We start from the raw sequence: 70,810 nt of genomic DNA, 5'->3' as shown, positions 1-70,810 counted from the left end.
CGTGTAAGGTCTTCATCTGCCAGCCAGAAGAGGCCGCTATTGAGTGTTAGTCCCCCTGGGGGTACGTACAGACTGATCAAGTCACCAGTTCACCTTCTGTGTGTTAAGCTAAATGGATCAATCTCCTTGAGTCTGCCCCATGAGGCTTGTTTTCTACTCCAGTCGTCCTTCTGCCTCTTCTCTGAATTTGCTCCAATTTACCCACATCCTCCTTGAACTGTGGACACCAGACTGGACACAGGGCTCCAGCCATGCCAAGTACAATGTAAAACCACCTCTCAGCTCCTCCTCGCAATCCCCTCTCTGTGCTCCAAGGGTCCCATTAGCCCAGGGGTCGGCAATACTTTTTGTAGGGAGACCACTTCACTAATATTGATAGCGGTCACAGGCCAGCCATAGAAGGGGCGGAGCCTCCACTGGAAGGGGCGGAGCCTCAGCTGGAAGGGGCTGTTCCCTCTAGGCTCCGGGTGCGGGCAGAGACTTTGTGTGCTCCCCAGTGGGGTCGGAAAGCATGGAAAGTCTCTCCCCTCTCCCTGCCCTGCAAGGGGCACTCAGCATCCAGTTCCCTCTGGTGCCACGTTCCCTTGGTGGAGGGAAGAGACTTCATGCACCCCCCCACCCCCGGGTCTCAATTGGCCTGGGGGCAGGGTAGGCCATGGGCCAGATGAAACAGCTCGGCAGCTGTATTCGGCCCGTGGATCCCCAGTGCATCTACCGGGACCCCCAGATCTTGTTCAGCGGCACTGCCTGGAGTGCCCCGCCCTGGAAGCACGGCCTGCCGTCTTTGTCCCTACAGTTAGCCACATTCAAATGCACTTTGCTTGCTTGTGCCCAGCGTACCATGCAATCCAGATCCCTCCGCATCACTGGCCTCGTCCTTCTTTACCACTCCCTAGCTTTGCTTCCTCTGAAACCTTTACCAGTGCTGATTTGATGTTTTCTGCCAGGCTGTCCGTACAAATGGTAAATAGCAAAGGGCCAAGAAATGGTCCCTTTGGGACCCCACTAGATGCACACGTGATCAGCGCTGATTCCCTGTGAACAGTTACAATCTGAGACCTATCAGTCTGCCCACTGTTCATTCCTGGCACATAGGTCATGTTAATTGCACAGCACCCCAGTTTGTGGCGTGTGGCATCGGGTGCATCTGCCAGGCAGTAGGTGCCAGCAAATGGGCTCATGTCAGCAGTGTCCCCAGAGGTGTCTGTAAGGACCTATGGCATGTACTGATAGGGGGGTGGTAACCCCAGCGGTGGCACAGCAAGCCTCGATTCTGTGAGTCACCCTCTGCCTGTCACCCCTCATGCCTTGATCCTCTGTGTCACCCTCTCCCTGTCACCCCTCAAGCCTCAATCCTGTGTCACCCTTTCCCTGTCACCCCTCAAGCCTCGATTCTGTGTGTCACCCTCTCCCTATCACCCCCTGTGACGTAGTGGGGGGTACCTTGCTGGTTGCTCTGCTGGGCAGTGGGTTGTGAGTGGCCTCCACTGGCTGCTGGCTGCAGCACGGCCCAGCCAGGCAGGGGATGAGTCATTATGGGAGGGGGCTTCTGAACCTGTCTGACGAGTTATCTCCCAGGGAGCAGAACAATGGGAAGAAGGGGAGTGGAGCCCTGGGAGTGAGTTAGTTTTCTGGCTGGGATTACAGAGGAAGCAGCCTAGGCAAAGGGCTGGGATTTAGGGGCCCAGGCTCCCGCATCTCAAGGGGGGGCTGAGGAATCCTAGGCCTGCCCTGGAACCAGATTACATCTGTGCTGTGCTGTATCCTGGAGAAGCAATAAACACCCTCTATTCTACTGGCTGGTCGAGTCTGTTTGTGCCGTTACGGGGGTGCAGGAGACGGGAAAACCCCAACGCGCCGTCACACCCCCTCAGCCCATCACCAAGGTGCATGATGGGGTCAGTTTCAGGGCAATTGCACCTGTGTTTCCCCTCCATGATCCATCAAAGACACCCTAGCCATCACCCCTCCTGGGAGGACAATCACGTCCCACTCCTTCCTGACCAGCTCCTGCCTACGATGGGATAGCCCCAGCAAGCCAGCCTGCTGGAGGAGACCAGCCTCTGCATCTGGCTCTCTCTCTGAGGGGATGGCCAAGTTACCACCAGCGCCTTCTAAGCAAGCACCTTTATTCTGAAGGTGAAAGCACCACACAGAAAACAAACTAAAGACGATAAAAGAACCTCCATGCCTGCTAAAAAGCTGGTCGGGGTCACCCTCCCATGATAGGTGTCAGTCTGGCAAAACCCACAACTTGATTTCCATTGGGGGTACAAGTTCATCCCTTGCTCACTGGGTAGATCAGCTACTTCTGTATATAGGTCAGACCTTTGACCGTGGCCTCCTGCAACAGCTAATTGGCTGACAACATCTTCTTCCCCAGGGCGTAGCCCTGAGAGGCTGGGCTTTTAATAACTGGAGTTGAGGAATTTGCATTATCCGCTCTTGAGGAATTTCCTACACGTTTCAGTTTTGTCTTTTCAACTCCCAGGTCTCGCACGGGTCACATCTTCCCGCTCGAGCTATTACAGACAATCCCAGCCTGCAGTAGCACATACACCAGGCACATGCTTAATACAAGGTGGTATCTCAAAGGCACTGCCGAGAGTTGCCCTGTCTGTCCCGGATGGCTTCCGGGGCGAGGGGTACCGCTGGAGATCCTTTAGCCACTGCTTGCTCGCTGGCTCTCGGCCTGTCGGGATCAACCAGTTCTGGCCACCGCCTGCCCCCCCATCTTTAGGGGGGGTTGCGCTCCTACTGCAGTGACAGATGCGGTGTGAACCAACGTGTGGCTAGGGTCCAAATAGCTTAGCCTGCTGGTGTGGCTGGGTCCAGAGTGGAAGCAGCCGGGCCTGTAAGGGCTGGATTTGAGAAGCGCGTTTCTCCCAGGGTGCACCCAGATCCGGGCTACAAAGCCGCCCTTTTCCTGCAGGAGAGAGCCAGGTGAGCGAGCATCCAGGACTAGATCTGCCTGGGAAAAGGGGGAGGTTTTACCAGGGAAAAGTTTAGAGGGAAAATGAATCCCCCCACCCCCCCCCAAAAAAACTTTCCGTTCAACATTTTCATTGAAAGCCCCCAAAGGAATCTGTTTTCCAAGCCACGTTTGGACCAGTTGTGCTGTGGGGCCCTCAATGGCCAGGCCCTTCAAAGAGCAGCCAGGCCCCCTAGAGGGGAGAGCCGAGGAGCAGGACTGCCTGCCCCCCATGGCGTGTGCAAAGGGCCGAGGCAGCTGCCTGCACCCCTGCCCCAAGCCTCTGGCAGCCATTCTCCTCCTTTGGCCTTCAGGGAGGTTCCTTTTCCTCTGAGCTGACAGCGGCCTCCCCTCCTCAGGAGTCGGATCCAGGGCCCCCAGTCCCTGCATCTCCCAGTCTCCTTCCAGTCTCCCCCCCTGGACTGACAGCAAACAGCTGACTCCCTCCTCCCGCCCCTGCCCGCCCAGTGCTCCCGGACGTGCGACGTGGCAGAGAGGAGCCGGGGGCAGCTTAGACGCAAAGGGGGAGGCCGGCTGCCCCGATGCAGGGATGGTGCCCAGCAGTGGGGGGAGGCCTGGCTCCCCGGAGGAATGGGTAGAAACTCAGGGGGCTCCTCTTCACCTTTGCAACGGGGCCAGTCTAGCTGTTCCAGACCCCCAGGCCTGCTGGTCCCGGCTCATGCTCTTCTGGTTCTGTCCATGCTGAGCCCCCCCGGGCCCGGGGCCAGATTCAGCCTCTGCTGGTGCAGGGTATTTGTGTGGCCTCAGCTCAGGCAATGGGGAGCCCCCGGGGTGCCAGCCACATGCTCTCCTGCCCTCAGTCGTCCCTCCCTCCTCTGCTCTGCCCTCAGCCTAGCCCCGTATACTCCTCTGCCGGGGCTGCCGTGCAGCCGGGGGACCTGTTCTCTGGCCCCATGGTGCCAGCCTGACGCCGACCCAGGCCCTGGGATTGCAGCCTCCAGGGCAGACTGGGGCTGTGCAGGCAGCTGTCTCGGGCAGAGCCGGCAGCTGATGTAAAGTTGTGGCTGCGGGGCCAGCCGGGCGGACGCTCATCACGCTGCCAGCAGGGCGCAGGGCTCCTGGGTTTCTCTGTCTGCTCGGCAGGAAAGCGGGAGCTAGGGGTGAGGGGGGGGGCAGGATTCCTGCACTCGACTCCTCTGTTCCTCTCAGCGGGATGCGCCGAACAGAAACCCAGCAACCCAACCGCCAAGTAATGCACGGCCAGCCAGACCCACCCAGCAGCAGCCATGGGTGGAGTTGGGGGGGGGGAACAGAGAGACCTCAGGCTCCGGGATCAGTCACTGTCCCGCCGATGATCCCCGGTCCCTACCGGTGAGTCCCGGACGGCTGAATTAAAAACCAGTCCCATGGAACGTGGCTCCGTTTGTGCCTGGGCCCCCCGCCCTAGTCTACACTGGGGCGTTATTTCGAAACAACCCCCCTTATTTTGAACTAACCAGGGAGCGTCCACCCTTCCACGCCCTTTATTTGGAAATCCGTCCTCCCGCTTTCCTCGGGGAAGAGCGTCTACTTTGGAACAGCTGTGTCGAAAGAGCCGCTGTGTGGACACGCCGCTGCTGCTACTTCGAAATCATCCCCCCGCCCCGAGTCATGCGAAGTAATTACTCCCCAGCGCTTCCCAAAGTTCTCCATCTAGGCAGCGTGTCCACATTAACGGAGCCCGCTCCGGCCTGATTTCGAGGCTCCCCCTAGTGGGGACTCACTATTTGGCTGTTGTTGTTTCAGAGTTCTAGTTCGTAGTTAGTTATTTCGAAATCATTTCAGAGTTTAGACATGGCCCCCAGAGAGCTGTGCATGGTCAGGGCGGTTCAAAGCCATCCAGGAATTCAATCAGTGGGTTTCTCTAATCTTTTCTATCCACAGCCGGATTTTTTTCCCATCCATGTGCAGAATAAATGTTTATATGCACCCAAGCATGCGTGAATGTGCACCACCAACAGAAGCACAAAACCTAGCTGTAGGTGCCCTGCTAATCAGCTGGGCAGCGTTTTAATCTCTCCTGAGTGGCCGCACAGCAGTCCTGGTCTCAGGAGGCCCAGAGGGCACTGTTGGTACGGTCTGGGTCTGTGTGCCCTGCCCAGGCGGGCTCAGGGGCAGCCAGGGCCAGTACCCTGTACTGGCGGGGCCTTGAAGAAGAGGAACTGTGAGCTCCCCATTAGGAACGCAGCAAAGCTCAGGGCGTCTCTTCTGCAGCAGGTCCCGTAGGCATGTCATGAGCAGTGAGGGCCAGATTGTGACTTGTGCCAGTGTGTCCATGCTGGGGAGTGACACCCCCGGCCCCATGCAGCCATGTTAGCATCCCCCTGCGCACATCTGCAGGCATGGTAGAGAGATGCGGGGAAGGGGGGGGAGTTGTGCACCCGGCCTGCTCTGCTCACAATGGGCAGAGAGGAGAGGGAGAGGGGAGGGAGAGGTGCCCAGCCATGCCCCACACGTCCCCACCAGCATGCCAGCCTGCAGGGCTGAGCCGGTTCCTGGCTTAACAGACTCTGGCATCAAACCCATTGGTTTCTGGAGGGCCAGATTCCACCCCTGGACTCTGCTTGGAAAGTGCAGGGACCAGCACCTGGTGGGAGACGGGAGGGCAGGTCTGCCTGTTGCTTTCTTTTGAACAGCTCCGGGGCTCAAAACCCCCGTGGCCCTTTCCACCCTCATTTATTTCAGACCCATATTTAGCTTCCGCTCACAGAAACCTCCCAGCAGCCCCTGCAGCGGTGTATTCCCAGCAGCCGTGTATTCAGCTCCTTCTGGTGCAAGAACCTCTTCTGCAAAAATGGTGGCTCATTAGGTATGCAAATGAGGCTCGGGGATATTCCCCGCTTAGCCTCATTTGCATATAACTCAGGCAAGAAGCTGCGAGTGTAGACATAGCTCTGGAGGCTCCGCTCAAATATTTGCCCTAGACGCCAGTCTGCAAATATTCCACCGCAGTAACCTGCCCGAGGAGCTGGAAGTGATGTCCAAGTCACAGCTGAGGGACGCTACTGAAACGCAGCTGCCAGCCCGGCAGCGGGGAGAAGGGGGCACCAGGTCACGAATAGCCTGGCCAAGCCCTGCTCTTTTGCGATGGGTCGTGAGCGCTACAAGACCCGGGCAGGGGGGAGGGTTAAGTCTGGTTCCTGGACTCAGACAAGGCCACATGATCTGTCCACCTTCCAGACTAACCAAACGGAGCCTGTGCTGCTTACGGTCTCCACACAGGGTCTCCCTCAGCCAGGACCCAGCCCGAGCAGAAAGGGACGGCTGACCGGTCACCTCTGGCATATTTACAAACAGACGGGAGCAGAGGAAGAGCTCAGCCGTCAAATGTAGAGTGGATCTAAACTTTCCTGCTTTTCCTGCTGTTCAGCATGTTTAGATGAGGCGTTTTTGCCCAGCCTGTCACAGAGATGGAGCTGACCAGGGAACTTCCGACTGGACCCAAACTTCCCCAAAGTTTGGGTTGTTTGGCCAGCAAAACTGAGGGGTTACATTAGTGACACGGTCACATGGAGCAATCCTGCTGCGGTCGTAAGGACAAATCCGTTGGAAGAGAAATGAGAAACAGCTGTAAAGAAAGTTCCCAAATCCTTGGAAGTGGATAAGTGAAAACTGTTTATTTCACGAGATTTTTTTCCCCCATCCATTACGCATCCCTGCTGGTATAGTGTACTGCCGTGCAGCCCTGGAGGGCAGCTGGCACTGAGTGTTTTGAAGAGGGTTAGTGAGGGGTTAGGGGGAAAGAGCTACCCAGCATATCTTTAGGAAAAGACAAATACAAACAACGCCGTGGATTTTGTGCAAAGGTCTGAAGAGGAAAAGGTAGCTTGGCCTCTGCTCATCTCCACCTTGGAAGCGTACTTCTGAAAACACCCCCCCCCCCCAACACACACACCCCTGAGCTACAGGTTAGGGGCCGTGTCATGCAGGAAATCTTCTGTTTTCAAGCAGAAACCAGGGAACGTTTTAAACCCCGGCACCGTTTGAACTCTAGGCCAGACACAGACCTGGCACTGAAGCCCCGGCCTTGACTTCATTGACTGCTGGGTTCCTGCCGATCTTTGTAAGGGATGGATGTGAGTTGCAAAGCGTCAACAGGGGTCCAGCCTGCACTGCTTTTGGCTCAGGCCAGTGGGTCTCAAAGTGTGGTCTGCGGACCACTAGTGGTCCATGACTGCCTTGCAGTTGGGGCGCTGGCTCAGGGCTCGTCCCCCCCCCCTTCACAGCGGGGAGCCTGACCTGGTGCTCCGGCCCCAACTCCTCTCTTGCGAGGTTGGAGCCCTAGCGCAGGCTTTCTGCTGCGGGGGAGGGAGGGGTGAGCCCCTCCGGCTGGATCTGGCTTGCGGGGGAAGGAATCAGCTTCACATGCGGCCGCTCTCTCTCCCCCCACCCTGGGGGGAACAGAAGGGCAAGAAACCACTCACTTGGAGGCCTTCCCTGCTGTTCCCATTGGTCAGAATCACGGCCAATGGGAGCAGACGGGGGCGGTGCCCAGGAGCAGCAGGAGGCATGGAGCCAGGTAAGCACCCTGTACCCCGACCCTTTCATGCACCCCCCTCTTGCCGAGACCCCACCAGCCCTTCGTAACACGATTAGGTTGTGAGATAGTTTCAGTCAAAGCAATGGAAGAGGCTGGCTCTGAGGCCTGGCTATTGGAGATAGCACGTTTCGCACCCACATCACTGATCCAAGTCCAGCCCAGCTTGGCCATGACTGGAAGCTCTCATGGTCTGTGATGGAGCAGCTTGGTCTCGAAGAATTGTCTAACGTGCACAAAGGAGACGGCCATAACCAGGGGTGTAGCAAGGGGGGGGAGCAGATGCTCCTGGGCGCCACACTAGGGGGGGCACCAATTTAGTCCCCCTCTGCTCCCCCTGTCATCCTTCGGCTCGCCTGCTCCTCCTCCACCCCCTGCCACTGACTGGAGCTTCCGAGTCCTCCCAGCCTCTCCGCCCAACCCTCCTCCATCTCCGCCAGGGGGTTAGTGCGTGTGGGGGCCCTGCCCCAAATTGGAGGGGGTGGGGGAAGATGCGGTACAACTCCCCCCCCCCGGGTCGGGCTCAGCCGTGCGCCAGGTTTGCGGCCCCACTGCACGGCAGCGGTGGTGGGGGGAGGCAAAGTTTGCCTTTGCCCCATGGCGCATAACACCCTCGCTATGCCTCTGGCCACAACTGGCCTCCTTTTCAGCACTCTGAGAAGAAAGGCAGGCGGTAGCCGGGTGGCACGGAGAGCCACTCTTCCAGACCCTGCGGTGGGCTCAGGTTGATGCCATGTGGCACTGTTATGCCGTGCACTACCTGTTCTGCGGAGAACTTAACTCGCCAGGCCTGACAGCCGGGCATCTGTCATTAAAATTCACACCAAAAATAAATATAAAAACCAGAATCCAGCCTGACACCCACCCCCAGCGATGAAACGCGACTGCCTCTTCTAAACTTCCATGATAGCCCCCTCTCCGCTGTGAGGCAACCAGGGGGTTAGGACCAACTGGCAGGTGAAGGACGTAGGGCCTGCAACAGATTGATCCCATGATGCACTTGTGATTCTCTCTGTGTTCTCTCAGCGTTAGCAACCCAGCGAGGCCATACAAGAGACCGAGCCGTGGGAAATGTTGCAAGGAACAGACGGTGGCTCCGCATGACTTTTCTTGTCCACAAATGCGGGAGATAATCGTCGGAGGAGGAAGGGCAATGAATGGCAGGGTGTGAGTTTGGTCCTTTTCCTCTGGGCGTGCGCAGCAATTGGTTTTCCAAGGTGAGCATTTGTTCCAAACTCTGGATCCGGGGGCTCTGCGTTGGAGTGGAAGCCACTTCACGAAGATGCCCCATGAGCTAGAGAAATGGCTGTCCTGACCAAGCCACGGGGTGCTGGGGGGGCCTGCCATGCACTGGCCCTTTAAGGGTTAAAACCCTGCCCTGGGAGAAGGCTGGAGCTGTGGAGATATTAGCCAATTAGGGCCCAGCTGGGGCTGTATAAATAAAGGCTCCTGAGCGCTAAACAGTCTCACTCTTGCCTCAGCTGTGGAGCAGGAGGGACCTAGCTGTCAGGGGCGCGCCAGGCTTCCTGCCGCAGAGTAGAGCTGGGGGCAAGGAGGGTGAGCCGGGGAGGTCTGGCCAGGCAAGCTCCCAGGCTGAAGCCTTGCTCTCGAGGTCTGAGAGTACTACGGTTGCTGCGGGGCAGCCAGGGCAGGAGAAGGCAGCAGGTCCTCACCTTGTGCCTGTGATGAGTGGCAATTCCAGACTGCGGTTTGCCCCTGGGGCGGGGCTAGATGATGACTGGCCGTGGGTCACTGAGGGAAGGGGGGTGTAGGAGTTTGGGGGTTCCCTAGGCAGGAGGACCCCAGAGTGTGGGGGCACTGTGGCAGGGCAGTACCCAGAGAGAGGACACCATGGTGTGGGAGAGACATACACAGCAGTTGAGAATAAAAGGTAACAGCAGACACGTACCAGCTGAAGGGGGCGCTCTAGGGCCGAAGAGCTAATTCCCAGAGTGGCCAGCAGGAGGCGCCGTGGCGGTGCATCCCGCCGTGTTACCCATGGGTACGATAAGTTTGAGGGCTGACAACAGTTCACATTACACCTTTAAAAGTGGCAGCTGCAGGCCCTGGATCAAATCCCACAGGGAGAATAACCCATGACCAGAGGCGGAACTTGCTGTCCTGATTCTTCTGTGGTGATGATTAGCTCTTAGTGTTCTAGCCACGAACGCGCGTTCTTCTTCCGAGTGCTAATGTGCCCAGTTTAGAGGGGTACACGAGCCAACAGGGTGCTCATTTATTTCGCTGCATGTCCATTTGGTCCGTAATTACCACATGAAACACCCACCCTGGCATCCAAGAGGTTTAATTAAAATCCCTTTGGTTTGGGCCAGGTTGCAGGGCGAGCCAGAGGGCGGTTCCGGAGGGGGAGAGAGAAAATCATGCTCACATGTCCTCCCAGGTGCTGGCCACGGGGGTTCTCTGGAGGCAAGCAAATTTGCATCTCCGTGCAAGTGAGCTGAAGGGGAGGTGTCTTAATTTTGTGGGGCCTTCTTGTTTCTTTAGAAACTAAACGGAACACTTGAATAAATTCAGCGCCCTCCCCGTTTCTCTGTGGCAGCCAAGCAGATTATGAACTGACGGGGGGCTTGCATTCTGCCAGCCAGGATCTGGGACCACTCCACAAGCTGTTTGTGTCCTAATGAGAAGCTACGAATAGGAAGCTCGAGGCCAAACACAATCTGAAATGCCCTGTCCCAGCCCTAATGAGCAGCCTGGGCGAACACTTTGATTTGTTTTCAGGTTTATACAAAGGTGCTGATTGTTACCTCTTCCCAACTGGACTCCCAGCCGCCATGACACATACCAGCCACCTGTCCAATCGTCCCCTCTGGCCACAGGTGACCTTTAGTATGATTTCTCATGCTTGCCCATAGCTGATTTTTCCCCCCACTTCCTTGAATGCATGGGGCAACTATACAAAGACAACACAGAAGTGTTGCTATGGGTTATCTCCTAGGTGGGATATGGTCTGATGATTCCATGGCTACGTAGGTAGAAACATCCTGGTCACCAGCAGAAGCTAGAGAATACGTATGCAGAATGTAGAATCCATCTTCTACTCTAATGTAACCAAGTTGCTGAATGAGCAAAAGGAGAAAGTCAACCAGCTCCCACTAAGAAGGATTGGAGCTTTCTGGGAGGATGCCATGAACCCCAAACACTTGAGCAGGTCAGCACGTTTAAAACAAACCAAGGGAAGTTTTTCTTCACTCAGCACACAGTCAACCTGTGGAACTCCTTGCCAGAGGATGTGGTAAAGACCAGGACTTTAACAGGGTTCCAAAAAGAACTAGATAAATTCATGGAGCTTAGGCCCATCAATGGCTATTAGCCAGGATGGGTAGGAATGGTGTCCCTAGCCTCTGTTTGTCTGGAAATGGATGACGGGAGAGGGATCATGTGAGGATTACCTGTTGTGTTCCCTCCCTCTGGGGCATCTGGTATTGGCCACTGTCAGCAGACAGGATACTGGGCTGGATGGACTGTTGGTTTGACCAAGTACGGCCGTTCTTATGTCTGCTAAATAAAGGTAAAAGTCATTAAATAAATAGGAAACCCATTGGGTTTCTGACTCATACCAAGTGGGATCATACCATGGTATCCAGCCACTAGGAGTGTTTTGATCTCTTCTCAAGCTAGAGGTGGGTGATGAATTTTCTGGTTCATCCTGAATTGGCCAAGTAGAATGAGGAAGACGATGTGTAATCAGTTCCAAAGCTGGTCACTCAGGATCAAATGTTCCAAAGCACCTCTGTGATTTAGGAGCCCAAATCCCAGGAAAGTTAATGGGGTTTAGGCTCCTGGGTGCCCATGACACTTTTTAAAATGGAACTAGGTTCCTAGGTCACTTAGGCATTTTTAGAAATTCTGCCCTTTCATTATTTTAAAGACTGTAACCAGTAGGTTGGAGTAGGGAGGGCAAAATTCCCTTCTCAGCCATGCACATTGGATCTCAGCGACTATATTTTGCTTTCCCTACAGCACTGGATTGATACCGATGTACCTGAGAGCCTGCAGGGGGAGCTAAATAGCACAGGTAAGGACCCCTGTGTGGATGCAAGAGGGGAATTCTGGCCAAAACAAACTGAGGGGTTCTTACCAGTTCTTTCTAAAACCTTCCCCCATTGCAGCTGGTCTTGGGCCTTCTTTTGTCGGGGCCAGTCCTACCCCATCAAAGTCAATAGGAGTCTGATCCCTTCTGGGGGTTGCCTCTGAACTGATGGCTCTATAGACAGGGCGGGAAATCACCTGGAGGAGATTGTGTGTGTGTGTGTGTGTGTGTGTGTGTGTGTGTGTGTAGCTACCTAACAGGTTGACGGGGAGTGTGATGTGTGTGTGTGTGTGTGTAGCTACCTAACAGGTTGACGGGGAGTGTGATGTGTGTGTGTGTGTGTGTGTGTGTGTGTGTGTAGCTACCTAACAGGTTGACGGGAAGTGTGATCTTGTGTACTCAATTAGCTTATTTCTTCAGAGTGCACCTGCACTAAAAATAATTAATAATTGGGGGGGCAGGGGGGTGCGGGTGGGTTAGTTGTACTTCAGAACAACATTTTTTAACTAGGAGGCCTAAAGTTCATTAGGCCCCATTTCTCCAACCACTTGCCTGGGCAGGCCCATGTGCTCAAATGGAGCCTCACTGGTGTCAATTGAGTCTGCCCATCTGGAACAACTGGCCCAATGAAGCCTGAGCTTAAGAGCAGGGACCAGTTTTTCCTAGGTGTTTGTACAGCACCTGGCATAACCGGGCCCTGACTTCAGCTTTGCTACCTTATGAGAAACAACCTTAAGAGACAGAAGTGATCATCCCCTTTCTACAAACCTGCTCTAAGACATCACCTGGAACATATAGTGACCTCATGTGACCTACTTCGGTAGGGTTACTATTTTTCAACTAAATATTTCCCCAGATTTCATTTCTGAGCAGCCTCTGTCCTTGCAGTGTCTGTCTGGAAAGAGAAATACCTGAATACTGGGCAATAGCCAGTTCTTAGGGTATTTTCAACTAATCCAAAGTAGGAGAAATCACCCAAGGATATTTCTTTTTCCAAGCCCTCCAGCCTATATTGGAATCCAAGTAGTTTGGCTATGTATGCATGGGAACTTTGCACCTCTGTAGTACTGTCAACCCCCAGCAGATAAAATCATGAGATGGGTTTAAATATTATATTTAAGAAAAACACATGTTGGAGTTTCTTTCTAGTTCTTTCTTTCTTTCTTTCTTTCTTTCTGTTTCTGAGCCTTTCATGGGCACTTAGGTCATGTTTTCCATTTTCCCCCTTAGAACCAAGAGAGCTAGAAATTTTACCGAAAAAAAAAAAGCCGAGGGTCTCCCAGAATCATGGGACTCCAGGAGCTGGGGCTTTATTTAAAAAAAAACACCAAATATTGCAAGACACTCCATGAAATCATGGGCCTTGGCAACACCATCTCTGCAGCATCTGAGCTGTTGCATGCTTCTGAGACAGTATCCCAGGAGGTCTTTCCTTCATTTCTCTCTTCCCCCTGTAGTGATGCAGAGAAGGAAGAGATAATTCATGCCAATTGAGGCTAGTCCTGGTAGGGAAAATGTGAAGGGCATTAAATTGCAGCCTTGCCTGAAAAGGCAAGACACTCTCTTCATTACCCATGTCAGTGTTGGTAGAAGCCAGCAGCTCCGGACCTTTAACTGCGGAAATTTATGAACAATAAACCCAGATAAACTTCCCTCCCTCAAAAGGAGTGTAGCGAGGATTAATGGGATAGATCCTCGGCTGGTGACGTAAATCAGCCTAGCACCACTGGCAGCACTACAGCTATGAGAGCCGGTAGAAAATGGCTTTTTGAATGAAATGAACGTTTTCCTGGCAGAAAGGTTTGTAATTTGTGAATGAAAATTTAGAGGATCTTTAGTGTTTCTTTCCCCCTCCTCTCTTTCTTCTCCCTCCTGTTCCCTTTCTTCTCTCTTTTCAGTGGTAGCACTTTTGGTTTTCAGTTCTTTGTTCAAAATCTAAGGGGGTGTTTTTTGGTTGGCAGAAAATCAATGAGAATTTCGCCCCCCACAGCTTCCCATCGGGGTGTGCGTGGGTGAGCTTTTTCCACACTCGCCCCTTCGTTACAGTCCTTCCCATCCGCCGATGGTCTGGCCCCGTGGGTGCAGACAGCTTTGAAGGAGGGCAGCGGTAGATATGAAAGTGCGAGTGTTCCACTCCCAGCCGCCACCCTAACTGCACAATGGCCACATTCAGCAGCACAATAGTCAGCAGATCCGTTGTTCCCCACAAAGACCCCCCCCCCAAAAAAAGTTCTTGCTATCTCAGTGTCCCAAATTAGGATCACGGGATCCAAGCAGCTGACATTGTCCCAGAACACGGGAGGCGGCAAACAGGAATCCCAGTGCACAAAACAAAGGCTGTACGTGTTCCAGCCCCACCCCCCTCAAACTCCACATCCCCCCCATTATTAATGTGTTTCAAGTCTGCCTGGTAACAGTCCAGCCTCCCTCGCTTTCTCTCCGCCATCCAATCAGCTTGCAGCCAGCACCCCTGGGTCTCTGTGTCCCAAGATATATAATGCAAGCAGAGCCTGGCGATCAAGTTGCAGGGAACAACATGTTTTCCTCCAGTTTTGCTTGTTTTCTTCAGTAGGGGTGTGGGGGGCGAGGCCTGTGCGAATTTGGAAGCAGTCCACGTGGCCCGGCTCCCCCCCATCCTCTGCCATCCTCTGCCCAGAAAGGGCCCAATCCCCTTTTGAAATCCAGCAGGGACCGCAGCCAGCCCGGCGTTCCTTGCTTATGAATTGACTCAGCAAGCGCCTAGGCCAGCCGCGCTGGGAGCAAGGAGGAGAGGAAGCCAGGGATTGGCTCTGACCGGTTCTGGCCAGATCTTTAAGACTTTCCTGCCTGCTGTTGTTTTTCCCCCGACTTTGCTGAGCTGTCGTTCTTCCCTCCCCAGCCTGGCACGGGCAGCAGGGACTGCTGTAAACATCCCAGGGCATAAACACGCACAGGGCCTGCTTCTCAGCTGCTGTAAATCAATGGGCTTTGCCAAAGCCAGAGTGATTTACGCCGGCTGCCTGGAAGCATGTCACAGACCTGTGGGACTGGAACGGCCCTTGAGACGCTCTTTAATCCAGACGCCTGCACCTATGGCAGGGCTATGTCATAGCTAGACCATTCCTGACAGGTGTGAGTTCTTTAAAATGGGTGGGAAAGACCGGGTCTGGCCCCCGGGCTTGTGACTCCTCGCCCCCAGCACTGGGGACCCCACACCAGCATTGCTTAGACCCTGCACCCTCAACCCACTCCTGCTCCCCCTCCTGCCCAGCCCCCCCAACCCGCAGCCTCCTCCCAGACTCCTCACCTCCAGCTAGGGATGCCAGATGCTTTCACAAAAAAATCCCAAACATGGTGGGGAAAAGAATTAGTTGAGCAGAAAAAAAAAAAAGTCACTGCACCTTTAAATCTCTCCACTCACCCCCGCCCCCACCCAATGTGGCAGGGGAAGAATGTCCCAGCTGGCCTTCCGACTGAGAAAACTGGTTTTTTTACCGGACAGCGGCCACAAATACTGGATTGTCAGGGCGAAAACTGGAGACCTGGCAACCCTACCTCCAGCCTGCTTCGTGGCAGCCCCTTCTCTCACACTCCTCATTTTTGGCCCCACCTCAGAACCTAGGGGGGCTCACAAAATCCACTAGCCCAGGCCCCTCTAGGCTCTGGTGTGCAAGGGGATTTGAAGGAGTGTCTTTCTGATTCTCAGTCGGGGGCCATGTCAGTGAGGGGTTGTTGGGTTTTTTTTTGCTTCTCACTTTTGTGTAGCCCCTGACTCATTGCTTCTTGTCCTAGGCTCAGAGGTTACCGGGAACAATTTTCACCCTCCTCCTTGTAACACCCTTTTATGTGGTTGAGAACTGTCCTCGTGTGTGTAGAGTCAGGATCAGACACTAAGGTGCAGTTCTGCCTTTCCCCACTTCCAGTTCCTCTGGCAGAGCAATGACATTCGGAGGCTGGAATACAGATCAATGCCTAGGTCGTCTTTCCCAGGAAACTGGAATAAGAAGTGGCAGCCAAATCCGGAATGGGCATTCGTTGGCGACACTCCATGACCGCAAAGGAATTCGTTCTGCTGGTTTTCACCCGCTCAGAATCTAGCCCCCTGTCTTAAGGTGCAGGCTTGAGTGCTTGTGGAAAAGGAATAATAACCGTGTGTTATGAGATACGGCCCTTTTCTAGGGAACGTGAGCCTGTAAGCAATGCACATGCATCCTCCAGACCTGAGCCTTACTCACCCTCACTCTATCGGAGCTGGATATTTGGGTGCTGTGGCTGATTGGAAATTTCCACTGAGGTCATGGGATCGTAGTTGCTGAGATGAGGAATTAATTGGGACCCATACGCAGTAATGTTGGTGTTTGATTTCTTCTTCTTCTTCTTCTTCACTTTGGCAAGCATAGCAGGGAAGGAAAAAATTCTTGGATATCAGAGAGCAGATTCTGTGTCTCTGTTTTTGAGGCTAGCCAGTGGGCATGTGATCTGTGTACAAGCCCTGCTGTTGATTTATGCCCCCGGTGTCCCTTGCTGTTCTGATGAATTATTTAGAGCAGTGTTTCTCAACCAGCGATACGAGTACCCTTAGGGGAACTCGAGAGAAGTCGGGGGGTACATCAACACAACTGAAATTTGGAGAAAACTGAATTTTTGTTTTAAGTTTTACAGCTTTTTATTATTTTTGTAGTTTTTACACCCAAAAATTTCATCGCCTGCCCGGCTACAAGTAAAGTGTTTAAACAAATGTATTGCAATGGTAGAAAAAATGTCGTGTGTCTGAAAACTGTAGGTACTGGGAGTACTAATAATTTTTTTTAAAGGGGTACTTTATAAAAAAAGGTTGAGAAACACTGATTTAGAGCCAGCCGTAGGTAACTCTCATTACCCATGTTTGCAGGACGTACTAACTCACTCCCCTAAGGTTGCCGCTCATTCGGAAAGACAGGGTGTCCTGATTTTCTGAGAGTCTCTCCAGGGGGTAGGTAAGTCCTCCAATAACTTTAGATGCTCTATGATGTAATGGTGTTGGGTCAAGGTCTGAAGATGTAAACATCACAGCAGTTCTAGCAGAGGGTTGGGTTGAGGGACGCCCCGGCTAACCTGAGTGGGGGACACCAGAACTCTACGGGCTCTCATGAGGGTGCTCTAGCTCTTGACAGAGGTATGGGCAGAGGCTGGAACAGAGCAGGTAGGTCCATTCCTGACTGATGCCAACCCCACTGAGGCAGTGACTCCAGTGTATTGAGGAACAGCTACAAAGGAAATCGCTAGGCAGGCTGTGTACCACACACAAGACAGGGTAGGGGCCGCACGTAGAGAGCAGGGTGCACGAAAAGGCGCTGGGGAAACCACAGTATTGCCAGGAGGCTGATGTCGGGAATCATGGGATGCCCTCCACAGTCTTCTCTGGCTGCAGATGGATGGCTAGGGAAGAAAGGGATGTACCTGGGTCTGCTATCTGAGGCCATGTCTACACGAGGAAATGATTTCGAAATAACTGAATTTGAAATACTAACTCCTGAAATAACAAAATCGAAATAGCGCGTCCCCACTACGGGGAAGCCTCGAAATAAGGGGGGTTATTTCGAAATAACTCCCTAGTATAGACCAGGGATGGCTGTTCTCTGTTTCCGAATGAGCAGTTGACAACGGCTACATCCCTTTGCCGTCTGCAGCATGGTGCCCTTGTGGCAATGCTTCTCCTCCAATGTTCTGAAAAGTCGATATCCAAAATTTCCAGTCAGAACGAGGGTGCTTCCTGCTGTGGTCATAGCAGAGGAATTCTCTGCTTTTCCTTTGATTGGTGTCCTCACTCTGCTCCCACCCTAGCATGGACCCCCTTTGGTATCTGCTGCAATGGAGCGCGGTGGAAGTTCAGTTAGCTGAGTAGATGTGCTCCTTAAAGTTGCCCACGTCGGGCCCAGACCTACACCCACAGAAGTCAATGGGAGTTTGCGCTTGACTAACAAGGGAGCAGAGTCAGGCCCACGGAGCACAAGGCTTCTCAACAGTCCAGGAGGCTCCTCCCTTAAAATATTCCTCACCTGTCCCGGCTACCCCGTGAGGTAGCCTTAGAGGTATCTCTGGGACCTGTCCCTGGGGAGTAGGCGGACTCCCCTCCCTCACCGCCCCCCGTCAGTGGCGCAACACTGCCCTGGCCAGAAGGAGGAGCATCTGGCAGAGCCAGCGAGTGTTATATAAACTGTTTGTGTGGTGTGAGGCAATGAAACGGCCCGGAGGGATGAATTAGTACAGCATGTTCCGGGCCTGCCTTCTTGGTACTTCTCTGTCCCACACAAGTCACGCATGTTGGAACATGCTTTGCCCCCTCTTTCTCTGCGAATAGGAAATAACCGACATTGCGGCAGCTCTCTGGTGTGACTGAATACCTAATTGTACACCTCACTTGTCAGGACGGAGGGCCTCGGTCAGCGTTTTCCCTGAGCGAGCGGGTTTCTGACAGCTTCATTTAGTGGCAGGGTGAATACAACCACTGCCCGGTCTCATTGTTTGATACTTCTGGGCCGTTGTCTCCTGCGTTCTGCCACTACCTGGTCCTTTTCCACCCTGCTGGCCCATTTCTCCATGTTCCACTAAACTCTTCCCATCCCTTGCAGCCCTCCCTACATTGGAGGGAACGTTGGCTCCTCCCAATCTTCTCCAGAGCCCCGAGGATCTCCACACGTGCTCACAGATCTTTCGAGAACACATTTCCCCCATCCTTGGGCTCCCTCCTCATCCTTCAGCCCAAAGTACGGCTTCCTTTGGAACCCATGGACGCTCCCCAGAAGGGGTGTGGTGTAGAGAGACGCTGAATGCGCTACCTGCACAGGCTCCCCCACACTGCATCCATAAGAGAACACAAAATAGGGAACGGGAATTCAGCTGGCATTTCCTATGGAGACACTGAGGCCACCCACTAGCTTGACCCAGCAATTTCACCCTTAAAACGGCTGTTCCGCTCCTCCTGCCGCCTCTCTAGCCTGCATAGGCCGTGCTGGTTGACAGTGTGCAAATGAATGCGACGGAGGCGTGTTAGTGAGCGCAGATGCACTAGTGAGGTGTCCCCACAAGCCAATGGACAGGAGAGAAAAGCAAACTCAGGCTGATGCCGGATAGCATCAAAGCAAAACCCCCAGTGGCTCATTCCCCAAAAGCCTCTTGCCTCGAATTCTCATCTGAAACCCCCCTTTTTGCCTTTGTTTTCTGCTTCCTGGGCTCCTGTTCTAACTGGCTGGCTTTCCTGGCATGAGGAATAACATCTGCCCTGGTAACCCTACCCTGCCTCTGAAGGGGAAAGGAAAGAAAGAGCTTGAAATGCCACTATCGAGGAAACCACCGTAATAAATAACCCAGGGCACTCGTGCAGGGCACTCCTGTCTGTCACAACTGTAGAGTGGGTCAGGAGAGCTGGCCTGTTACGCTGTTTTCCAGTGTAGACTGGGCCAGTGCTGAGAGTCCTTTCAAGTTGCTGCTTGTTTTTCCTCAGCGTGGGTGAGTGGAGCAGTTGGCTGTAGTCCAGAGGGCAGAATCACACCAGCCTTTCAGTCTGAGGATTACACAGTACACATATGCATTGGCCCGGTGAGCTGCAGCTGGCTGTTTCCTTGCTGAGGTTCAGCTTTTCACTACTCGTGTGCCAAATGAACCACGTGATCAGCTTGAGGTACGAAGCCTAGTGGTGGGTCCTTGAGATGGGCCAGAGCATGTGAGTAGGGTTGCCAGGTGTACGGTTTTCACCTGGACAGTTCGGTATTTTGGCCTTCTGTCCAGTAAAAAAAAAACAGAGAATACCGGACATGTAAAATATCTGGTATTTTCTGTTTTCCTCGTACGGATGGCTGGCGGTGTCTGCGAGGGCGGAGAGAGCGAGGAGCACGGTAATTTAAAGGTGCAGCGGCTTTTTTTTCCTCAAAAAGATGGCTGGTGGCATCTGCAAGGGCAGGGAGAGTGAGGAGTGTGGTAATTTAAAGGCGCAGCGACCTCTTTTTTTTTTGCTCAACCAATTTTTCCCTGCCTGTTCAGGATTTTTTATGAAGGTATCTGGCCACCCTACATGTGGGAGGGGCCCAGAGGTTGTAGCTGGAGGAGTGGGGAAACATGTCAGAAGATTGGTGTGGTGTGAGTGGGGTAGGGCCTACTCTGTCACTGAGTCCCTTGTGCAAGACTCAGATTTTCAGTGCTTCTTTGCATAGGCGCCATCCTATTCCAGCCTACTGGATGATCTGAGGAGATTCCTTTTTGCTCACACAATCCACTGCTTGGGTTCTGTCCTTCCACAGGACCAGGGCCTCTCCTTGTCTGTGGTGGCCGCAAATCAAGACCCTTCATACAGATGACAGCCCTTGCTCAGCCTGGTGGCAATAGTAAGAAATCAGGGGACTCTGAAAGTCGTGGACCAACTCGGATGTTTTATTGCTAAGGCCAGGTTTATACTACAGCCTTATATTGGTACAACTCAGGGTATGTCTAGACTGCATCCCTCTGCTGGCAGAGGGATGCAGATTAGGCAGGTCGACATTGCAAATGAGGCAGGGATTTAAATATCCCGTGCCTAATTTGCATAAAAATGGCCACCATGTTTTGCCGACTTAGCACTCTGTTGGCAAAAAGTGGCAGTCTAGAGGGGGATCTGTCGAGAAAGAAAGCCTTTTTCAACAGATCCTGTAAACTTCTTTGCAGGAGGCCCAAGGAATCTGTCGAAAAAGGCTTTCTTTCTCGACACATCCTAACAGAGAGTCTGGATTTCCAGACATGCTGTGGCATGCAGCGTCCAAGAGCGGTGGTAGAAGATACACACAAGGCACCTAGGGCTTAATTCTGATCCTTCCCGGTTTGCCATCAGTGTAACATCAGTGGCTGTGCCTGCAATCAAGTTACTCCAGACGTACAGGGCATCGTGCGTGAGAAGAGGATCAGGCCTAATGCCCAGGACTCGTTTTTCATGTGCTGGTTGTTGCGGTCGATCCATGCCCACACTCTTTACTTCTTGTAACCGCAGCGGGTTCTCTTTGGCACCCAGAGCTGCAGGCTGTGAGGGGAGAGCAGGGTCATGGAGAAGGTGATAGACCTCGGCTGGAGAGAGATGGGAAAGAGAAAGCAGTGGGTTAAACGGGGAAGAGGTGAGGCGGGCGGCCGCTGAATGCAGAAAGGGCTGTGTGGGGGAGGAGGAAATAGGAGGAAACACGTGACGGGTTTTCAAATGAAGGCCGCCTTTCTCATTCCCGGTCCTCTGAGGAGAGCAGCCGGCAGGAAGCTGCAGCAAACTGGGCTTCTGTAGAGCCCCATGGGCAATTTGTATTCTCAGCCATCAGCCCAGTTCAGGCTCAGACCGTAGGAGTGGAACCAGAGCCTCCCATATAGGTGAGGGCTAGCAAAGGAGCAGTTCTGTCCCCCTGAAAAGGCAGTATTGCCATAGCAACTGCGTGGTTCCCTCCTTGCCACTAACTAGCTTGTTGGCTGAATTTTGGTGAGATTCAACCTGTATTGGGGGGAGAGTGATTTAAAGGGACAAAACCTTGTTGTGGGCCAGCTATCCCTCAACAAAAGAGAGAGCTCGGAGCTCAATCCCAGCTCTGTTTGCAGTAGGGTGCCTGTCAGGGCTTTGGAATTATGTCACATCAAGGGAAGGAAGCAGGCGGCCACATACGTTGCTGGGAGAGCTCAGATGTGCCAAATAGTGCGAGATCCTGCAAACATGGCTTTGGTGGGCAGAACTCTCCCCTCTGTTAGATCCAGGCACCAAGATCCCAACTCGCCTCCAGTCCCTGACTTCAGGGGGGCCTCTGTCTTGCCCAGACCTCTTGCCAGCATCCTGGAAGCCCCTTTAAGGCATCTCTACTTATCACCATCATCCCAGGAACACGCGTGCACACTGCATGCGTGCAGATCTCGAGAAAGGGGAAATGGTAGGAAAGGTCTAATGCATCAGCCAGGGGAAAGAAAAAAAAAAAATCAGAATATGGATGTCAGCACAATCCAATTTGACTGGAAACTGCTGTAAAGAATTATGCAGTCAAATCTAATTTAGACACTCAGTTAGGAGCTAAACAGGAAACACCGGGATCAGCTTGGCATGTAACCACAGAGGACTCCATGGGTTGTGCCAGACAATCAGCACGAGGCAACTGTAAAGCAGGAAGTGGTCAAAGGGATCTGCCGCATCCACTGTGCTTTTAATCAAACGTATTTCTCATAATTCCCTGGTGTTTTTCATAGCCTCTTAGAGATTGGGCAATGGCGTTTCGCTTCCTTTGCCTGCTCGTGTTTCCTTGGGTTCCTCTAGCCAATGTGCCTGATAAGCTGGGTGATATGAGAAGCAGTGGGGAGAGCTGCATGAACAGTGTTGGTGCAACAGCTGCTTGACTCAGAGGAATCAAGGGAAGGGGAGCACCCAAACGTGTGTTTTGGTTGGTGACTCACAGAAATGGCGGCTGTTGGATTCAGCGGGAGAGGAGCTGATGGGGTTTAATTTCTCAACAACAAAGTGGCAGCTGTCTTAAAGCACATTCTATGTAAGATGCAGAGAATCCACTAGACGTACCTTGTGAGAATGTAACGGTTTAAGATCGGTCACATTTTCAGCTCACCCAAGCCGACACCAGTATTCTCTTCTTGTAGGATTGGTTGGGCTCTGCTTTGTATTCCCCGCCCCCTTGCAATCATTCCTTTCCAGGAGAAACCACCGCTGGGGGGCTTATGAATAGCCAACAGCAGGGCTACTGGGTTTCGTGTCCCAGTGTCTTTTATACCCCATGACCCTGCCCTGTCTGCCCAGATTCTGAATCAATCAATGAAGGGGGAAGCCAAAGGAATTCTGGGAACTGGTCTGTTAGGCAGTGCTCATATGTAGGTGGATACTATATACCCTAGCTGGTGTATCATGCCTGACCAACGCAGGCGACCGGTGTGCCAGGCCGGGGAAAGGCTCTGCCTTCCCAAATTGCCAGCCTGACCTGCCCACACTCCGCCCCAGAACACCTACTCTAGGCATACTGGGTGTGAGTGTTGCTGGCCCCTGACTGTCCGCCCTCTCTGTGGGCTGAGGACCCATACTGCCTGCCCTCCCCAACCTGGGGTGGGTGTGACAGATGAGTGGACGGTGGGGAGGCTTCTTGGACCCCGTGGGGAGTGGGGCCTCAGTAGAAGGGGTAAGGCTGGGGGCTTGACACCCCCCCAGTCCCACCTTCGCCCACCACCCATGCTGCCCAATAAAAAAAGGGGAAAGGTGAGAAAAAAGTGGGACGTGCCTTTGTGTGGAGGATCATTGATTTATTCAGAGTTCAGGGAGCATGCCTTACAAATTCACACCAGGCTGCTAGGGAAAGGCTAAGCAAGCAGCATTTCCACGGCAAATCCAGAGTGTAATTTCCAGAGAGATTGTGGGGGGGGGGGGTGAAAGTCCACGCCAATTCAAGTGTGGGTGTGTACCTGCGATATTAAGGGGCATCTTTAAAAATCACCACACAATCTGAACTCATTTTTCCTCCCGAGCACCTCCCTCTTCACTGGCTTTCCTCTCTGTCCCATGAGATATAACAACATACACGTGTTACCCCTAATTGGATAAACTGTGACTAGTCAGTATTGCCTAATGGACGAGCCAGCCCAGTGAATCTGCCCATTGTGTGAAATACGCTAACGCACTTGTCTGTTACACAGAACTAGCTGAGGATCTGTCATATGACAGGCTGAATCAAAAAACCATAGGCAAGTTGTGGCTATTTTGCATGCTAAGTCAGATGTCTCCGTTTCATGCCCAGGACGTTAGAGTGTGTTAGGATGTCTTTGTTGTTGTGCCCTTCCACTTCCTCAAAGCCAGGAAACTGAAATTCCCCACCACGGAGAGGATCTGTGCACTGCTTTTGCCCTCTTTTGCAGGATTAAGTGGATCTAGGGAGTGCCCGGACGTTGTGCTGGTCCTTTCTTTATGCATAAGTTTCACTCACAGAGAAGGATTTATTCTTAGCTACAACAGTAGCAGTTGCAAGAAAATCAATTTTGTTCAATTTCCAGCCAAAGGAGATCAGTGAGGAATGACGCAACAGAAAATTCCACATCCAAAACACCGCCCACTGCCATCTATTGCTTTTCTAGGAAATGCGTGCTCAGATGAGGCATGGAAGGGAAAGAAATTGCCTTTCCCATAAGAAATCCACATGACCAATGATCATGCCAGCTGGTCACCAGAGGACCCCCTTTTGAAAAACCAAATTCTCTTGGGATGCGAAAAATCTGCAGTGTTTTAAACAAACAATGTAAACTTTTCACATCCCAAGAGAATTTGGTTTTTCAAAAGGGGGCCGCTGGTGACCAGCTGGCATGATCATTGGTCATTGGTCAAGGAACCCATTTTTCAATAGAAAGCTAACCAATTTTATGATTGAGATAGGCTGCAGTGCAGGACCCGTTGTGCAAAATTGGAAAGAGAATCTTGCCCATTTGAGAGCCAGTGTCCAAAGAAAGCTATAATAAAGCACTCATTGACTTCTGTAGGCACTGGAGTTGGTCTTTGGTGAAAGGTCACATGGCTACGTTCAATTTTCACAATTTGGAAGCTGCTGCTAACGTCGATTTTGTTCTTATGCCAATTATTTTATTCAGTCTTTTCTCAAGCAAATTCTCCTATTGAGCCTGAGGCATTTACACAGAGAGACAAGGTGGGTGGGGTCATATAATTTGTTGGACCTACTTCTGTGGGTGAGAGAGACAAACTTTTGAGCTTACAGTGAGTTCTGTTTCAGGTCTGGGAAACTTACTGACGGCACATCTACACTTCTGGGAAGATCAATACTGCAGAGATCAATCTTCTGGCATTCGATTGAGTGGGTCTGGTAAGGACCCGCTAAATCAAACTCTGAGGGTGAGGAGTTTCGGGTTTGATACTGGGGAGGAGTAAGGGAAGTCGATGGGAGAGTTTCTCCTGTCAACCTCCCACTGTGGGACCACCCCAGAAAAGGGATGCAGGTTATGTCAACTCCAGCCATGCAGTTCACATAGCTGGAGTTGCATATCTTGCATCAATTTTCTCCACCACTGTAGACCTGGCCTCAGAGTGTCAGCTAAATGCAGGGTGGATCAGATTGTTTAGTATAAGTCAACAACACATATTTCAAGGGCCCATTCGTGGTGGACTGGCCCTTTAACAACCCTCCATTCTTAGAGGGAAACGGAAAGGGGAGAGGGAAAGGCAGAGGAGATTGTTAGTGGAGTATAAATTGTTATAATCCGCCATAAATCCAGTGTTTCTATTCAGTCCATGATTTTTATGGCGTTTAAGCTCATAGGCTTGTCTTTTGAAGGCGATATACTGATTTCCTTTGAGGATGAGGACTGAGAGAGGTCAGGCAGAGTCCTCACTTTGTGAAAAGTGTTCACCCACAGGTGATCGGGTGGGGTTTTCCTTTGATTATTTTCCTGAGTGAGTTCATTCGAGAGTGCAGTGGCTGTCTGCTTTCAGCCCCAGAATTGTTACTGGGCGGGTTAGTGCCCTGGAGGAGGTGCACCCCCTGTTGTGAGAGGCATGTGTAGGGCCCCTGGAGCTTGGGAGGTGTGTGGTGGGGGGTGTTGATCACTGTCGCAGTGGAGCTGTGTCTGCAGTGTTTTGCACCTGTTGTTCTGGCAGGGTCTAGTGCCACTTTGAGTTGGTGTGTTCTGGGCTATGGGTAGCTTGCTTCTGATGATGCACTTGGAGAGATGGGGAGGGGGGTTGTTTGAAGGCCAGAAGCAGGGGGTTCAGGAAAGATTTATTTCAGGGCACAGCCCCTCTGGAGCGTGGGTTGTCATTGTTTGGTGATACCCTGTATGGGTTCTCTGTGTTGGGAGGTGACAACTAGGGGTGTGCGGTCGGGGAGGGGTGTTATTTCTGTATTTCTTGGGTAAAGAACAAGTTAGGAACTATTTAGAAAAGCTAAACGTACACAAATCCATGGGCCCAGATTTAATGCATCCGAGGGTACTGAGGGATTTGGCAAATGTCATTGCGGAGCCTTTGGCTATTATCTTTGAAAAGTCGTGGAGATCGGGAGAAATCCCGGATGACTGGAAAAAGGCAAATGTAGTGCCCATCTTCAAAAAAGGGAAGAAGGACGATCCAGGGAACTATAGGCCGGTCAGTCTTACCTCGGTTCCTGGAAAAATCATGGAAGGGATCCTTAAGGAATCCATATTGAGGCACTTGGATGAGAGGAAAGTGATTAGGAATAGTCAGCATGGATTCACAAAGGGCAAGTCGTGCCTTACCAATCTGATTAGCTTCTATGATGAGGTAACTGGCTCGGTGGACATGGGAAAGTCAGTGGATGTTATATACCTTGACTTTAGCAAGGCTTTTGATACGGTCTCCCACAATATTCTTGCCAGCAAGTTAAGGGAATGTGGATTGGATAAATGGACGGTAAGATGGATAGAAAGATGGCTAGAAGGCCAGGCCCAGCGGGTAGTGATCAATGGTTCGATGTCAGGATGGCGGTCGGTTTCTACTGGAGTGCCCCAAGGTTCGGTTCTAGGACCGGTTTTGTTCAATATCTTTATTAATGATCTGAATGAGGGGATGGATTGCACCCTCAGCAAGTTTGCAGATGACACTAAGCTGGGGAGAGAGGTAGATACGCTTAAGGGCAGAGATAGGGTCCAGAATGACTTAGACAAATTGGAGGATTGGGCCACAAGAAATCTGATGAGGTTCAACAAGGACAAGTGTGGAGTCCTATGGAAGAATCCCAAACATAGTTACAAGCTGGGGACCAACCGGTTAAGTAGTAGTTCTGCAGAAAAGGACCTGGGGGTTACAGTGGATGAGAAGCTGGATATGAGTCAACAGTGTGCCCTTGTAGTCAAGAAGGCTAGTGGCATTTTAGGTTGCATTAAGAGGAGCATTGCCAGCAGATCCAGAGATGTCATTATTCCCCTTTATTCGGCTTTGGTGAGGCCACATCTGGAGTATTGTGTCCAGTTCTGGGCCCCCACTACAAAAAGGATGTGAACGCATTGGAGAGGGTCCAGCGGAGGGCAACCAAAATGATTACGGGGGTTGGAGCATATGACTTATGAGGAGAGGCTGAGGGACTTGGGTCTGTTTAGTCTGCAGAAGCGAAGAGTGAGGGGGGATTTGATGGCAGCCTTCAACTTCCTGAAGGGAGGTTCCAAAGAGGATGGGGAGAGGCTGTTCTCAGTAGTGACAGATGGCAAAACAAGGAGCAATGGTCTCAAGTTGTGGTGGGAGAGGTCCAGGTTGGATATTAGGAAAAACTATTTCACTAGGAGGGTGGTGAAGCACTGGAATGGGTTACCAAGGGAAGTAGTGGAGTCTCCATCCCTAGAGGTGTTTAAGTCGCGGCTTGACAAAGTCCTGGCCGGGTTGACTTAGTTGGAATTGGTCCTGCCTAGAGCAGGGGGCTGGACTTAATGACCTTCTGAGGTCTCTTCCAGTTCTATGATTCTATGATCTATGTTTCTATGAATGAAGCAGGTTCTCCCAAGGAGTTTGGGTGGCCTGTTCCAGGATGTGATCTCCTTCTCCGGACTGCTCTTATTTACACTCCACTTCCATGTGCCCTGGGAAGCAGCAAAGAGTCACAGCCCAGTGTGCTCCCATACCTCACTCCCCGCCTCCTGCCCTCCATCCAGCCGGGGCCAGCAACTGGGATCCGGGCTGGGGAGGGCTTTTGTTTCAATTCTACACTGACTGGAGAGGCCCCTTCATAGGTTATCTCAGGGTGTTTCTGCCCCCTTTGCACGGCCAGAGAGACACAAAGGGGTAATGATCAGGCACACGGCGTAGGAAATCATTCCAGGACTGGCAGGATGGGAGTCTGCACTTTTGTGGGCTGAGCGGTACCTGCCTGTATTATTGAGATGCCTTGTCTAGCCAGCACTTCTGCTCGCGAATGCAGCCTCCCCAGCGCTGCCCAGCCTGTAAGATGTGGTTTTGTGCATGCTGCACGTCCTCTAAGTCCATTCACTAGACTTTCCAGTCAAGGCACAAGCTCATTTCTTCTAGCTGCCTGGGTTAAATGGCAAGATGGGGCAACGGCATTTTGGCTGGCTTGTGACTGTGGGCCTCGTAGTCTGTTATCAGTGCCAATGTGGGTTCTGAACAGCGGTTTCCTAAAGCACACAAACATACAAGCCTGGGCAAGCGAGCAACCAAACCCAGCCCTGCTGCTTAATGAAGCTGATTCTCCTACAGGTAAGAGGGCGAAGAGAGGCTGTTTTGCTCATCCAGTGATATGGAAACAGCAAGCCAGATGTGCTGACTTCATGAGCTCATGCAGCTTTTGCCTTGGGATCATTCCAGCACACTAGAGATTCTGAGCCAAACCCTAGCCAAAATTCTGGGCCTTCACATAGGCCAAGAGGCATAGACCCAATGGCACATCGCACGCACACAAAGAGCAACGGAGCCAGTTCCCCCACAAAGTCTTGAAGGCTGAAGGTGTTCACAGGATGTAAGGTAAGGGGGAGTTTGGGAGAGCACAGCTCCCCATCCCCAAGTGGGCCTTTGGATGAAGACACGTCTCTCTCCACGTGACAGGTTTTCATGACAAAGTGGTACAACTGCCTGAGCCCTGTTGTCGCCTCTGCAGCTGCAGCCTGAATGACCATGGGTATTATATTTACTAGTGTGGGCAGAGCTGTGTCACCCTACTGTCCTGCTTTCTTTTCCCCCTGAGCCTGAGGCTAACATGTTACACAGAGAAAGCTCCTAAGAGGTTTGTTCTCTTTACTGATGAAAGAGACAGATGCACAGTGGTTGCTCCCACTAAGGTTGCCATGTTTCCATTTTTCACCCGGACAATTCGGTATTCTGCCCCTGTCTGGTAAAAAAAAAACCAGAAATTACCGGATATGTGAAATGTCCCGTATTTCCTGTTTCCCTCGGACGGAAGCCCGGTGGGGATTGTTTTCCCTGCCTCGTCTGGCGGGGGCGGGGGAATGAGGCACACGGGGCTATTTAAAGGTGCAGCAACCTTTTTTTTTTTTTTTCCCCTCAACTACTTTGGTCTCCCATTTTTTGGTTTTGTTTTGTGTTCAACCAAGTTTGCCATGTTCGGGATTTTTGTTGAAAGCATCTGGCAAGCCTAGCTCCCACCCAAACGACAATGATTTAACCTGGGCTTGATAATAAACAAAAGTGTTTTTATTAAGTATAAAAATTAGGATGCATGTGTTTGCAAGTGAAAACAGATTAAATGAGTTATTGAGCCAAAATAAATAAAACACACCAGCTAATCCTAATACAGCTAACTGGGGGAAAAACACCCACAGCTCAGGGCTTGGGTTGTGTGGGAAGGAATCCTATGTTCTAACTACTGCTCTGTCTATAGTGTGCAGCACTGAGACATGGGGCGGGGGCTGCCCCACCTGGCCCCTCCTGGTTCTAGCTCTGCTCCAGCTAGAAGCATTTAAGCTCATGCTCTAGATCCCTGGCCATTCACTGGCTGCTGAGGGAGGAAGATGGGAAGGGAGTGGCCCTGTGAAATGCACCAATCATGCTGCAGGGGAGAGTGTGGAGAGCCATTCTGTGCAGGACAATTGGGCCGGGATTTTCCAAAAGGCTCAGCCACGGCCTATCTGCGCAGCATCCACTCGCCAACAGCAAAACTCCTGTCGACTTTAACAGAAGCAGCATTAAGCCAGTGACTCACCCCCTCGGCACTTGCCTGCTTTGACTTCTGAGGCTGGGGCTTTCTCTCTTCTCTTGCATGTGGTCGTGGGGAGGGGCAGGCTGCTCACTGCCCTGTCCTCCCCCACTGGGCAGCACCTTCATACAAGCTCATGGCTTGGATCCCCTAGACATCAGCATCTGTCCGGCCTCAATTCCACCTCTCCCATTGGCTTCCCTGTCCTCGTGGGGCCTCACTGGTACATTTACAATCCAGCTGCAGGGAGATTTCCTTTAAAGCCCGTGCACAGAGTTGTAGTCAGGCGTTGCAGTTCTCTGCAGATTCCTGTAGCCTGAAGCCCTGGCCTATTTGGCTCCTTGGGAAAGGCATGACTGTTTAGCTCTGGTTATTATGACTACAGCAAATGTTTGCCTTGCTCTTGGCCGAAGTCCATCTTCCTCCTCAACAGTGTGAGTTACACCCTGAGGTCGTGTCAGGATATTCCACCCCCTTCATTCAGCAACCCAGCAGCCTCTCTGATGCTCCCAAAGGGTAACCAGGCCGAGGTCCTTTTTCCCGACGGGAGGGAGATGTCATGTCACTTGACCCTGGGTTATGGTTTTCCCACCCAGCGTGTCCAGGACTAGGCAACCGAGTTGCAAACGCCTCTGTCTGGTGCCGCTTATGCTCTTAGGACTCCCAGCGCAGCTGCTGTATAGCCCTGAAAGAGGTGAGCTGTGTCCTAGTTTAGACGCTCCTTTGGCTATGTTAGGGGCTGGGGATGTTGGATGATGATAGCCCCTAACGTAGCCAAAGGAGCGTCTAAACTAGGACACAGCTCACCTCTTTCAGGGCTATACAGCATCATCATCCAACATCCCCAGCCCTCCAGAACCATCCCAGGGTCAGCTGGAGTCTGCACCACTAGAAGTTTTAGTTACAGAGGCACCGACTCACTTACGGAGTTCTGTTTGGTGAAGATGGAGTTCAACCTTCTTGTGTTGTATGAACAGCCTTTCCTCCCCAGACTGACACTGCTTATGCTCGGAGGCCAGAAGGGATTTGCTGGGGACTTACAAAGAACACTTTTACATAGGTGTGGGAATTAGGGGTGCAGGGGGTGCTGCGGCACTCCCAGGCTCCTGGCCTCGTACCCAGGAGCCCAGCGGCTGGCCCCACAGCCGGGGACCCAGCTGCCACCCTGCACTTTGGGGGCTCTGTTGCTGGCGCCACACCAGGGGTCCCAGCTGCTGCCCTACGCACCATTCCATGTGCAGGAGGCTGTGCTTCGGCCCTATGTGCTGGGGGCTCTCCTGCCAGCCCCGGGTCCCAGCTCCTGGGCCCACATGCTAGGGCTTTCTTCTGGCTTCATTTGGGGGGAGGACAGAGGTAAAGGGAGAGGTACCAGCACTCCCACTCTTAAAAATGTTCCTGTGTCTTTTATAAATTAAAATGAATCAAACATGGATCCTTTAAGAAACTTCGCACCGTGACTGGATTTTCTTTGGCCTGAATTATCTTAACAAGGGAATAGCCCAGACATTGCTCCCTGTCCACATAGTTAAAATTAGTTGCAATCCTGTGCACAGACTATATTGGAAGAACGTCAGTTGTAATTTACCTGAGTCCTTGAAACGTGCAGCTCGCACTGCTCGGTAGCCGCCTGAACAGGACAAGGTCAGAGAAAGTCCACCATTTCTTTGCGGGAAAATGAGAATGCACCAGCCTTGTTATCCCAAATGGAGTTTCCCACACACTGTAACCCCAATGCACTGGTTGTGCTAAAACAAGAAGAGAAGTTTATCAGCTACAGATAGATGTGAAGGGCTGACAAGCGATGGTGCATAAATCAGTATTTGTTACAAAAAAATAAGAGTAAAACACAGGCTAATACCTAACGTAGCAAGCTGAGTGAGCAGATGAGAAGGGTGGTCTCTATGCTCAGTCAGTTTCACAGCATTTCATGGAACCCCCCTCTGCCTTCCTTCCACTCTTTGAGAGTTGTTGATGTCAGGAGCAGAAATGAAGGAGGTGGAGGGCTGAATTGGAGAGCACCTGTCTCTCATTCTTATGCCACCCTTGTGTCTTTGAGCATCACCCCCCTCCACACACGCATCCTGGGGTGCAGGTGACAAGTAGTTGCTTGTGGACATGAAGGTTGCCCTTGTCCCTGTGATGAAATGTAACTTTCTCCTTCACACTTTCCCTTTGCTTAAGTAAGCAACAGCCCACTTGGGTTTGTGGATACCTGTCAGGGCATGCCCGGGTGTCTTTGTCTCTGAAAAACTAATTTGGCCTGCCCTTCTGATTCTACTGCCATGCTATAGTGCAGAAACATGTAGCTTTGGATACGACATTGATACAGGCCTTTTACCAGGACAATAATGTCCAGGCATCCTTTGTAGCAAATGTAGCATAGTCTTGTAAAAGTGGAAATTTAGTTCAGAGGGTCTCAAACTGGTGGGGATGGGCCCCCATGAGGGGACACAGAATGAGTTGGGGGGAAGGGGGTGTTAAAAACTTTAGGGAAAACCCACTGCCCTCTTTCTACCCACAGCAAGGATGACTAGCAAAGATGATCCCTTCGGACCTATCCGGGCCCCAGATGGTGCTGTGTATTTGCCTCTAGATGGCGCTGTGCATTCCGACTGATTTCTGTTCACATGACTTCTGTTCCAGCGTTGCCATCTGCACGTTAATCCGTTTGCGACGGTGCGGGGGGCACATTTAATAGGCATTGACCACAGTCGCAGTGTTGCTTTTGCTCTTGTTACAATGGCTCATGGGCTCTGTTTGAATCAGCGCCTCACTGTTTTTAATATTCACGGAGAGTTGCATGTTGGTTTTATTTGTTTTGGTGTATGTACTGGGATGGTGGGCAGAGGGGGTGTAAACTCCTACGGACCCAACAAATAGGGGTGTGATTATATACATTTTAGCTCCACTGGTGCGGACTGTCACAGCCAGTTAAACCGGCCACCTCTCTACTGAGATGAAAAAGACCCCAATTGCCAGCTGCCAGGGTAGCTTTTTTGGATGTGGGCACAGGACTGAGACCCACCAAACTCATGCCATATCAGCAAAGCAAGCCCACTTAAAACTAGGAATAAACAAAGGTCTGGGTGCCGCTGCAGGGCGAGTGGCTGAGCATGCGACACTTTTCCGAGGCTGCAGGGCCTCACAACTTCCGAGAAGGTTCAGCGGGGAGGGAAGAAAACAACTGAAGTGATCTCCTGCCTTTTGGGCCTCACCCTGGGACCATGCGCTGGCTGGAGGCTGCATTCCAGCTCCATCACGGTGATCCGCGTTAGTAACCGAAAACCGCTACTAACCAAGGGGCAGAAAACCCGTCTGGCGCACGCCCAGCCTGCTCCCCACTGCAGGTGTGAAATGAGCAATAGAAGTCAGACCGACAACACACAGCAACAGAGAGAGGGAAAACAGGCTGCTCCGTCAGGCAACGCGCCACAACTCACCCACCAGGCTATAAGCCGGTTTTGTCCAGAATGACTCTGCCGGCAGAACCAGGAAGCCCACAGCCCTCCACACACTTCGACAAAGATAGATTGCGATGGCAGCTCAGTCCTCAAAACACCACACACGCCCTGATGAATGTGATGATTCTGGCCTGGCCTCTTTCCATGGCTCTTTCTCATATTTTAACACCCCGCCCCCACTCTGAGATCAGACCCATTGACTCTCCAAGCTGATTGTGGTTCTACCACAGACCCCCCCTGTCCCCAGCAGTGACCAATGGGGCTAGAGGCTAACCCCTTGAGGGGCTATACCATAGATCTCAGTCTGCACTGCCCATGGAGAGCCCAGAACCTGTTGCATGATCCACACCCCAGCTTGGACGATGCATGAATATGTCATGAAACTCTGAGAACAGCGAGCTGTTTGCTTGGCTCCTAAAATTTGTTAGCTAACCAGAGAGATTCCACCAGTCAAAGGGACCCGGGGCAGACCCAGTTCTGGTGGAATTAAATCCGGCATTGCTCCTGCCATTTTAATGTGGGACTGACACCGTCAAAATGACATGGTCTCATGGAAGTATAGGACCGGAAGGGACCTCGAGAGGCCATCTCGTCCATTTCTCACAGCAGGGCTAAATATTCTTGGTCACACTTGACAGGTGTTTGTCTCACCTGCTCTTAAAATCTTCCCCTACAACCTCTCTGGGCAATTTCTTCCAGTGTTTAACCATCTTGTCAGGAAGTTTTTTCTAAGGTCCACCCTAAGCTGTCCTTGTTGCAATTTAAGCCTGTTGCTTCTTGTCTGGGATTAAATAGACTCATTCTCCCCCCCCCCCCCACACACACACCCCAGCCTCCTCCTTGTAACCACTTTTTATATTCTTGAAAACTGTTCTGTCTTCTCTTCTCCAGAATACACAAACCCAGTTTTTTTCAATCTTCTCTTCTAGGTGATGTTTTCTAGACTTTTAATCATGTGTGTTGTTTTCCTCTGGACTGTATCCGATTTGTCCATGTCTTTCCTGCAATGTGGCACCCAGAATTGGACACATTTATTCCAGCTGAGGCTTTATCCACATGGAGTTGAGCAGAAGAATTATGTCTCGTATCTTGCTGAGAACATGCATCCCAGAATGATGTTTGCTTTTTTTTGCAGCAGTGTCACACTGTTGACTCATATGTAGCTTGTGATCCACTGTGACCCCTATTTCCGTTGCTGCCGTACTCCTTCCTAGACGACCGCTTCCCATTCTGTATGAGTGCAACGGATTGTTCCTCCCTAAGTGGACACCTTTGCATGTGTCCTGATTGAATTTCATCCTATTTACTTCAGCTATCAAAATGCGGAGGAGGTCAGATGAAAGAGAGAGGGTTCTGGGTCCTCGCCGGCTAGTGAAAAGGCAACTAAGAGAAGGATATGAGTGAAGATTCAAGATGCTAAAGAGAATGTGGATGGAGGGGAAGGGATGGGGGTGGTGACCCAGATAAACTCTTTGATCTGATAATAAACTCCAGAACTCCAGCCCATGAGCTAAAAATAAGGAAGCAGCCGGCAACTAAATAAATGCAACTTGGTTCCAGCCAAAGGGCTGGTGGGCCAGGCAGGCGAACCCAGCGCTTTACTCTGACTAAGCCCCTTATCCACACAGAGAAATTGTTGGGGGAAAAGACGTTGGTCGTGCTGCAAAACGGGCCCGTTGCAGCTGTGTTCGGAGGGTTCCCTGAGGTCCCGGGCCCTGGGAATGTTGCACAAATTCAGGTAACATGAACCGGGGCCAAGCGGGCTGTTTGTCTCTGTTGCCATTGCTGTTTCGTGCAGAGAATGATGAATCTGCGGGCCCTGCAGCGGCACTAGCAGGAGCAGACACGTTTAAAACGAGCACTGGCCTGGCACCACACGCGGAGCAGCGATCAGATGCCAGCCCCCCACCTGGCAGTTGTCAGGAAAGGCTTCGGTGCTCCTCTTCCACCCACAGCTTCTCAGCCCCGCTGGGCCGGGAGGAGCCGGGCTGGCCGCGCTGAGGTGAACGCTCGTCCGTGGATGCAGCTGGCCAGACGTGCTGCGTTGCCGCTCGGCCCCAAGTCTGCACCATTCTTGGGCACAAAAACTGAGCCCGGCTCCTGCGCTACCCCTTGAGAGCAGACGTGGAAGTCAGGGGTGCGCCCTGGTGCGCCGCTCCAGCCAGAAGAAGCCTGCCGGCACTGGGGCGCTCGGCTGCAGGAGGAGGCGCGGCCGCTCCCAGCTCAGGGCCCTCCGGCAGCCTCTCATGCTAAGCAGGCAGGCAAGTGAAAGGGGACTGGCTGAGGAGGTGTGTGCTCCCACACTGGGCCAAGTCTGCCCCAGCCCCAAGCCCCCCTCAATGCCCCAGCCCCAAGCCCCCCTCAAGGCCCATGCCCCCCTCAAGGCCCCAGCCCTTTGTCTGAAGCTCCCTGCCCCCCTCCCCCCAAGATTCGCACCAGGACGCTGCTTGCTGTTCCCCTTCCTGTGAGGGAGCAAAAGGGAAGCGCACAGCGCCCCGGCATTCCTCTCCCTCCTGGCTGCGGGGGACGGGCCAGAAGAGTGACCCCCACAGGTTATGAGCTTTCCTCTCGCTCCCTGCCAGTGACGGGAAGGAGAATTGGGGAGAGGCTGCCCTGCCTCAACAGCACCCTGTCCGTCTTGCTCTCCCCTGGCACGCACGTATGCCAGCCCCCTGCCTTGAGCCCCCCCTCACACCTCAAACCCTCATCCCCTCCTCACACCCCCAGCCCTGACTCCTTCACCCCCACCCCCACCCCAGTGCCTGCCCCAAGGGAAAGCTCCCACACCCTCTTGTGGCTCATTTAGAGGCTCATGGGCTCCCCTGAGAATCGCCCCTTCCCCAGCAGTCCCACTAGCACATGCAGACAAGAATGGGTGACGTTCGTCCCATCGGTTGGGTCTGCAAGGGGCCGGATTAGCTGCTGGCCTGCACCTGGTGCCATCCGGCCCTGATGCAAAGTGCGTGTAGCGGTGGCATCAAAGGTGGCACGTTGGAGCAGCAGCATTTCACGCTCACTGTGCCATGCCGGTGACTGTACAAATGGCGAAGGGGGCTCTGGCCGAAGACGCTGGAACCAAGAACCAGCTGCAGAGAGGCCGGAACCCACCCACGGGAAAGGGTCAAGCAGGGCGCTAGGGGAGAAACAGACAGATGGTTGCCACATCGGGATAGACACAGGCTTGGCCGCCTTGAAGGCGGAAGTTCTGACCTGGGCTCTGTTACTGACCCCCTGTGGGACCCTGGGCAAGTCACTTATCTCGCCGTGCCTCAGTTTCCCCACTTGTAAAATGAGGGCGTTAATACCGGGCCCGCCTGCCATGGGTGCTGAGAGAAGAAATGAATTATTACGCTGGAGCGCTTCGAGTCGGCTGCACGGCGTTCAGTGCTAGGTAAAGGCCTATCAATAAATGCCAGTGTCTTAGGCGGGATCTCAGAGGAGGTAAATTATGACAGCTCATTCCAGTTGAGCAACACCAAGTGATCCTGCGGCAGAGGCAGGGCCTGCAGCGGCTGACTCCAGGCTGGGTTAGGAGCCCGCAGGAGTTATTTGCACATCTGCAGCCCCTCCCGGGTTGGGACACACCTGGGCATGCTTTTGAGTGGTGCCTGCTGATGTCTCCCGCTGATTCTGACCTGCTCGGTGCCCAAGGGCAAAGTCACAGCGAATGGAAGCTTGTGGTGTGATTTACGAGCCTGACAGCGTCATCCCAGTGCAGGTCAGGCCAGGCCCACACCAGCCCTGTATCCCCTCCCCCCCCCGCTTGCATCACTGAGCCAAGGTAACCCTTCTGCCGTGTACCCACCTCCGGAGGGCTCCTGCTACTTCCATCAGTCCCCGGCTGACGCCCGCCTGTGTGGAAGTATCGTTGCGCCGTGAGCGATCGTAGCGCCGCTCGCGTGTGTCCTCCCCCCGCGCCGCTTGCTAATCTCTCCCCCACCCACCGTGCTCCATGGGCCCCCGGGGTAAGGAGACGGCGGCCAGGGTGGGAGCCCTTCGAAGCGGCCGGACGCTTGTGTGCGCAGCTTTGAAACAGGCCGGAGCCATGAGGGACGCCCCAAATGCGACGCGCGCCAGAGAAATGCCCCTGTGGTGGGGGAAGGAAGGGTAACGGAGCGGGTGGGCCGGGGGAAGGCCGCAGTCTGGGGCCTTGCAGAGCAGGAGGCAGGGGCTCAGCCAGGGCAGAATGGGTCCGAGGTTCATGCTTCGGCTCTTTGCCAAGGACGCCCACGAGAAGCAAAGGGAGCGGGGAGCAGCTGGAGTAGCGGCTGCTCTCCTGAATGCCAGAGATAGTGCTAACCCTGAGCCTTCACCCCACAGGCTGCGGCTCGCTGCCGGCCTGCCCACGCAAAGCCAGGGCCTGTCACCACAGTCACAATGCTGAGATAGTTAAAGAGCAGAACCCCGAGTGTGGATGCAACCCTACCAGTATATAACCTCATTATCCTGGTCTAACTGCCTGCCCACGAGGGGCCGCCCGGGGATAATTAGATGGATAAAAGTCATCCCACCCCCTAACTGACATAAGCAGACCAGTAGATAAACCAGGCTATAGTCTAGAAACTTCACTGGCCTATACACGGCACTGCTCGGAGGAAGCTCACCACCATCACTGCCATTCCCAGCTGGGCAGGAAGGGAACGGCAGCTGGCTCGCAGAGGACACTTCTGCAAAGAAACGGCTGGACTCAGTGTGATTCCCAGGGCACGGAGGGGCGGATACTCCCGGGGAACCCTAGCGATGCAATCTGGCACTGGTGAAATACCCCCTGGCTGTGTCTAGACTGGCCAGTTTTTCCGGAAAATCAGCCGCTTTTCTGGAAAAACTTGCCAGCTGTCTACACTGGCCGCTTGAATTCCCGCAAAAGCACTGACTTCCTACTGTCTGAAATCAGTGCTTCTTGCGGAAATACTATGCTGCTCCCATTCAGGCAAAAGTCCTTTTGCACAAAATTTTTGCACAAAAGGGCCAGTGTAGACAGCTCAGATTTGTTTTCCGCAAAAAAGCCCCGATTGCGAAAATGGCGATCGGGGCTTTTTTGCAGAAAAGCGCGTCTAGATTGGCACGGACGCTTTTCTGCAAAAAGCGCTTTTGCGGAAAAGCGTCTGTGCCAATCTGGACGCGCTTTTCTGAAAATGCTTTTAACGGAAAACTTTTCCATTAAAAGCATTTCCGGAAAATCATGCCAGTGTAGACATAGCCCCTGTCCCCACTGCGGGGCTAGCTGAGCCGTTGTGGGCAGCCCGATTCATTTAATCATCTCCGAACCGGGGCCCAGGAATGTTTGCTCTGCTTTGGGGTGCTCTGTTGTCCCACCCTGGCGGGGCTTGGAAACATGCATCAGGAGAAGGAGCATCAATGGAAGTAGTGTTGACTGGAGGCAGCCCACAAGCCCCTTTGCGAACCAGCCCAGCCTGGAGGGAAGAAGCAAGGCTCCATATAAAGGGGAGGGTGATTAAAATGATCCCCGTGTTAGTGGCAGTGGTTTGCACAATGTGTGGCCTCGGTGTTTCTTTCAGTCCCGCTGGCGCAGGGGCCTACGGAGAGCAGAATTTAGACACTGGGCTGAAGCGTCCCTGGTGCAAGTCCCTGACTCCAGGGCAGACACGTTGCGGGTCCAGTCATGACCAGATCTGCCTCTCAGGCTGCATCAGGATGGCATGGCTTTGGGGGGAGACGTGGCCTCTCCACGCCATTGTCAGAGGGCCAACTTATTCGCCACATCCCAGGCCTGGCTGACCACCGCCAGGAGGGCCAACCTGCGCAGGCCCTGTCCTGATTCTGCAGGGAAGGGGGCCGCCCTAGATTCCTGGTGTGGGGCTGGCAGGATGTGGCAACCAGTGACACTGTAGCTGGCATGGAGGGGGCACCGCTGAAAGACTGCTCCCACGGCGAGGGTTGCCTAGGGAGCTGGGGGAGGAAACACAGGCATTGCTGGGGCGAGGATGAGGGAGGACTCTCTTACTTGCATTAGCCGGGCAGTGCCATGAGGCAGCACCCCTGGCAGGCGTCCTCAGGGTACTTTTGGATTTGGAGTGAGTACGAATGACAGGCCCTATCTGTCCTGGAAGATGGGCCCCTTGCTCTCTCCGGTGGTCTTCCTTTACGGCCACTACGCACCGGTAACCCAGGGAGCCCAGCACCCCTGCTAGAAGAGTGCCACAGAAGTTGGCGGTGGAAGCTTTCATCAGAACACGGCAGCCGGCTGGACAGCCCAGCCTTAACACCTGGGCTTGAGGGCCTAGGACCCTCCTGGGGGCAGGGAGCTCTCACCCTGGCTCAAATGTGAGCTCTCGGCGCCCAGAGCCAGAGCGGGGCCCCAGCGCGCCAGGCTGGGACGGAGAAGTGGGCAGCGGAGCTGTGGTGAAACGGGCCGTGCCCACTCCATTGATGTCCCACATGAGGCTGGAAAATGCAAAGCGTGCCAGGCTGGGGCAATAGCTGGGGTCTAGGGGCAAGTGGCAGCAGCATCCTGGGAGTGAACGGGGCAGCAAGAGCGCACACGGCTGGGAGCAGCCTGGCGTGTGGCTGTTCTCTGACTGACATTCTGGGTTAGAATAGTGCCTCTCCCCAGGCTCTGGAGCCCGACACTCACAGCTCAGTGCCACACCACTGGGCCCACTTTGACAAAGACCAGAAAGCTGTATCAGCCCTTTGGTCTGAACTCCCACCTTGTTCACACCCTAGTGTCCTCCCGTTCGTGACACTGTTGCTCTGACGTTGTCCCTCTGGAACTCCCTACAGACCCACAAAGTTGGGGGGTCACAAAGTCCTAGTTACCAGGGATTCTGCGAGGGACATGGGGCAGCACCGATTTCTTATTTCCTTGCCTTATTTCCCAGGAGAGAGAGAGAATCCCTGAACTGGTTCAGATCATGTTTGTTTTTTGCTAAGGAAGCAATGGCCAGCCACACTGAAAACAAGTAGGTACCACCTGAAACTAGCCAAAGGATCACATTAGCCTCGGTTGGAATATTGTGGCCAGTTCTGGGCACCACATTTCAAGACAGATGTGGAGAAAGGGGAGAAGGTCCAGGGAAGAGCAACAAAAATGATAAAAGGTTTAGAGGCATGAGGCAAGGCTGAAGGAATTGGGCTTGTTTAGTTTGGAAAAGAGAAGGCTGAGAGGGAAGAAAAAGAGAAGACATGACAGCAATTTTCAAGTATCTAAAAGGGTGTTACAAGGAAGAGGGAGAAAAATTGTTCATCTTGGCCTCTGATGATAGGACAAGGAGCAATGGGCTTAAACTGCAGCAAGGGAGGTTTGGGTTGGACATTAGGAAAAACTTCCTGTCGGGTGGTTAAACACTGGAATAAGTTGCCTAGGGAGGTTGTGGAATCCCCATCACTGGAGATATTTAAGAGCAGATTAGACAGACCTCTATCAGGGATGCTCTAGATGGTGCTTGGTCCTGCCATGAGGGCAGGGGGCTGGACTCGATGACCTCTCGAGGTCCCTTCCAGTTCTAAGTGTTCTATGAATCTGTCATTTTGGACTTTCTAGCAAGTGTGCAAAGGTGGGGCTGCCTGGCTTGTCTCTCACTTCCAACAACCCTGCAAGAGGCAGCCCTAGTTTGATCACTGGCATGCCAGGGCCTGATTCTCCATGGGCCGACACCTTGTTCAGTCACTCACACCTACGCCGGAGGGGTGTGAAATGCTGGTAAGAGCTGCCCCGCAGTGCAAGGCCCTGGGAATGAATACATTACCCTCCTTCCTTGGGATTTCTGGGGCACATGCAAGATTTCAGTCCGCTTCAGAGTGCTTCCTGGAACCAGCTCAAGTTACACTGCGCCCTGCAGGATCATGTCCCTCCCCCAACCACTGCAATGGGACTGCCACCTCCAGCGTGAACCCAGCGTGCGGTGCAAGCATTGGGGCTTTCTCAAGAACCAGCTGATGAATCTATCCCTGACACCTGGCAGAGAGGGAGGAAGCACAAACCCCAGCCATCAGGGCAAACACAAACTCATTTTAGCCTGACTACAGTAATATCACCCAGACTTGGTAAACAGTCCAGAATTCAATCCAAAGTCCTCCTGCCGGGTCAAGGACAGCGAGAGTGCAACAGGTATTCACGGGTACACCTTCTAACACCACAGTGAGCACCATAGATTAGATTAGAACCCCGAGGTGGCCTCTTGTTATTTGCAAGAATGGGGTTATCAGTTCTGGTGTCCTGGGGAAACTCCAGTTTCCGGCTCCCTAAATCCCACGGGCAGTTTCAGCTGAACTCAACGTTCTTCGTCACTTCAACTGTGTCTAGACTGGCAAGTTTTTCCGCAAAATCATCTGCTTTTCTGGAAAAACTTGCCAGCTGTCTACACTGGCCGCTTGAATTTCCGCAAAAGCACTGACGAGCTCATGTAAGATTGTCAGTGCTTTTGCGGAAATACTATGCTGCTCCCATTCGGGCAAAAGTCTTTTTCCGAAAAACTTTTGCACAAAAGGGCCAGTGTAGACAGCAGAGATTTGTTTTCCACAAAAAAGCCCCAATTGTGTAGCCAGAGCAGCTGTGCTTTTGTGGAAAAGCGTCCTGCCAATCTAGACGTGCTTTTCCGAAAATGCTTTTAACGGGAAACTTTTCCATTAAAAGCATTTCCAGAAAATCATGCCAGTGTAGACGTAGCCTTCCTGTCTGAAACCACTGCACAGCACTGCTGCTGTGAGACAGCTGCTGCATTTCGGGCCATAGCAGCAATATGCATTTCTGCAGTGCTATTTGCTCCGGGAGCTTGAGAGATGCCAGTACTTATTACTCTTAGAGCTGGCCAAAAACTAGAATGCCGGCTCCATGGGGAATTCCGAGGCGTTGACATCTCGTTTTTTGCCTCGAAGCAGGAAGAAAAGTAGAAATCTCAGAAGCTTTGGCAGGGCGGGCGTCCGAAATAGTTGGCCATGGCCTCATTGAAGCGCTTCCTTTCGACTTTTTCATTCCGCGTTTAGAACATCACGGTATGTAACGTCAAGCCAACACAGCAGAAAATGGAATATTTTGACCTCTGTGGAACTAAACTTTTCAATGTGATTGACACAGGCTGTTTCGCCAAGTACCTGTGGAGACTTGCAATGGAATCCATATGTTCCTGAAGAATAGTTTGATTTTGTCAAATCAGCATTGTTAACATTCACGTTCTTTTGACCCGCTCTGGTTATTTATCCCCATTTTGCAGAAGGGAAAACTGAGGCCCGGCGTGGTTCAGTGACCTGGCTAATGGGAGTGCGGGTGATAGAACCAGTCATCCTAGCTCCCACCTTGGTGAGGTGGCTTTATAGCATTGCTCCCTCCCCTCTGATTGGACCGGTGCTTTCATACCGCAGCGCTCTGGGACCGTACAGGATGGGAAGTGCTATGCAAACATATTCTGTCTTCATTTTGGCTCCCATTCAGTAAGCAGTGTGAGTGGATCTGACATACTGTGGGTTTAAAAAAAAATAGCCAACTCATCCAGCCCGAAGGCTTCTTCTGGTTTGATCCTCTTCCATTTAATATACTGTATGCTGGGAGTGCATCCCCTGCTTCTCAGAATTACCCTTACATCTGATTTAGCCTCTGAGTCACCGGCTGCGCTTTGTGAACCATAGAAGGCTGGGTTAGTTTTGGAGAGGCACCCAAGCATGCCCGCCTGAGTCTGCAAACCCGGGCTGATAACAAGAGTTCTTGGCAGATTTCTGTTTCTCATTGGGCCCGCCGCGAGAACAGCCATCTTGAGCAATGTAGATCCTTCAGCTGTAGCTGGAAAGCAAGCGGTGTGGAGGACTGTGTACAAACTTGGCAACTAAGAGACAATGTTCTTTGAGCTCCCAAGGGTTTGGTTGAGGTTCAGCTCCAGCTTTGGGTGTCCTAATTAACATGGTCATCAAAATCGCAGAAGCTGCCAGAGCCTGGTCTCCGGTAGTGCTCTCTGGGGTGCCTCTTGCACCAATTTTTTTTCTGCATTCCTGTGTGGGGCACAGGTTCAGGGCTTCCTGACTCTTAGAAGTTCATAGACTCCGAGGACTGGAGGGGACCTCGAGAGGTCATCGAGTCCAGTCCCCTGCCCTCACAGCAGGACCCAGCACCATCCAGACCATCCCTGATAGATGCCCCTTAAATATCTCCAGTGATGGAGATTCCACAAGCTCCCTAGGCAACTTATTCCAGTGCTTAACCACTCTGTTAGCAGAGAGATGTAGATTAGGCCCATCGAAATTGCTAATGAAGCAGGGATTTAAATATCCCACGCCTCATTAGCATAAACATGAGTCACCGGCTGCGCTTTGTGAACCATAGAAGGCTGGGTTAGTTTTGGAGAGGCACCCAAGCATGGCTTATCCAGCCCGCCTGAGTCTGCAAACCCGGGCTGATAACAAGAGTTCTTGGCTGAGTTCTTGGCCACCGCTTTTTTCAAAACGGAGTCTTTTCGGGGGAAAACGGCAGTCTAGACGCAGATCTGTCGAAAATAAAGCCTTTTTCGACAGATCCTGTACACCTCATTTTTGAGCCCATTGCTTTTGTCCTATTCTCAGGGGCCAAGGAGAACAATTTTTCTCCCTCCTCCTTATAACAAACACCCTTTTAGATACTTGAAAACTGCTATCATGTCCCTTATCAGCCCAGCTCTTTCCATCTTCCCTTATAGGTCATGTTTTCTAGACCTTTAATAATTTTTGTTGCTCTTCTCTGGACTTTCTCCAATTTCTCCACATCTTTCTTGAAATGTGGTGCCCAGAACTGGACACAATCCTCCAACTGAGGCCTAATCAGCGCAGAGTTGAGCGGAAGAATGACTTCTCGTGTCTTGCTCACAACACTCATGTTAATGCACCCCGGAATCACGTTTGCTTTTTTTGTTAGAGGCTCAAAACATGAGGTTGCCCTAACTCAGCACCTTCCACTGAAATGTGCTGATCTGTGTAGTAGGGAGGAAGGATTCCCGGCTATAATTCTTTCTCACGCATTGTCTATCCTTCTGTTGCTCAAACCAAAACTCCTTTTTGGGGGCAGTTAATTTTAGCTGATCTCTGTAATGCATTTCAAAGTTCAGAACACATCACAAAGCCCCTCCATTCCTTGGGATCTTGTCTCCAGTAGAGGGCAGAATTATACAAACACCAGCCTGTACATTGCAATAAAAACAACTTAAAAAACAGGGAATACAGGTTGGACCTCCCTGGTCCGGCACCGTCCGGACCTGATCGGTGCCGAATGAGAGAATTGCCAGACTGGGGAGGTCCCTTGCCACTGGCCCTCAAAGCCCACCATCTGCTACTGGCAGGCTAGCACCCCAGCAGGCACCCTGCCTCTGCCCCCGCCCCTTCCCCACACACCTGACTGGGCTGCTGGCCCAGCTGCCATGTGCTCCTTAGGTAGCCCATTTCCCAGCTCTTGCCATGGGGCTCTGTCCCTGCTTGCTGAGGGCTGTCTTGGAGCTCTGGTCCTGCACACCCAGGGGTTCCGGCACCGGCCCTGGGCTTACTTACTGCAGGCCTTACTTCCTGTAAGCCTTACTTACTGCAGGCTGCTGGGGGCTGCCACAGAGCTCCGGCACCGGTCCCACGTTGTCCCCAGCTGGGCTTCTGACCCTGTTGCCCCCGACCCCAGCTAGTCGTCCTGTTCTTAGGCTCCCAGGCTCTCTGGTCCAGGAGCATCTGTGGTCCAGGAGCATGGGTTTTCAGAGGTGCAACCTGTACGGGCCCCATTACTTGTCCCCCAAGATGCCAGGGGCTAGATTTCCCTATTGTTGCTAGTACACAGGGAAGGCGGGAAATGAGTTCAGTGCCAGCTTTCAGAAAAGATCTTAGCAGAGACAGCCCATCCCTTTTCCCGGCAAGTCTGTCCAGCTTTGTGCAGTCTGCAAACACACCGAATCGCCGCTGACTTGCCATCACAGATTCCTCTGCCGGGGCGGATGAGAGTTTTGCTGGGCAGCACAATTTCGCGCATGCGCCACGGCCACAGCCAACAGGTAGTAGCGTGTGTGCGGGGCTTATTGAAGTGCGGGGCCCGGGGCAGCCGCCCCACATGCCCTGTCCTATATCCGCCGCTGTTCTCTACAGAGGCAACATGTTCCCAGCTAGCAATCAGTGTGCAGCAGGAACACACCCCTCGCCAATGAAGCAACCGTTTGCCTTGTGCAGCAACAGTGGCCCTTCAGAAAGGCAGGAGCGGCTTGAGAGGCTGGACACGGGATGATGGACACGGTCCTCGGCAGCGCCGCTCTGCACCCAAGTCCTGGGTGCATTCGGGGAGTGGCCTGGCACACAGCTGAGTGCAATTTGCAGGTCCCAGGAAGCAGTGAGTGTTCAGATGATTGGCAGGGGCTGGCTTCTGCTTTCCCCGGGAACAGGCTGCTGGAGCTGTCAAGCTGCAACAGCTTTGGCAGGGCCCTGCACGGCCGTGGCATATCACCTTTGCGATCAGGGGATTCACTGGGCCCACAGTTAACAGTCTGCCCTGGAAGAGCAGCAGTAGATTGTAGGGAAGGAGCATCTGTTGGACTCAAAGGCAAGCAAGACGGTGGAATGCCTCGGGGAGGACGTGAGGAATACAATAATGCCTTTGTCTAACGCGATGGTGCAGCCTCACTGGCAATACTGTATGTACCCTGCAATACCATATTTCACCGTATGTAAAAAGGAGAGTGCAGAATTGGAGACAGTTGAGCCCAGAGCAGTGGGGGGAAACTTGCAACCCCTGGGCTCCCTGGATCACCCCTCCGCCCCGGCGCCTCGCACACTGGAGCCCTGCACTGCCTACACCGCCCCCATCCCTCCCAGCACTTTCAGAGGAGCCGCAAATCAGCTGTTTTTTGGTGTTCCAGCTGTGGGAGGGAGGGGTAGGAGTAGGGATGGACTGCGAATCAGGCGATTTGCGAGCTCCAGAAGTGCTGGGAGGGAGGGGGAGGAGCAGGGAAGTGCAGGGCTCTGGTACGTGAGAGGTGCATGCGGGAGAGACGGGGGGGGGAGGTCATGGGGCCCCAAGTGGAACCCCAGTGAGACATGGGATGCTGCAGCCCATTGAGGTGAAGGAGGGTCACTCATGCGACCCCCCCCCCCCACACACACACTATTTGTAGTTGCCCATCCCTGCACTAGGGTGAGGAGGAAATGTTTAGGGACTAGGAAAAACTCTCCTGTGAAGACAGAGTGAAAAGACTGGGTGTGTTTGTCTTAGAAAGAAGATGACTTAGAAGGCACATGAGGGTAGTACATATTCTGTATTAGAAAATGGTCTAATAGAGTGGTGGGAGCAGGAACATCTGGCCTCCCTGTCCTATCACACAAGAACCAAGGCTATTCACTGAAACTGTTCAGAAAAGAGCAAAGGAAATACCTATGTGCACAACATGTAATTAAACTGTGGAACTCGCTGCCACAGGACATCCCTGAGGCCAAGAGGTCAAAAAGAGGGAGGGAGGTTTATGTGGCAATCTGGCGTGCCTGGCATGTTCATTGATTACAACAGCAGTTCCAGCAGGGCTATTAAACCTCATTCTTCAGGACCTGAGTCGGCCAATTTCTAACTAGTAGCAATGTGAGCCTGGCAAGTTGCCCCGCATCTGCCTGCTGCTATTCTTACACCCTCTGCTGAAGCAGCCGGTGCTGGACACTCTCAGAAACAGGTTGCTGGATGAGAAGGACTTCAGATCAGTTCCACCAGGGGAACACCTATGCCTCTGGGGAGGCCAGTCGGAGCCATACGAGGGGTGCCCACCAAGCTAGAGCTGGTCTGTTTGGCTCTCTGATGTGTACGCGGGGCCTCGGTCTCTGCTGTCCTCATGTGCACCCCCCAGTAGAATGGAGCAGGGGGCGGGGAGGAAGAAGGGCATCCCAATGCTCCCACGCCGACCTGGTAGCCGTTTACATCCACTTTGCAAAGGCTGCACAAGGGACAAGGTGGGGCACATGCCAGGCCTTGGGGGAAGGGGATTAATGATTGTGTTGTGGCTAATTTACTCCAGTGTGAAGTGGCTGCAAAATAGCTGTAGAGTCGCCCTTCCCCCTAGAAAGTTTCCCTGGCATATGGGGGCCTCCCTGGCAGCCATGCACGTAGCATAGCAGGCTCGGTGCACCCCTCGCCCCCTCCCCCGGAGTCTCCAACTTGCTCCCCAGCTGCAGCTGAGGTTGCAAATTAGGGTGACCTCCGGGCTGCTCTAATCTGGGGTAGGGACCAAGCTGCCCCCAGCAGGCTCTGCTTGAAGGGGCATCGGCTGCCCATCCCTCTACCCCGGCATCGGGCTCCCCACTGATTTGCCCAAGTGCGGAAGGCAAGGTGGCCCAGTCAGCAACAGCCAGACATTTCTTCCAGGGGAAAGGCGCTGCGGGTGGGACATGACACGCTGGGGGACAGGAGCCGAGCCAGGAGGCTGTCAGCAAAGTGCAAAATAGACGGGAAATTGTTTGGCTTCCCCCCAGATAGCTCATGGCAGGCCAGTGCCAGCAGGGCCCAGCAAACAGGGGCACAACCCTTTATATAACACGCCGCAGGCCTCTTGTTACCGGCAGAATTAACTCAGGCCTGGCTTAATGCACCTTTCCAGGCAGTAGCTGGGCAGCTGCTCTGGCTACACTTTTACCACCCCCCTCTCCCCGCGCAAGGACTGTACCACCCAGTCTCCGGAGCTCCTTCCATCTTAAGCATCCCTCCCATATCCCTTCACTAGCTCTGGCTTGGGCTGAGGAGAATTCACACTTCCTGCTCAGCCGCTTCCAAACTAAGGGCCTCCTCCAAGCCAAGGAGCAGGGCTCTGCTGGCAGCCCTGAAGCCGACGCAGAAAGAGGGCTGAATGCGCATGTCAGACCAACTTTCTCTCTCCCGCCCTGCGGCATTGGGCCAGTGCAGTTGAACTCTGCTGTCACACAGCCCGTTTCCAGGGGTGTGACGGGGGACAGTCAGGCTCCATTCTTGTCATGCCCTCAGAGGTGAATGGCAAGTCACGTGCGGCAGCAGTTGGTGTTCCTCTTCGTTTGCTAGACGCCACCGTCCTGGCGAGGGCGCAGGTTGGGAGACCCTGCATCATTCCAGTTATGGTGGGAGTCCCCAAAGGAGTCAGTTACACTGCCTTATAGGTTCTGGCTGCGGGCGCTCCCTTTGTTTGGTCTTTGCTGAGTTGCTGGTAGTGTTGTTAGTTTTGTGAGGTCCAATCTTTCAGGGGGAAGCTGTGGCAAGCAGCAAAGTAGTTTATTAGGTGCCTTATTCTCACCAAATAAAGTCAGTTCTGGGGGTAAGCATATATAACCCCCCCCCACACACACACCACCTGGCTCTGTCCTATCTAGTGGCACTGAGATGCCGTACAGGGAGATCAATGAGTCTTTTTTACAGCCTTAGCTAAGGGCCATATGGTACAGTAAAGTCTCATGCACTTAGCTCCAGGGGCCCCAAGTTCAATACCACCCATTGATAATTGGGCTTTGTGGCCGTTATACTTACTCCCCGGGAACTGGGTGTTGACGGATTGCCTGCAAGCTGTTTGTGATCATCTCTGTTCCAGGACTGGTGCACATAGTGTCAACCAAACAAGGGAATTTCCAGACTCTGCCTCAGTGATTCATGTCCGATGAGAAGCCAGCCTTCTTGGCTCCCACAGCTGTCAGCATGGGGACAGCATCACTGGAGAGCAACTACATGCCAACAAGTCTGCAGAACTCAAGTGACTCCACATCAAGCATAAGCCGAGAAGTGCCTTACAGAACCGTGAGCACCATGATGTGTGATCTGAAGGACACTCGAGCATTTCCGCTGAATTCTGGGCTATCCCAGGAAGCTACTTTCCAGTTTAACTGGAGTCCGGCCCTTTGGTTTTGAATTGGGCCCTCTTCTTTGTTTCGATGTTTGCGCTGTACGAGGGTGACATTGTCTTTACTTTGTGGTGCAGCCCTCCAAAGGCCAGAGTCTGGGCCCTCTCGGGCAAACCGGTGCCCATGGGATCACCAGTCTGGGGTAGCCTTGTTTGGCAGAGCGCTGGCATAGCTGGCTCTGTGCCACTCCCTCCCCATCTCTTTCCGAGAGGGCACAAGGCGGATCACCAGCAAGTGCTGTCTTCCACATTCCTCACTACCCCTGGGGGGCCTGTTGCAAGCCAGGTCGGTTGAGCACATGCATACTTGGCTATGGGCCTTGGATGTTAAAGAGGCCAGCGGGAGTTGAATGTCAAAGGGACCGAGCCATCGGCTTCCCGTAGGCCCCTTTGAAAAACTCAGCCTGGACCGCCAGACTTCCTTTCAAGCCATCTGAACTCCAGGAGGAGAACTGGTGAGAGGCTGGGGGGCAGGGATGGAGAAAATCCCTCTTAATGCATGGCACCTACAGAGCTGTCTCTAAGGAAGGCCCCTCGTTAGCCCTTCCTGCACTGCCCCCATCCCCAGAGGGGATTATAAGGTCCTGTGGCCGACTTACGAAATCTTCTCTAATCCAGCTTTGCAGGATTTATCTTATTAACCGTATCTCCCATCCCTGTCCTGGTTGGAGCATCCCCGCGGCTTTCCTCTTGTGTGCCCAAATCAGAAAGTGCGGGGAGGGGGACGTGCAGTGGCCCCCTCCAGTCTCCTGCGCTGCCAAACAAGCTCAGTGCTGCTGGGTCCACAGCAAAATGAAAGGCTTTGCTAAAAATGTGCAGTTCCCCTGCCCTCGGGTCAGATTTAGGATGTGGGGGAGTCATATTTTATTGGACCAACTTCTGGTGGTGAGAGAGAGCCACGCTGTCAAGGGTACCCAGCATTCGGCCTTGGCCCACAACAAACGTGAACAACACTGGGTGGTTGTACTCATGCGCATTCAGCTCGGTTTGGGAGTGTATCAGCATGGCGCGGTGAGTGCGTAATGCGGGTGATGTTAAACGTGCGCCAAGCATGCAGGCTCAACCCAGAGTTCCCGGTCAGACCAAACTCAAAAAATCTAATTCAATCAACTGTCAAATAATAGGAATGCAAAAAAAAAAAATACAGACTATATAGAACAGTATAACGACAGCAATATATATATATATATATAGAAAGAGAGAGAGAGAGAGCGGGTGGTAGCACTAGTTATAAGTTAGGATGATGTGACATATCGATGATAATTCTTCCCCTCCTCCCCCCACACACATTTTTACACTTGCTCATATGGTCTCTTAGAAGTTTCTTGGAACTGACATTTCCCCTACTGGCTTTCCACCTCTGCCTTTTTTGGCAGCAATGCGAGGAAGTGTATCATTTCTGCATGCAATGGGTGGAGATGTAAAAACGTAAAAATCGTGTTCCAAAGGATTTTCAATTCGGGTGCTTGGTGCATTATTCTGTGCATACCACAATTCAGAAATCAAGGTATATATTAAATGCATTATCATGTGTGCTCTCTCTCTTTATTTCTCTCTCTCTATATAGATATATATACTATCTGGAGTTACCTGGTGTTGCTCGGGAAACCGGAGGAACAAAATGTAAAAAACAGTAGTCCATTATCTTTTTTTGAATGGTAGAAAAGTTGCACTGATTTCTATAGGGATTAAAATATAGGTCCATGTTATCCCCAGGAGGGGGGGGGGGTGCAACCCAGATGGAGGGGAGGTTACACGTGGGAAGGGTGCCCCAGCTCACGCCCAGGGCTGCAGGTGCCACGGGGGGGACAGGGCGGATGCCCGAGCCGTTGTGTGCATGGGGGTTGGGGCACTGCGTGCTGGCGGGGAGAGTGGGGAGAAGAGGGTCGCTTATGTAACCTCGCAGGCAGGAGGGGATGAGTCCCAGATGATGCTGGGGGCCGCAGGGGACGGGCATGGGACCTAGGGTCAGGGGGCCCCTGCAGCACAGTGTGGTGGGTTACTTTTTTATTTTTACAGCCTGAGCTTGGGCCCCATCAGGTCCAAAAGTATCTTAAAACCTTCTCCTGGATGAAAGGTTGTCCCATGCAAAGTTTGGTTGCGGTAGCTCTTATAGCGTCCAAGTTATTAGCGCACAAACTTACAAACATTCTCCTTTATATATTAGATTAGCGATTTGTGCCTCTGTTTGTGAGTCTGTGTGGCTGCATGTGAGTCCATGGGTTCAAGAACTTCTCCTAAATGGGAAGAGCGAGGACCACCAAATTCGGTATGCAGCTTCCTCTCCTCCTAATTAGCAAGGTCAGGGCTTGGTTGTGTCAAGAAAATGGGAAGTGCTGGGAATGGGACTGTTTTCCGAAACGTGGAAAGGGAGGGGCACAGAGAGGAGGGACGCGATACTGAGAGTGGCCACTGGGGGGCAGCGAGCACACAGGGGAGAGCGATACTGCCGAGAGCCCACCAAGAGCGCACCTGGCAGGGCTGGGGCTCTAGCATCCTGCCTGCTACCAGACCGGGTAAGTAGCCCCACTTCCACACACGCTTCTGCCCTTGGCCGCAGTGCCGGACAGGGGGGAGGAGGAAGGGAATAGGCCCCTGGTGGCTGGGGGGGCCTGGGTGGAGCTAGAAGGCCCCTGGCAGCTGGGGGGGGGGCTGGGGGAGAGAGAAGGCCCCTGCCAGTTGGGGGACTGGGTGGGGGAGAGGTCCCCCCATGTGGGGGGGAGGGAAAGACCTGCCAGATGGGACCCCCCCACAACCTGAGCCCCTCCTCACCCCCCCAACCCTCACTCTCACCCGCCATGTCCCCAGCCTCCTACTCTGCCCCCCATCTCCAAGGCCCTGCCCTGACTCCTGCATCCGCCCCACACCACTAATCCGCTACCCTGTAGGCCCTGGGCAACACCGGGTAAGTCTGCTAGTATTTTCTATGGCACTCTATAGCTGATTGATATGTTTGTTACGGTGTAGAACACACTCAGCATGTAGCCATGTCACATGAGGACTAAATTATTTTCTTTCTGCAACTCATTAAATAATCTGCGCTTCTTTGGAACTGTCGGTCGTCTCGGTTGCACTCTGACCCCCGCTTTCTGTCTTCTGGGGCATTAAAAGCTAAAGAGTGCCTCTTCCGTTTTCCTTATTTTAGTTTAGGAAATGTGTTGCCTGCACATTATAATGGTCTCAAGAGCGGGGCCGACAAATGTCACAGCTGCATCAGTGGCGTTTTTAAAGTCCAAGATTTCGCAAGGCCAAAAACACTGGCGTTAGCCTACTGGAGACCGCGACGTCCAGGCTGCATGGGAACTGCTAGCCAGCATGTCTATCCACCCCCTTGGTGTTCTGTGAGGCCAGACCTAAAAACCAGCACCGTGCCCTGCTTAATGGGAAAGCCGGCTAGTGGGCTGAACGTTGGATGGGTTTGACTAGTTCCTGCAGGCTGTGTGTAGGTATTGCAGCATCTGACTCAACAGGCAGCCAGCTCTCAAAACCAGCATGAATACGGATGTTACACCTCTCAAATATGTCCTGCTAACGTCTTACCCGTACCACGTGTCATGGTGTGTGGGAGCCTGGAAGCGGTTGGGCGGTTTGTTTGGTATTTGCCAATGGAAGCAAATCTGCTTGTCCTTGTGAGTCAACTGTATACAACTTACCTATGCATCCTGTATACAACTTACCTATGGGAGTTCTGCAAGTAGCCCAAAGTACAGGCAGTCCCTGGGTTACGTACAAGATAGGGACTGTAGGTTTGTTCTTAAGTTGAATCTGTATGTAAGTCGGAACTGGTACATATTGTAGGGGAAACTCTAGCCAAACATTTCTCCAGAGCTCAGTTTTGTTCTCCCACACCTCACTTCCCTCAGTCCTTTATTCTCAAGCTGAGGTGTCTGCTGAGAAAAGCCGCTCCGCGTCTCCCTGGTCTGCTGGGGGGGGGGCGATAGCTCCGCGTCTCCCTGGTCTGCTGGGGGGAAGCAGCTAGTGCGGGGTTGCCTCACCCCGTTTGTAAGTAGGGATCCGATGTAAGTCGGATCCATGTAACCCGGGGACTGCCTGTACCGCCTGTACAATCACCACACGCTGACGCTACGGTATATAAGGCACACGCTCCCCAGTAGCCGAAGCCCATCCACCCCCGTAAGGTGCCAGGAGGCTGGGGTTTTCCATCAGAGCGGCCAGTCAAACAGCTGCTCTTCCCACCCCCACCAGCAGGACTGAGAGAGAACCGGCTGGCTCCCAGCCCAGGCTCCAGCGTAGTTACAGGCGCCATCCAAGGGGGGTTTCTCCTGCCCCCTTCCCCTGTGCCTTCATTTTCTCCCCGCAGACTCTCACTCCTAGCACTGACCCGCCCCACCTTGCTGTCACTGTGCCCTGATTTCCCTCCCCCCACCCGTAGCCCCTTGCTCCAGGGACCACCCCCATCCTGCGCTGCCCTGATTTCTGCTCCTCGGTGTCTCACTCACAGAGCAGACTCACCCCTATGCCTCGATTTCCCCCCCGCAGCATCTCACTACGGGAACCAATCCCCCCTGCCCAACCTCTCGCTCTGGTCTGATTTCCCCTCCCCATCCCCTCGCTGTGGGGCCCAAACCCTCTCTCTGTGTCCCGATGTCTCCATCCTGGCCCGTAGCTCCAAGGACAGACACACACACCCCCTCGGCCCCACTGTGCCCTGTGCCATCGCAGCCCCTCACTCCAGGGCTCAACGCTCTCCCGATTTCCAGACCCAGCCCCTCTCTCCAGGGATGGACCCTCCCCTGTGCCTCGATTTCCCCACCCAGGCCCAAGCGCCACTGAGCCACAACTGGGCTGGCTCCACCCCAGCTCCTCCCAGCCTGGCTGCAGAACTGGCAGGTGAGTCTCTGGGGCTTGGGAGGGAGGGTGGGGACGCGGAGGAAGGGGCGGAGCAAGGGTGTGGGCTGTTCAGGGACTAGAAAGCGGGGACCCCTACTTTCTCCCTCATTCCCTACTTTGCCCAGCCCCTCTCTGGGGCAGCGGTGGGGGCTGGCTATAGTGGGGCCTCCCCTGGTTGCACAGCTCAGCTGACATGGGCTAGGCAGTACGTGACGCTCCACTGTATATAAGGATGTCGGGAAGAGGAGGCCGGGGCAGGACTAGGTCCCAATTCTCAATGGGCTTTCCTCTCTCGCGCTTTGCAGCCTGAGTTGTCATTTCCACCCGCAGAAAGGGGGTGGGGCGACGGGTGAACACACACACAGACCTGGCAGCACTTGGTAGCTACCGAAATGCCTGCACCACATCAGGCCCATCACGCTCTGCTACTCACCCCAGGACTGCCCCTGTTAGTCCTCACCTGGCTGTGCAGAACCAGTCTCGGCCGCATTCTGCTAGGTTACCATGAGTCTTACTCCAGGCTCCCTGGCCCACTTTTCTCTGCCACCCTTGGTGTGGAGCACGCGGGACAGAACCTCGCTGGCTCTCCCTGGTTCATCTTCCCGGCATTGGCAGCAATCCCAGCAAGGCATGTGCCCACCGCATGCTGAGCTCTGATAATCCCCGGCCACTGGGTGAGGGCGTTGTAAGGTCCCGCGCTGCCTCCGTGCCCCTCTGGGCCTGCAGAAAATGTGCTCGGCGTATGCGCTAGCCCATCACGATGAATGAATTGACATTGGCAGCAAACCCCGGTCTCAGAGGGGTGAACGAGGCCAGCGGTGTATTAACTTTGGCAAGCCCGTATCACCTATTATTTCAAAACAACCCTGCGATCCCTACAGGGAAGCCAAGCGAACGGAGGGGGCGACGGCGGGCCATCAGCTGTTTGTCTTCAGGCTTATATAACTCAGCCGAGAGCCCGTTTCTTCAGCTGCCTCGTCTGACAATGGAGCCAGGGATTCAAGAAGGTGGGGGAACCAAGAAAAGGGGAGGCTGGATTGCTGGAGTTGCTTTGTCTCCGCACCTGCGCTTTCTCAGGCTTGCAACCTGGCCATAGGGTATTCCACAAGAGGCCTGCGGACAGGGGGACGAGGGTAGAGCCATTAGATCACTTTATGAACAAGGCAGGATTTATGCAGAAATCCTCGTGCTCTCCCTCCCTGGAGAAATGCCGGTGAGAACCGTGCATGGGGTAATACAGGTATAGAACACCCCAAGGGAGCTAAAAGCCACTCTCCTCGACTATATCATTGCTTTCTTTTCTCCAAGGAGGTTTATTAATCTGAGCTAGTTCCTTGCCCCAGCGCTGACATGCATAAATAAAAGCAAGCCTGTAAGCCGGGTCTGATCTCCATGGCCTCACATCAGCAAGGCATTTCAACAGATGCATAGCTTTATGCATGTACAGTGTCCGGTTGACAGCTTGTAAGCTGAGCGCTTGGACAGCCGCCCAGGAGAGGTTCAGGTGCCACCCAGCTGATTAGCAGAGCATCCATAGCTAGCAGCATATGTTTCTATTGGTAGTGCATGTAGCCTCGGTGCATATAACAAAATTTATTCTGCACGTGGATGGAAAAAATTAGAGGGAACATTGGTTGACCCCAGTGGGACTAGATACTTGCTTAAAATCAAGCTCAATCTACCCTGGAAAGTTTTACAGATCTAAAGCGTTCAGGTAGAGGGTGAGGCGAGTTTTCTGCCAATATAGTTATGTCAGCCAAAGCCCTAGTGTGGACTTGGTGATGCCAGTATAAAAAGAGCCGATGGAGGTGTAACTACCTCCCTCACATATAGGCAGAGAGAGACTGGTGGAAAGCCCTTTTTGACCAGACTAACCGTGCCCTCATGAGGCGGCTTGCCTGGCCTTTCCTATACTAGTACAGGCTGCTGCAATACAGCTTGCTCGCCCCGACAATGCCTCATTGCCAGGCTGAGGGACTTTTTTCCTCAGTGCCTATTTCTGGCTCCTGGGACTCTACTGGGCTGTTGCTCAGCGCTAAATATAAACTAAACAACGCATTCCAGCGGGTTTCGGCTCCCCAGGGCCTTTCTGGAACAAGAGGGTTTTCTGTTTATCCTCCCGCCGGCCCTCTGGGTTTAAAGCATGTTTGCTTTCAAAAGCAGCCTGCTGCCCCCTCACACGTCACGTGCTCTGAAACGATGGCATCTGTGCTGCAGCCAGACCGTTCTGTCTGCGCCTGCCCAGCCCGCTCTGTGACCATGGAATCGGAGCCCACGGCCTGCCCCGCTCACAGTAAAGAGCAAGGCCTGTGGGAGTTTCCTGGGCCAGCAGCTTCAGCTTGCTTGGCTGAGGCGTGAGCGGCCTGGGCTGGCCCAGAGCAGTGTCACCCCCAGAGTGTTACAGGCACGGGCTGCTGCAGGATCCTTGTCTACACCGGAGCTCCTAGCAGGGAGCTGAGGAAAGGACTCCTGTGACTAGTTCTTGGCTGCTCCTGTCTGAAAACCAGCACACGGACTGTGATGCTCTCTCCTCTCTCTCTCTCTGTAGCTGCCTCCCTATTGCGTGCGTGGGGGGTGCGGTGGCATGGTAGCACGGGGAACAGAAGGAGGAAGCAGCCTTGGGGCCGAGGACAATTGGACTGAGGGGTGGAAATAGCCCAAGTGCCTGTAGTTGCACAGCGATGCTTCCGGAGAGTCGCTAATTGTAAACCAATACAACACCGTCCGCCTGAGTTTGTTGCCCGCCTGAAACAATCGCTCTGTGAGAGGTGAACGGCCTCATTAGCCTGAATGGGAACTTGACTCGGAAACCTAAGGATGACAGTCTGAATGGCAGCCCTACTGTGGATCGTCCTAGCAGACCCACCCAGAGATCATGCGTTAGCTGCTGGCAAAAAAGCGCATGGTGGGGAAGAAAACTTAGGAGTTCAAGTTGCTTCCAAAAATGTAAAACCACCTCCAGACCTACTTACAAGGGGAAATGAAAACCGAAACTTGTTCTCTCCCCATAGCCAAAACAGCGCCCACTTCCAATGGAACCAAAACTGCCTTTTCTTGGCTTCTCGGTGGCCAGGAGCTCCAACCTTTCCCTTCTGAGCTGCCAAACTTCCACTCCCCACTCAACAATGGCTACAAGGTGCCAGTGGCGCAAGCAAAAATTTCATAGGCCTTTTTGGGGGGGAGAAAATGGGGGGGAATTAACTTTCCTCAGTATGGCCATTATGTGGTAAATGTGTGGTTTTGACAAAATTAGGGGGGATTTTCATCAAAAGTTTTGATGGGTTTGGCTGCCTATTGCTGGAAAATGTACAGGATCAGGGCGTTGATTTTTTTGACAACCCTCCAAAAACTGTTCATAAAAATGGTTTCTATGGCTTTTGTCTAGACTCCAGATGTTTTACCAGATCAAAAAACATGTCCTGATTCACTCTAGCTTTTGGTACAAAATTCTGTGGCACACGGACACTTTGAGGCAGCGGAAAAATAAATGGAATTTAATAGCAAAAGAAATTAGGGAGTCCGCACTGATTTTCCTTTGTGTATTTAATCAAATGAAAGCCTCCCTTTTTCAATGTTTGTGTGCCACCAGAGAGCTCTGGAACCCAAGGTTTCTTGCCATCATGGTCAAGTGCAATTTGCCCCACAGTTCTTGGTTCCTTGGCTATATCTATTGGATTCTCTTAAGGCCTGATCCAAAACCTCGTAAAGTCAATAGGAGTCTTTCTGTGATATTTTGGGTGCTGGATTGCGTCCTTATTCTGAGCATTACATATTTTGACTAGAAACATGTTGGATGCAAATGGTTGTAATTTATGCATTCAAGAAATCCCTGTTCCTTTGAAAGGTCCATAATGTCTGTATAGACCGCCGAGGTCAGTTTTAGGACCAGTTCTGCTCAATATCTTCATCAACAATCTAGATGATGGCATAGAGAGTACACTTATTAAGTATGCAGATGATACCAAGCTGGGAGGGGTGGCAAGTGCTTTGGAGGACAGGGTCATCATTCAAAATGATCTGGACAAACCGGAGAAATGGTCTGAGGTAAACAAGATGAAGTTTAATAAGGATAAATGCAAAGTGCTCCACTTAGGAACAATCAGTTTCACACATACAGAAGGGAAGCGACTGTCTAGGAAGGAGCACTACAGAAAGGGATCTAGGGGTTATAGCTAAACATGAGTCAACAGTGTGACACTGTTGCAAAAAAAGCAAACATGATTCTGGGAGGCATTAACAGGAGTGTTGTGAGCAAGACATGAGAAGTCATTCTTCTGCTCTACTCTGCGCTAGTTAGGCCTCAGTTGGAGTATTGTGTCAAATTCTGGGCACCACATTTCAAGAAAGATGTGGAGAAATTGGAGAAGGTCCAGAGAGAGCAACAAGAATGATTAAAGGTCTAGAAAACGTGAGCTATGGGGGAAGACTGAAGGAATTGAGCTTGTTTGTTTTGGGAAAGAGAAGACTGAGAGGGGACATGATAGTAGCTTTCAAGTACCTAAAAGGGAGAGGGAGAAAAATTCTTCTCCTTGGCCTCTGATGATAGGACAAAAAGCAATGAGGTAAATTGCAGCAAGGGAGGTTTAGGTTGGACATTAGGAAAAACTTTCTAACTGTCAGGGTGGTTAAACACAGGAATAAGTTGCCTAGGGAGGCTGTGGAATCTCCATCACTGGAGATATTTAAGAGCACGTTAGACAGACGTCTATCAGGGATGATCTACACGGTTGTTGATCCTGCCATGACGGCAGGGGACTGGACTCGATGACCTCTTGAGGTCCCTTTCAGTTCTAGTGTTCTATGATTGATCATAACAAAATAGCCTGATTCTCCAATCTGCGCCAGTGATGTAACCCCACTGAACCTAGCAGTGATGTGCTGAGAGACACCTCAAGCTAACTGTATGTGTTTAAAATAAGACTGAAGTCTCCCCCCTACATAAGAAGGGCTGGCTTTTCCAGGTCTGCTCCTGAGCAGGCCTGTTGTTTGTGCATAGGCAAGGATCTTTAATACAGACATCCAAGCTGCTGTTGTGGTTTGCTATTTTTGTTAGGGAAAGCTGCACCATTGCCCTGCCTTCCCCTCCCCCATCCCAGAGGATAATTAATACTAACGTCATTACACTTGGGGCCAGCTGCAGGGCTCGGGAACAGATGTTTTATTGTTTGCATGGAACTCAGAACAAACAACAAAGCCGCAGTGAAGTTACCCCCAGACCCTTTCCCCAAGCATGGTGCACAATGAGCTCTAGCCCCACAGAAGCACTCGGAAGCAAGAGTGGACAATGTTTATACAACTAACCAAATGGGAACCTCTCATGTGTGACACATCTCCCTCTCCTCCCCCACCCCCCCAAGAAAAAAAAAGGCTGTCCTGTTTACGGAAGGCAGAGTCCTTTCTGCTGAATGTGACTTTCATACTTATTGAGACTGGCGCATCTTCCTCAGCTGTTTGTCTCTCTACTAGGTCTGTGCATCACTTGCTTAGGAGCATGCCCAGGCAGAAACAGGGCCCTCGGCGGAACATGGAAGACAGGTGCTTCACTGATGCAAAGACATGCAGAGAGAACTGTTTCTTCCATGTGCAGAAGAAAGCAACCCAAGTACGAAGGCTGGCAGATGTAGGTGACTAGCTGTTGTAGCAGGCAAAGAGAAGCGTGTTTCCTATTCAGAAAGGGCTCTCTCTTGTTCTGGAGTATGAAAAATAGGTGCATGTGTCATCCACACACCTACCCGATGGGGTGCACAGTCCCATGGAGTGGCACCTGGAACAGTTCCAGAGAGAGCGTGCAAATGAGTTTGCTCTAAAGCCTTAGCCGAGAGCCAGCTGGCTTTTAGCGCAAGCTGCAGAAACTCCTGCACAGTGGTTGCAGGTTCGGTTCTGCCTGGTGGCGTTACACATGCAGAAATCTGGGAAGGTAGGTCTGAGTTCTGACCCTGACCCTGACCCAAACACGTCACTGAACCCCTGAGTAGGTTCATCAAAGCCCACAAGCACTCTAGGAATTAATGAAAAAATTCTGCTAGTTGCAAAACAAAACAAAAAACCCCAAAGCAGCTTTCATTTTTTTAAATATAATTTTGGCCAACACTCTCCCACCCCCCTTCTCCCAATACAATGCAAAAAAACATTGTTGTCTACATTTTCCATGGGAAAAGACATCCATTTCCAGGCCAGCTCTATCAAGAACAGAACATCCCCCACATGTCATATGGGGAGATCCAAGCATTCCCAGCATAGGATGGATTGGACAATCTCAGGGCCAAGCATCAGTTGCTGCTGGTGTGTGTGTGTGTGTGGCCAAGCATCAGTTGCTGCTGGTGTGTGTGTGTAGGCCGGCATGCAAGTCAATGTGAGCACAAGTATTTCTGTGACACATAAGAGATGACTAACGAAGTTTAAAAAGCTCTGTGAAATTACTAGTCTTTTTCTTTCTGCTGCCAAACTATGACACAAAAGCTTTTGCTTTGTGTAATTATTAGGGCCCGTAGACACTTCCAGCCCCCACAATCAAAATATGTCCATGCATCTCATTATCTCTTTACTCGAGTTTGCCTCCTTTTCCACAAGGGGGTGCACTATAGATTCAATAACAACGGATGAGATGACATGCAATCTGACAGGAGTCCCCCTTCAACCACAGTGTGTTCTGAATGGCTTTAGGAGAGAGAGAACCAGATTCATCCAGGCTCCTCATGGCTTTCAAAGTCCAGGAAAATGACAAATCTCTCGTTACTGGGAAGTGGGGATGCGGGAAAGGCACTGAACTGTAGTGGCTCGGAGTTATTGATCCATCTAGGAATAGCTCTGAACTTTAGCACACATAGAGAGCCTGAAATAGAAGTGCTTAGAGTGTAAATAGAGCGGTCAGCCCCCCGCCCCGCACCACAGATCTGCAGCAGTAGACGGAGCTGCCACGTAAATTAATGTTCCAATCAGCCATAAGGACCTTATTTTAATAGACATATCAGCAAAACCACCATGCTATTATAATAGAATCATGGAAGCTGGAGTGGCTATTGGATCATCTTATCCTCTCTTCATTAGTTCAAGATTGTTCCTTAACGCAGTTGAGTGAATAATTAATAATGAGTCACTGAGTCAGTGAATGTTACCTCTTTTGCTGGTGGTGCATTGGCCACAAAGAGATTGTAGATTTCTTCTTTTTTTTTTTTTTTATAGATTTGAAATGCCTTGCCAATAATTTCTGCAACTAACAATGCCCCTCTGCCATGTGTATTGGCCAAAGCAGACAGTCTCTGCAACAAAGGATAAATGGACACGAATCAGACATCAGAAATGGTAACACACATAAGCCTGTAGGGAAACTTTTTAACCTGCCTGGACACTCAATTGTGGATTTAAAAGTAGCCATTTGTCTACAAAGGAATTTTGCCACTCAATTTCAGAGAGAGGCTGCAGAACTAGAATTCATCTACAAATGTGACACTGTTACTCTGGTCTTGAATAAAGATATTGATAGGCTAACGCACTATAAAGGCAATTTGCCCTGCCTTTGACATTTGCATTTTCACATCAAAAGCTATGAATGAAACACATCCAGTCCACTTAATTAGCTGCATTAATACGGGTTCTACAATTGACAGGTGACTGCTTTTGCTGTTATATATATATCTTGGGGGGGATCTAGACAGCACCCTTCTGTCAGAATAAATGACATAATTTGTGCTATGCATATTGCATAGCTTATTCCGAATCTAAATCGAATGAGCGTATTTTGAAATTTGGTGCTGTCTACACAGTGCCAAATTTCAAAATAAAGCACTATTTTGAGACATCCCTTATTCCTCACGGAACGAAGGTTACAGGGATGCTGATATAGCGCATCCGCTATATTTCGAAATAGCGAAAGATGCAGGGTTGCATTGCAGTGTTGACATACCCTTGGATTCTGTTATTTCCACTCCAACTCATCGGATAAAGTGGCTTTTTACCCACGAAAGTTCATCATCTTATATATTTACTTGATGCTCTCTCGAGGTCCCTTCCAGGTCTAATATTCTATGATATTTTGGTTAGTCTCTAAGGTGTCACAGGACTACTTGTTGTTTTAAGGTTACAGACTAACATGGCTATCCCGCTGACACTTTTCAAGTTTTGTTGTTTAGGTGAATATTCCAACCAGTAAACTCGTTTGCTAGAACTTTTGCAGACCGGGGAAAGAAGAGGGACATGATCACAACTGAAGCTGGTTAACCCTTCAGAGGTATATCTGCCGTACACTTGCACATGTATACTTATGTGCACAAGGAAGCATTAAGCCTGATTTGCAGTTGCAAATCCGACAGCCAAACAGGTAAACCAGGTCTAACCGCCCACACAGAGCCTGGATGCAATTGCCTACATACACATAAATGCATTCAGGATGTCCATGGACTATGAGCTGTGGTTTAGCTAGAGGGCAGAGCCCTGCATGCAACACGGGGCAAAGTCATGGAAAACATTTTCTTTATGAGCTCAGCACAACCCCAGCCTCTTTTTCAAGGGGACTTTGCCCAAACCTGAATGTGTTTCCTTTGTACATTAAAGGGGTAGCAGTGGGGAAACATGAAACCTTTCATGAGCAGAGACTGGAGAGACACACTGACAGATGGAAGGATTAATATACAAGGAAGAGTAACCAACCTTTCACCTGCTGACCGTTTACCCACTATTCAGAGAAACAGGCAGCATCTGAACAAAGAGCGGAAAAGCCAGCATGCTAAAGAGTGAAATCATCCTGCTGGCAAAATGAAACTCTTTGGCAGGTATATAATGGACCTGGAAAACAAAATGCACTGAGATTTGTGCATGTAAACTGCAGTTGATCCAACCGTGTCTAGTGCGTTAGAGGCACTGAGGTCGTCACAGTGGAAAGACAGAAGAGGAATCCACAAAAAGTCAGGACAACGGCACTGCAGTTGGGCTCGTTGGCTCCAACCATGCGAGTGAAACATAAGCAGCCAATAAAAGTGCATGTAAGAACATCAGAACAGCCAGACTGGGTCAGACCAAAAGTCCATCTAGCCCAGTGTTCTGTCTGCTGATAGGGGCCAAAGCCAGGTGCCCCCAGAGGGAATGAACAGAGCAGGGAATCATTAAGTGATCCATCCCCTTTCAATCATTCCCAGCTTCTGGCAAACTGATGCTCCAGGCACCATTCCTACCCATAATGGCGAATAGCCATTGGTGGGCTTGTCCTCCATGAACCTGGTGTGAACCAGACAGCGTAAATTATTCAGTGATCGAAGTACCCTTCACAAATCCTGGAGAGGAGAAATCTGAGAGGTGGTGGTTGTAGCTGATGATTGATGTTTCCAGCATGGGACTGGGGCTTCTGCGTTGGTTTGTGTTTTCAATCTTAGCCTGTCCCCGCTCATCTAACGTCCGCGGTTGCCATGCCAACGAAACTTCTCTACAAGACAGCTTGCTCCTCCTCACTGGATGTGGCTCCCTGACAGAAAGGCCCATGGACAGAGGGGAGAAAGAGGGCAACTGCCCCTGGGGTTGATGGCACGCTCTGGGTAGCTCTAAGCGCTGGGGGGCACAATGCAGAGTGCTCCGGATGGTGCTGGGAGCTGGCTGCGCTGGCCCCGCCTCTTTTGCCATAGGCCACGCCCCTTCCAGATGCATGGAGCCAACTACCCCCACACACTATGGCCGGGGCCCAGCATGACTGTTGGCTCCCCTGCCAATAGACACCTTATCTGGGAAGAGGGGAAGTGATGTCTCCTCTTTCTTTCTTCTTCTATGTTAGCCCGTGGCCAGATTGGATCCAGAATCCTGTCTCCAACATGGCCAGCACTAGATGCTTCTGAGGCAAGTGCAAGACACCCCAAAGCAGACAGCCACAAGCTAGCCAGCTGCCTTTGATTAGGGTTTGGGATGAGACCTCTCTTGTTGAGTAGGACAGCGCCCCGTTATGCGAAACTGGCACTTTCTTCTTTGGAGCCGCTTTGCCGTTTGGTTTGGTTTCTCTCTCTCTCTCCAAATGACGCGGCATCCGTGGTCCCCCGAGGAGGGTGCCGCGACAGATTCTGAGTTCGACTCTTGCTGGGGCCCGCCCTCAGAGTCGGCAACGCTTTTCGCTGTAGCCCTACCCCGCTGGGCTGGGAGCTCATCCCCCCTCGCAAGCCAAACAGGGTGGAGCCTGGGGCGCACGTGGAAGCTGCAGCGTGATTCAGAAAGCAGCCCGCCCTTCCCGCTGTTCTTACGTGTTAACAGCCCTAATCTACAGCCGAGGTTCCCCATAACACTGAGGCCCTTCCCCCAAGACATTGTCTTTGCTGAACTGCGATGCCTTATTGTTTTGCAGGCCTGGCCTCCCGGGGGCTGACAGACTTGCCAGCCCCTCAGCAAGGTGGGGGGGCTTCATGGAAAGGGCGGGGTTAGAGACAGCCAGCCCTCAGTGCCATGCTGGCCTCCCCCAGCCCTCAGCTCTGCCCAGAGCGCACTGTGCGGGGCTCCGGTGGTGATTTAAAGAGCCTGGGGCTCCTGCCGCTTCTGTGGTAGTAACAGTGGCAGCCAGGAGCTCTGGGCCCTTTTGAATCACCAGGCCCCAGGGCAACTGTTCCCTTTGGCTCTACCTCACCCCCATCAGCAGGCCTGCAACCCTTCCCCCCCACCCCCCGCCGCCAAATTTTTCCTGCTTCCTGCTTCTAAGAAGCTGTGGAACCTCCAAGGGGAATGGAGAGGAGGCGGCAGGTCTGGACTACAGCCTTGGGACTCTGTGGGAGGTTTGGAGGCCCAGGGAGACGGAAGCTGACGCACTTGGCCAGCCCCTCCTCTCCTGCTTGTATAAACCATGTTCTTTAACTTGCTTAGATCTTTCCATTTTTAAATGAGCTCCGTGCGAGTGAAAGGAACCTCCTTGAGAGCCCCAAGACCAAACCCCTCTATGGTCGCCAAGCATGGACAACAGCAGGGCAAGCGTCTCCTGCCTGCCCATCAATACGTCTCACTGCTGGCCTTCCGGGACCACCTCTTGGGGAAGAGGGAAGTTCAGTCTCCAGGCCCTGTCAGTCCTAGCTAAGTGCTCTGCAGGAACCGCCAAGAAAGAGGCCACATAATTCCCGTTATTGATGCCACCTCACCAATCCCACCGGACAATCAGAGGAAGGTAGGAAGCTGGGTTGGGTTTGAACCGGAGAGTGAAGGGCTGCATCCCTTGCGGCAGTACTAGCCCCGTTAGGCCCGATGCTTTGGGGAAGAGCTCTGAGGCCCACATCTTACATGCGTAGGAGAGAATGGAGAGAAGGAAATCCTGCAGAGGAGAAATACTAGAAGGTGTGACCATCAGGAGGCCAGATGGCTGATTTCAGCAAGATGGAGAAGAGGAGGAGGAAAGTTTCACATCTTAGTAGTCAGATTCCTGGAGACCAACTTCCATGCTGTGTCCCAGCAGGCCTGTGAGTAACTACACCAGTCGCTCGCCTGAAGTGAGATTAAGAAAGTAAATTATTTTTAACTTGTGGCTCTAGTCCCTAAGGGTGGCTCCATTTCCCCTCCTGTTCCTACATGGCAGTAGACAGTAATAGAGGCAACGAAGCTGGCGTCTCCTGCTCCGTTCTCTCAGCTCCTTTTACAGACCTGAAAGTTCTTTGCAATTGAGTGCCTGAAGCAAAGAGGTGTCAAGTATCAGAGGGGTAGCCGTGTTAGTCTGAATCTGCAAAAGCGGCAAGGAGTCCTGTGGCACCTTATAGTCCTGTGGCATCTTCTCTCCATTCTCTCCTACACATGTAAGACGTGGGCCTCAGAGCTCTTCCCCAAAGCACCGGGCCTAACAGGGCTAGTACTGCTGCAAGGGACGCAGCTCTTCACTCTCCGGTTCATGCTCCAACACTTCAGTTAGTCTATAAGGTGCCACAGGACTCCTCGCCGCTTTTGAAGCAAAGAGGGTGAGCCATTCCCATGTTACCAGCCACTTTAAATCACAGGGTTGCCAGGTGTCCAGTATTGACCCGGACAGTCCGGTATTTTCTCCTCCTGTCCATTAAAAAATTTCAGAAAATACCAGACACCTAAAATGTCTGGTATTTTCTGATTTTTTCCCAGCCAGGAGGCAAAAATCCCTAGATCCTCAGGGCCGGTTGGGCAGCCACCAGCAGCCTGTTAGGGCCAAAAAGCCTCAAAAGCATTTCTTAAAGGGATCACGCTTTTTTTTTAATCTTATTTTATTTTTTTAGCTTAACTCTTGGGGTCCTTTTTTTTGTTCAACAACTTTGGTCTCCCCCTTTTTTTTCTCAACAGAATTTTTTCCCCAGTGGGGTTTTTTTGGGGGGTTGGTGGGGAGGAAGGTGGTTGGTATTTTTGGTTAAACCATCTGCAGCCCATCAGTGGCTCAGTTTGGGAACCAGCATTTGAGACAAAATCCCAATGATTCATGTTGGTACTTTGTTTTTAAATACTGCCTAAAATATCAAAACATTTCTGTGCAAAGAAAGTGAGGCTGAAAATGATTCCTAATTGGCTGAAAGATTAGATTAAAAGGGTTTGACTAGAAAAGGGAGTAGATAGATAGGTAGGTAGGTAGGTAGGTAGATAGATAGATAGATAGATAGATATTGAATAGCAAATTGAAAATTCAAAGCCATGTGGTCAGAAGCAGTTTATAAAATTTGGACACCCACAACTTGGCTCCTCTGTTTTGTGGGGCCTAGCTTATAGGGCTCACAAGACATGAACCACTAGCTTTCAGATCAAGGAATCAGAGGTGTTTGGCTTTCTAATGCTGTCTGTACGTGCCAGTATGGGCCTTGGTTACCTCAGAACTTCACAGTCAGCCCCTCTGCCCACACAAAGGCAAAGGCTGCTTTGAAACTGTGGCCCTAAAGGTTACTTCCCTCCCACTGAAGTCAACGGGCATACTGTCATTGACTTGAACAGGAGCTGGATCTGTCCCCTACCCTCCCTAAAGTGGCTGCTTTCCAAGAGAGGAAACACAGGCAGTGCTGCAGAAGAAAAGAAGTGGGGAGAGGAGGGGTGAATGGAAGTGGTGAGGGAGAAAGGGAGGGACCGACCACCACAAAAAGCCCCGTGACAACAATCATACCTTTTGCCACAATCGGCATTCAATGCAGCCGGGTCTGAAGCGTTGTTGTTCTCGGCTTTAATTCCGTCGTTACAAACAGACCGATCTTGTTTCCCCAGAGCTCGCAGCTGCTGCCGAGGGTGAAGCCTTCGCTCACTTCTTGGACCCGAATGCGAGGCTGTGAGGTAATGGAGGATGGTGTTTTGCTCTGGTTGGGACAGGGATCAGTGTGAGGACTGAAAGAACAGCCCCTGCTTCTGTGCAGCTCTGACGTCACCCCGGACACGGGTGTTGCTGGGACACTTGAGCCTCTCCTCAGCTGCTGATGTCAGACCAACCCTTGGGTGGCGTGAGGAGCTGGGGGGAAAGGGACAGTCTATAGATCCAGGCCTTGTGCCTCCTGGATTGGCTAAAAATACTCAAATTGAGTGGTCCAGGGCATGGCAGAAACCAGTGGGGAATTAATTTGGCTGGTTACACTTCTCCAGTCTTCTCCCTTCATCTCTCCGATAAAATCAGTCAAGACAGGATTTGAAAGAGGCCCTGGTTCCTATTCCTCCTCTTGCTAAACAAGGGGTAATAATTAGAAAGGGATGTCAGCAATAAAAGGGCACTGCCTGCCAATGAGGCACAACTTGGCCATTTCAGATGAAGTGTGGTCTCACTCAGTGGTGCCCAACCTTTTTTATATCACGGACCAGCCAGTCTGCTCCCAAACATTTGGCAGACAGGTAACAGTTTATTTGCATATTAATTATGTAAATAATGAATTTGCAAAGATGCAGATAAAATGTTACCAGTCCACAAAATACATATCCCAGCCCTGGCCCCCAGAGCCGCCATGAACAGCCAGCTTCAGCTCTGGCAGCTGCTGCAGCCCAGCCGCCAGTGGTTTGTGGAACCGCTGGGCTAACTGGCCTCAGGTACTCAAGGCCCTGTGGTTACCCAGGGAATGGGCACCAAGAGAGAATTCTCACATGTATAGATGCAGCCCATGCATGGCTAGGATCAAACCAGGGACCTGTGGGGCTTAACGCATGAGCCTCTACTGCCGTGGAATAGCAGCTATAGTGGCTACTGCCTTGGGCGCCCAGTGTGTAAGGCAGGGGAAGGCTCTGCCTTCCCAAACTGCCAGGCGTAGCCCCACCCACACTCTGCCCCCAGAACGCCTGCTATAAGTGTTCTGGGGGCAGGGTGTTGCTGCCCTGCTGGTGCGCCGAGGCTGGAGAGGCCAGCTGAGCCATGTGGCGTGCCCTCCTTCTTCCCCCAGTGCTATGGGGCTGGAGAAGTCAGGTGGGTGTTAAGTATAGGGTGCACCCTCCTCTGGGGCTGGGGAGGTCGGGGCATCCACCCGCTCCCCTCCCCTCGGATCGAAGGAGGGAGCATGTGCGCAGCGCACCACCCTGCCTTCCATGTGGGGGTGGGGCCTCTGCAGAAGAGGTGGGGATGGAGGTGGGCCTGGGGGCTTGCCTCCCCCATCCCTGCCTTCACCAACCACCCATGGCTACTGAAATAGCCAACTAGCCACACTCAACCGGCCAAATAGCCAAATATGGCTAGTGGCTAGCGTGTTGGACACCACGGCTACTTCATAGAGTAACAGACACGTCTCTATTGGCCAAGGCGGTAGCAGGCTCACAGTCTCTAGCTCAGTGGTTCTTCCTTGTATCGCGTCTCTCTTCTGACAACAAAAATTACCTCAGCTCCAGTCCCAAGTGATGAGGCTCAGGCTTCGGCCTTAGGCCCCAGCAAGTTCAATGCCAGCCCTGGCAATCCCATTAAAACAGGGTCAAAAGCGACTTTGGGGTCCCACCCCACAGTTTGAGTGGCCCCTAGATGGGGGCAGAGTGCCACACCAAGCAGGCACAGGTTACGTTTGGATGGGGACATCCTACAGCGTCAAGGCCCCAGGTAGCTGCTGTGGGACAGGGAACCTGTCAGCCCCTGGAAAGCAAGCTGAAACCTTAAAATGTGTGGGGAACGTAAGGCCCAGGGGCAGGATGTGGCCCTCGGCTTCCCTGGATCCAGCCTCGAGGCTCCCCCTCAGAACTGGGGAGCCCACACTGGCATTCCAGTCTCTCACTGTCCCCCCATGGGGCGGGAGCACATAAAATAACGTAGCCCGGACCACCCCCCGGCTCTGGTGTGCGAGTGGAATGTGGAAAGTGTCTTTCTGCTTCTCAAGTCGGGGGGCCACGTCAGTGAGGGTTTGGTTTTTGTTTTATTTTGTTTGCTTCTCACTTGTGTGTGGCCCCCGACTGATTTTTCTGTGGGTCAGCGGCCCCTGGCCCAAAAAAAGGTTCCCCACCCATGACTTAAAACTCCAGCCCCCAGCTCTGGCTCCAGCCTGGCGTGGAGCTCTAAGCACTGGGGTGCTTCTAGCTAGAGCCGTGGACCCTGAAATATCAGCAGGTTTCCAGTAAAACCTGCCTGCATTCTGGAGCAAGTTTCATCTAATCTGTAATAGATGCAGAGAAACATTTTACCACAACGCATCAGCATTTTCCAAGTATACTCCATTGGACTGAAAAATTACCAACTGCTCTGCTGCTAATTCACCTGTCATGGATTCTTCCCCCATCTTTCCCTGGGCTTCAGATTAAGCGGCGCTGGCTCTGACACTGTTCTCCTCCAGGGTTTTGCTGGAACATACTGGCTACGTCTACACTGGCATGATTTTCCAGAAATGCTTTTAACGGAAAAGTTTTCCGTTAAAAGCATTTTCGGAAAAGCGCATCTAGATTTTCGGAAAAGCGCGTCTTATTCTGAAGTAACACTGCTGTGTACAGGTACCCTCAGGGCTCGCTTTCTCTCTGCTGGCCCCAGCGTGGTGCCTGACCGCTAGAGCTGGGCAGAAAATCTTTTTTTAATTTTTGTCCACAAGAAATTGATGAAAACGGATGTTGTATTCCATGACAATTTCCATTTTTATTGCAACACCATTTTTGCTAGTGAGAAAACCCCCACTTTGACCAGCTCAATAGTCTGGCTTTTGTACAGAAGAGTTTGGGGTGCAGGCTGCCTTAAGACACTGTTTTTGGTTTTCTGTTTAGCACAACTCCCCTGTGCCCGGCCTGCTAAACATTCAGCTACCTCTCCGGGGTTTGTGGCAAACTAGCAGCAGCAGCAAGAGAGGGGATACTGTACCTAAAGGCAAAAGGCAGGTGGCTGGGTGACAGCAGAGGTCCAACCCAGCACTGACTGAACAGCTCTCGTCCCAAAGACCAAAAAGGGGTGAGACGGAGAGTTGCTTCGGAACGGAGCCAGACTGGGAACAAATTGAATCCTGCTGTCGTGACCTACTCGGAGAGTTCAAGTTCTTTGTGAATGAATATGAACAGTTGGGAAGAACTTCAGTGACGTTGCTAACACAGGCCAGTCGCAAGAGCTGGTGGGGGGGGATGTTTGTTCACCAGCCAAGCAGCTATTTCTGTCTGCAGGGGCCTGAGGAGATAAGCAGACAGGGGAGGACAGCAAATGTTTTCAAGTAAACAACAGTGGGATGGGCATGGGAGAAGCAGGGGAGGGTGGAGGCCCTTCATGAGTCATGAGAAACCAGACAGCAACAGTGGGGTTGAGTTTTCCTTACATGACGGAACGGCAGCTAATCCTCTAGTCACAGAAACCGCCGCGTTTTCAGTAACAGCCGTGAGTAGCTAGGAACACTTGAGCTGTGGCTGTTGTGTCACTGTACATCCAGGAAGCAAACACTGTGCTCCTTTCCCCACCCGCACCGCCCCTTCTAGATCACGTTGTACCACCGAGTTGTCCCAGGGAAGAAGTCTGACGTGCCCTGTCCTAGTTGACGGACACCTCCCTGAGCCTGCCAGGCCTTTGGGGCCCCCTGCTGCTACTTGTTCTAGGAATCAGTTTTCTCTGCTGCATTTCTCCCTGCAGGGTGTCTTTGGTCTGCTATTCCCCTCAACCATGTCATCCTTGTACCCTTCCCTCTGCTAACCCCTTCCCCCGGCCCAGCTGTCCAGGCTGCCAACAGGCGAATGCTTTGAAAGCTGATGCGCTAACTAGGTCCGTGAGCAGGGGGCAGCTAATACACAGCACCGATTCCATTACAGGACGGCTGTTGTGTCATGTTTACTGAGCTCTCTGCTGCACACTCTGTGTCTGGAGGATTCCTGGAATTAGATTTTATGTCAGACCCTCCCCCGCCCCCTAAAACCCACATAAACCTAGAATGTTGAAAGAAAATCCCAGCCCGTAACTTCTGGCTGATACTGCTCCCCAAATGGCAGGCAGCATGCGACGGCCCTTCCAAACTGCATTTTTCCTCTGCCTGGGCGCCCACAAGGGGCTGGCTTCGTAACTGTTTTAATTCCTTCTGATATTTCCTCTCTCCTAATGTAAAGCAGAGATGGGTCCTGGGCGGGAGAAATTAACCTTCAAAACCATCAACCTTTTTGTTAAACCCAAGAGAGAAGGTGACTCCTAAAAGACCCAACCCCTGGAAAGTCTGAATGCTCAGAGTTCGGGTTACCCAGACAACCCTGGTTC

General features: G+C 52.2%; 1 long non-coding RNA gene across 4 annotated transcripts; it reads right to left on the bottom strand.

Moving 5' to 3' along the window:
• Nucleotides 1-20,267: 20,267 nt before the first annotated feature.
• On the bottom strand, nucleotides 20,268-66,606 carry LOC106732277 (uncharacterized). 4 transcript variants are annotated; one of them, XR_016350288.1, is made up of 7 exons: nucleotides 66,323-66,606; nucleotides 61,918-64,704; nucleotides 60,387-60,530; nucleotides 59,947-60,103; nucleotides 53,732-54,384; nucleotides 30,763-30,922; nucleotides 20,268-20,610 (listed from the first exon to the last, which is right to left on the bottom strand). It is a non-coding gene; the product is annotated as an uncharacterized LOC106732277 (long non-coding RNA). The 4 variants fall into 4 exon arrangements; XR_012906037.2 differs by lacking the exon at nucleotides 61,918-64,704 and having other exon boundaries at nucleotides 66,323-66,601; XR_012906039.2 differs by lacking the exons at nucleotides 30,763-30,922; nucleotides 61,918-64,704 and having other exon boundaries at nucleotides 66,323-66,600.
• Nucleotides 66,607-70,810: the final 4,204 nt, after the last annotated feature.

The sequence above is a fragment of the Pelodiscus sinensis genome, chromosome 9 (genome assembly GCF_052426305.1).
Source record: "Pelodiscus sinensis isolate ZL-2025 chromosome 9, ASM5242630v1, whole genome shotgun sequence".
NCBI classification, from domain to species: Eukaryota; Metazoa; Chordata; order Testudines; family Trionychidae; genus Pelodiscus; species Pelodiscus sinensis.
The sequence above is the reverse complement of the archived record's forward strand: the minus strand, read 5'-3'. Positions and strand labels throughout refer to the sequence as shown.